The following is a 72089-nucleotide window of genomic DNA, read 5'->3' as shown; positions in this document are numbered from 1 at the left end:
TTCTAGTAATTAAGAATGCTCGGGGATAGTGGTGGCAAAACATATTATCTACTAAAAAATGGGTTAGATAATGAACTTTTTAAAAACGGGTCAAATATGGATAAGAACCATATTATTCATTTAGTAAATGGATAACCAATGGGTAACCAATGAATAACCAATGAGTCTAAATTTTACATTTGTAAAGCCTCAAATTGGGGCTTCTTCAAGTTAGGGAGACTATGAATTCTACCAAAAATAATCATATGCAAGAAGTCATGGATAATATGGTTACTCATATTATCCATCGGTTAACCCATATTTTACCTGTATTAAATATGGGTCGGGTCGGATAATTGATCCATTTTTTCATTACCCATTTTCGATCCAAACCATATCTGATCCGACCCACCAGTTTGCCACTCTACTCAGGGATGTGAGTTTTGAAAGCTAATTAACTAGCTAAATAAGTTCTTCCCCAGCTATATATGTCAAATTATTTTGAAAATGTGAAGAGTTTGGATTTAGGGTTTTGAATAACGTGCATGAGACTAAAAGATTTTGAGATAACAAGTTGGCTATTGTTCAATATGAGAAGTGATTATCTCCAAACTAGGTCTAGACGTGCAGACCATAACATTAAATTCTTTGTATTGGGAGAACTATATAAACATCAAATGAGAGTGACCCAAAAAATTTGTGTCTCAAAGTATTGATCTATTTATATTGTGTGGCTTGATAGAGAGAACGATCAACTTTTTTTTGGACATATTTTCCAAATTAAATTGTGTACTGTCTAATTTGCATCTCCTACTACATCTTTCTTTACGGTAGTTTTATATTCGGATGAAGTACACAGATAGCCCTTAAAGTGGATGGTCTTGAATTTTTATCTCAGCTTACCCTATAAGTAGAATTTCAAGTTTAACCCGTGTTGCCTCTCGCTTGCTCCAAGGGCAACACTTTTAACTTTTGTTGAGTTGTCCCATATCGGAGGGATTTGAAGTCATTGATCTCCTTATATGGTCTTGGGCAATCCTCGCCTCATAAGCTAGATTTTGGGGTTGAGTTAGGCCCAAGGTCCATTTGTTGGGCCTCCATTTATGTTGTTCATGCTCCAGTTTGCAGTCCTGGGCGTGAGGGGGTGTTGAGTTGTCTCACATCAAAGGGATTTGAGGTCCTTGGTCTCCTTATATGCTCTTTGTTAATCATCACCTCATAAGCTAGCTTTTGGGGTTGAGTTAGGCCGAAGTTCCATCTATCAACTTTTGACCTTGAGATTCTGCTCATGGGGCAAGCCGAGGTCAAAAGTTAAAAATATGCCAAACTGCGTCATATTTGCAATTTTTGTTTATATTTGGTACGTTTTGGCTTTAACATGTAGGAGTGGGCATAGTTTGGGCAAATCCGAAATCCAAACCGAAATTCAAAGTTTTTAGATTTTTAGATTATGGATTTAATTTTTTAAATTTTCGAATTTCGGATTGATTAATGGATTTGGTACTTTGAATTTTTGGATATTCGAAAATCCAAAATTTATATACTTCATATTTAGTCCATTATCCCAATGCCAATAGTAATAAATTCAATAACCTACCCATTAGATATTATCTCATATATTTAATATTAATTACTAAGTTACCGAAAAAATATTTTTCTATTTAGATATGATTTTACTATTGTTATTTCTTATCAACAATATTAATGTCTTTGTTGTATTTTTTTAATAATAATTTCACTTGAATACTTTATTTGGATGATTTACGGCGAGACTGAGGAACTTTTCAGGTAATTTAACATGAGTACTTCATTTTGGATATTCATTTTTGTAAGAAGAAGAGATATTTCAACTTATAAGCTCAAATTCGAAAATCCAAAATATCCAAGCCGATTACTCAGAAATCGAACTTAAAAAATTCGATCAATCCGAACTTTTGGATTGTCATTTCTTCAATCTTAAAATCAACAATTCAAATTGAAATTTTCATATCCAATCCGAACTGCCCGAACGCCAACCCCTATTATCACGTAGCTTTTAAAAAAAAAATTGAAATCCACACTTTGTCGCATGAAAATGCGTAATATTAGATATTTCTTCATGAGTATAATCTATATTTCGTTACATATCTATGATATAGCAAGATGTTTTTCCAAACTTCCCCATTTGGTTCTTTCTATTTTTTCAGGCACCCTCTCCAACAAAAAAATAAAAATAAATAAAAATAAACAAATTGTTATGAATAGAATTCTATTTAGAGTGAATGTCTATCTTGTAGAGAGTTTTACTTTGTGGCTAAGTCATTTTTCCCCTATAAATAGAGGGGTCCTACCCCATTGTAAATGATCCCAAAATTCAATAAGAATTTCCTCTCTCTCTTTCTCTGCAATATTGTTCTTCTACTTTTATTGTTTTATTACACGTTATCAGCACGAGACTCTACCATCTCAAGAAGCTCTTTGAGAAAATTAAGGTAGCTTTTCTCCTCTTTTTAATTATGACTGACATTATGAAAAGAAAGTTTGTTGCCCTTGAAATTTCGGGCAAGAACTATATGGCATGAGTGTTGAATGCTGAAATCCATTTAGATGCAATGGGTCTTGGAGACGCCATTAAAGACAAAACTAAAGCATCCACCCAAGACTGTGCTAAGGCCTTGATTTTCTTGCGCCATCACCTTGATGAAGGGTTGAAAATAGAATATCTCACAGTCAAAGATCCACTTGTTTTGTGGAATGACTTAAAGGAAAGATATGACAACTTAAAGTTGGTCACTCTTCCACAAGCACGATATGATTGGGCTCATCTGAGGCTCCAAGACATTAAGTCTGTTTCTGGATATAATTCTGTAATGTTCAGAATTACTTCTAAATTAAAACTTTGTGGAGATACTATCACTGATTATGATATGCTTGAAAAAACGTTCACAACGTTTCATGCCTCCAATATGGTCTTGCAACAGCAATACAGAGAGAAAGGTTTCAAGAAGTACTCTGAGTTGATTTCTCTTCTCCTTGTGGCTGAGCGAAATAACGACTTGCTCATAAGAAATCACGAAAATCGACCCACTGGGTCTACACCATTGCATGAAGTGGATGAGGTGTATTCCCATTATACTAAGCGTGGAAAAGGCCGTGGCCCTATTCGTGGTCGTGGTCATGGTCGTGGCCATGGCCGTGGACAAGGAAGAAATTTTCCTGGTGTTAATCACCCCCAAAGAAAAATAACCACCAAAAGTGGAAAGGGAAAGATGAGAAGCCAAAGGCAAATGGTTCAGAAACCGAATGTTATCGTTGCGGTGGAAAAGGCCATTGGGCAAATATTTGTCGTGTACCAAGATATTTGGTTGAGCTTTATCAAGCATCTCTAAAGAACAAAGGCCCTGAAGCTAATTTTGTCTCTGATAAAGATTTTGAAAATACTAATGTTTATAGACCATTAGTATGATGGGAAAATAGACTACTTGATCGGTGATGGATCCGTGGTTAAAGATGATTGAGTAGTTTAATTTTTATTTTTGCCTATTCATAGTAGTTAGTGAATAAATATCATGTAATCATAATTCTTTACACGAGTAGTAGTCATTAGTATCAATTAATATTATTTATTTTATGGAATAGTTTTAGTTCATTTTGATTAAATATAGTTCTAGTATTCGTTTTATACAATGTTCCAATAATGGTACGAATACCTTTCTTATCGTTTCTTATATTGGAATGGCCTAACTTATAGGTAATTTGATTTAAAATAGAATATTAACTATCCTACTAAAACTAAAATGTAATAAGTCAGCGGAACATATGATTTCAAGAACATTAACGTAACGAAAACATATATTTATCGAACATGTAAGTATTCACGTTGTTAACAGTGATATAGACCGAATGGTATACCGTGTTCCCACTTCTATTTTGCTTTAAATTCATATAGGTACATGGTACTTTAGAAGAATTATTTTCAAAATCACTGTGTGAATATTTTAAACATGTTTAAAAGCATTATGGTAGTGTTTTTGTCTGTGTTTATGATAATAGTACGTTTTTTTTCTTCCTGAAAATACTAATGTTTATTCGTATATTTCTTTTGTATGTCAAACAATGGGAAGCAAATATGGATATTCCACAAAGCAAACTGGGATCAAAGTTCAATTGTAAAAATATTTGTTTAATTGATTCATGTACGACACATACAATATTCAAAGAGAAGAAATATTTCTATCATTTAAATATGTGTAAGGCAGATGTTACTACAATTTCTGGTAGTAGTAAATTAATTGAAGGCTCTGGAAGAGCTACTATAACTTTGTCTAAGGGAACAATACTTATCATAGAGAATGCAATGTTCTCCTCCAAGTCCAAGAGGAACTTGTTGAGTTTTAAAGATATCCGTCGAAATGGATATCAAATTGAGACAATAGATGAGAATAATCTTGAATATCTCATCATTACCAAGAATTTCTCTCGCCAAAGGAGGGTTATTGAGAAGTTCCAATCTTTATCTTGTGGCCTGTATTGGACAAGAATTAGTGCAATTGAGGCACATTCTACCGTAAACCAAAAGGTTACTGATTCCAATACTTTTGTATTTTGGCATGACCGATTGGGACACCCTGGATCAATTATGATGAGACGAATTATAGAAAATTCAAATGGGCATTCATTAAAGAATTTAAAGATTCTTTTAAATAATGAATTTTCTTGCACTTCTTGTTATCAAGGCAAGTTAATTATTAGACCATCACCAACAAAGGTTGGAATTGAGTCCCCTGCATTTTTGGAACGTATACAAGGGGACATTTGTGGACCTATTCACCCACCTAGTGGGTCGTTTAGATATTTTATGGTCTTAATAGACGCATCTTCTAGATGGTCTCATGTGTGCCTATTGTCATCTCGCAACCTCGCGTTTGCAAAATTAATGGCAAAAATAATTCGACTACGGGCACAATTTTGATAATTCAATTAAGTCTATTAGACTTGATAATGCTGCTGAGTTTTCATCCCAATCATTTAACGATTATTGCTTATCAATTGGGATAAAAGTGGAACATCATGTAGCTCATGTTCACACTCAAAATGGTCTTGCAGAGTCTTTAATTAAACGTCTGCAATTGATAGCAAGACCGTAACTCATGAAAACGAGGTTGCCCACTTCTGTTTGGGGTCACGCCATTTTGCATGCAGCAATGCTAGTTCGTCTCAGACCGACAAATTATCATAAATATTCCTCGTTGCAACTAGTTTTGGGTCATGAAACTAATATATCCCATTTAAGAATTTTTGGATGCGCAGTATATGTGCCTGTAGCACCGCCATATCGCACCAAAATGGGTCCGCAAAGAAGGTTAGGAATATATGTTGGGTTTGAATCGCCCTCCATTATTCGTTATCTTGAAACATTAACGGGGGATTTATTCACTGCTCGATTTGCAGACTATCGATTCGATGACACACTTTTCCCAAAATTAGGGGGAGAAGTTGGTGAAATCAAACGGGAAATTTTGTGGAAAAATCCATCATTATCTCATCTTGATCCACGTGCCTCTATTTGTGAAAAAGAGGTGCAAAAGATTATCCATTTGCAGAGAATAGCAAATCAAATTCCAGATGCATTTACGGATTTGAAAAGGATAACAAAATCACATATCCCTGCAGAGAATGTTCCAATCCGTATTGATGTCCCTGTTGGACAATCTTCTAGTGTCATAGCTAATGAGTCAAAAGCACGCCTAAAACGTGGTAGACCATTAGGTTCTAAGGATCGAAATCCTAGAAAAAGGAAAATAAATGATCAAAATGACACTATGAAAGAATCTTACGAAGAAATCCACGATTTAATATATTCTAAGAATCATGAGGAAACCGCTGATCCCGAGACTCAAGAAATAAGAAACTATCAATGAATTCAATCGATATTGAGACAAATTTGAATTGAGTGGATATAGTGGTGGATTATGTCTTTGCATATAATGTTGCATCTAGCATTATGCAAGAAAGTGAGGATCTTGAACCTCAATCTATTGGAGAATGTCGACAAAGACTAGATTGGCCAAAATGGCAAGAAGCAATCCAATCAGAGTTGAATTCACTTGCAAAACGTGAAGTTTTTGGGCCTGTAGTCCAAACACCTAATGGTGTTAAGCCTGTTGGCTATAAATGGGTCTTTGTATTTAAGAGAAATGAGAAAAATGAGGTACAAAGATATAAGGCACGCCTTGTTGCACAAGGATTTTCACAAAGGCCTGGTGTCGATTATGAAGAGACATATTCACCCGTTATGGATGCGAAAACTTTCCGTTATCTCATTAGTTTTGATGTCCATGAAAAGCTTGACATGCATTTAATGGATGTGGTTACCGCCTACCTTTATGACTCACTTGATAATGAGATATACATGAAAATTCCCAATGGATTTAAAATGCCAAACGCACATAATTCAAAGTCCCGGGAAATGTTTTCAATCAAATTGCAAAGATCGTTGTATGGTCTAAAGCAATCAGGACGAATGTGGTATAATCGTCTTAGTGAGTATTTATTAAAGGAAGGCTATATAAATGATGTCATTTGCCCATGTGTTTTTATAAAGAAAACAACATCGGAATTTATTGTACTTGCCGTATATGTTGATGACATAAACCTTATTGGAACTCCTATAGAACTCCAAAGGGCAATTGATTATTTAAAGAAGGAATTCGAGATGAAAGATCTCGGAAAGACAAAATTATGTCTTGGTTTGCAAATCGAACATTTGGCAAACGGAATTTTTGTTCATCAATCTGCCTACATAGAAAAGGTATTGAAACGGTTTTACATGGATGGAGCACATCCATTAAGTACTCTGATGGTTGTTCGATCACTTGATGTGAATAAGTTCCGACCTCAAGAAGAGAATGAAGATCTACTTGGTCCTGAAGTACCATATCTTAGTACAATTGGTGCATTAATGTATCTTGCCAATACTACAAGGCCTGACATTACTTTTTCAGTTAACGTCTTAGCAAGATATAGCTCTGCTCCCACAAGGAGACACTGGAATGGAATTAAACACATATTGCGGTATCTAAAAGGGACTACCGATATGGGCTTATTTTATGGCAATAATTGCAGTCCTGATCTTGTTGGTTATGCTGATGCTGGGTATTTATCCGATCCACACAAGGCTCGATCTCAAACAGGTTATGTGTTTACCTGTGGAGGCACTGCCATATCTTGACGATCGACTAAGCAATCAATTGTGGCTACTTCATCTAATCATGCCGAGATAATTGCTATTCATGAAGCAAGTCGAGAGTGTGTGTGGTTGAGGTCTACAATACATCTTATTTGAGACAAATGTGGTTTGAGATGTGACAAACTATCCACGATTTTGTATGAAGACAATGCAACATGCATAGCTCAATTGAAGGGATGATTCATAAAAGGAGATAGGACAAAACACATTTCACCAAAATTACTTTTCACACATGATCTTCAAAAGAATGGTGATATTAATGTGCAACAGATTCGTTCAAGCGATAATATGACTGATTTGTTCACAAAATCTCTACCGACGTCAACCTTCAAGAAGCTAGTGCACAAGATTGGGATGCGAAGGCTCAAGGATGTGAATTGATGCTCTCATCAGGGGGAGTTAATGCACGTTGCACTCTTTTTCCCTTACAAGGTTTTGTCCCACTGGGTTTTCCTTGCAAGGTTTTTAACGAGGCAACCAAAAGGCGTATTGTTAGATATGTGTACTCTTTTTCCTTTTCTAGAATTTTTTTCCCATTGGGTTTTATTTTAGTTAAGGTTTTAATGAGGCACACTACTTATCGAGTAGACATTCAAGGGGGAGTGTTATGAATAGAATTCTATTTAGAGTGAATGTCTATCTTGTAGAGAGTTTTACTTTGTGGCTAAGTCATTCCCCCCCCCCTATAAATAGAAGGGTCCTACCCCATTGTAAATGATCCCAAAATTCAATAAGAATTTCTTCTCTCTCTTTCTCTGCAATATTGTTCTTCTACTTTTATTGTTTTATTATACAAATAAATAAATAGGGACCTTCTAATTTTAGAGAGAGGAATTTGGCATTTGAGTCATCTTTTATTACTCTACAAGTTTTTTGTGCTCAATCGAATCACCATTAGAATGAGCAACATTTTCAGTGTGATTAGAAGTTAAAATATTTATAGTTAAGAGCGTTTCTTAAGTAATTCTAGATCTTTCTTAAATATTTATATTTAACGTTATTTCATCTATCTATTTATTTTCCAAAAAAAAAAGGATCAACCAATATATGATGATAAATTGTTTCTAAATTGAAATTAATCACGTCATCTTTTTAGCCACGTCATGTAATTTGGGACTCAAGTTAAAGTTACATGATATACCCGTTTATAAAACTCACTTTTATGATATACCTAAGTTTTATAATGACATCAAATATCCCAAAAATATTACACGCTATACCTCCATATATTCTAATATATATCACGATATTCTACTTTGCAATACAATCCAAACGTAATTTACGATATATACTAATTTGGAATACAATATTCTAACTAAACAGACCATAATATTTTAATTTGGAATATATTGTTCAAACTAAAGATACTACAATATTCTAATTTGAAAAATCCAAACCTAGCTTACCCTAATATTCTAATGACGAATATAATATCCAAACTAAACATATCATAATATTCTAACAAAACATACTACACTATTCTAATTTGAAATACAGTATCCAAACCAAATATGCAACAACGTTTTATTTGAAATATAGTATCCAATGCAAATATACAATAATTTTTTATTTGGAATAAAATATTCAAACTAAACATGCTACAGTATTCTAATTTGGAATAGAATATCCAAATTAAATATATCACAATATTCTAATTTGGAATATACAATATTATATTTTAGAATACAATAGGTATACATGGCAAAATAATTTTATAACGTAGGTATAGAGAGTAAAGTAAATATTTTAATTGTATGTGGTGTTAACTGATATTTTCAATGGTACCGCGTAGATTATCCATAAATAATATATCGTTATTGTCATTTATTTTGGGCTACTAAAGGTTTCTAGCTCGTTCAGTTTTGCAAGAGAAATCTTTACACAAATAACCGATCGGATTCACTATTTATTTTTCTTAGTTAGTATACATAATCAGATACTAATTAGACACGATTGTACATGCATTTTATATGGATTATATTTATATTGTATAACCGCCAACTATTTTTACTTTAAACGGTTGAGATGCGACTATTTAGGTTAACTCTTCTTTAACAAATGGCCAAAACTAAGGGATAGTTCAGAGAGTGCAGCCTGGAAGTTGAATGTCAAGGCCCGATTTAAAACCCAGATATTATGGGCCCGTTTAGCCATAATAAAAAAAATCACTTTTTTCTAAAAAGAAATTCATTTTTTTCTGAAATTAGTATTTGGCCATAAAATTTTTAATTTTCACTTGTTGATGAATTTTAGAATTTTTCAAAAATTTGAAAAACTCCAAAAAGTTGTTTTTTAAAATTTTGACTTCATTTTACTCACAAAAATTCAAAAATAGCCCAAAATTATATTTATGTCCAAATACAACTCTAATTTTCGAATACCATTTTCACTTGAATTTTTCTTCGCTTTTTTCGGAACTTTACCAATCTTACGTCCAAAGGCCCACTATAATAGTGTCATAAACCATAGAGTGGTTAAAGAAGTCATCCACAGAAAACCGATGTGTTATGAATTAGAAATTTTGGTTTTATTATCAGATGTTTGAGACTTTTTTTAAATCAAGATCAAGAGAATAAATAAAGGGGGCAAATAGGAGAGTTGAGTCAAATTTGAATGGATCAAATTAAAAGATGGGTCATAATTCAAACTCATTCAAAGTTTCTCCCAAACGACCAAATATAATTATATGTACTAGCTAAATATAAAAAAATATGTATATTATATGTACACCATACATTAAAATACAAAAAATATATATAATTTATCAGCAATTATATTTGGGAGCCATTATACCGCGTAGTTTTCCCAAGTTTAACTTTTTGGGCCAATATGGATCGGATCAAAATGAGTCAGATCATAGAGTTATAATCCTAACCCGTTCGACATGACCCAACTTATCGTTTGTTTATTTATTCTCTTGCTCTTTGACATAATTTTAAAATTTTAATCATAATAATAATAATAATAATAATAATCCGTACAATATTGGGTATGACTTTGACATTTTTTTAAAATTTTAATATCGTCAGTTGTTGACAGGAGATTTGGCTTTAATTAATACTTATCTGTATATTAATAACCCAAAAAATGAATACACATACATATAGGATGTCAGACTTAGACATGAAAAGAAACCATTTTTTTTACATGAAAAAGGAACTTTTTATTAAGATTATATATCAAGCTTGTCTTGGGCAGCATATGTATATATGAAGATATCTTGTAAATCACTAATGAGGTGAAAATATTCTTGTTATCTTCTCTAAGTCAGCATATGTAGTATCTGCTTATCTGCGAAGCAGATCCAAGATTCGGAGGTTATGGGTGCCACTACTTTATGCATATAATATATCTAGAGGCAGATATACATAACATCAAGCGGTGTCATCGGACACCGCTTTGTCGATTTTTTTACTAGATATGTATATATAATAAATAAATAAAATAAAAATATTGAGTATAAATACAAAAATTGGCATTGTTTGTCACTATAATAATTTGTTTAGTTCACTTCTTCAAATGTTGAATGACAATTATTTTTAAAGCAAAACATTCAACGTTTAACCTATGATAATCAACTATTAATCAAGTTTTTTTTTTTTTCAAAAGCCAATAAAAAATACAATTCAAATTACACTCTAATATATGAATGAATATGGTGTCATAAAAATAAGTTCTATGCTAATTAAATCAATTCAAATTACCTATCGAAAAAAGTTACTCATGAAGTAACGTATAAAGATAGAAAATAGAAACAAAATGGAGATTGATATACAAAAGTTTAAAAAATAAAGAAGAAGAGAGAAATTAGCAAATATAAGGAAGGAACAAGGAAAAGAAAACGAAGAAAAAAATAAAGAAAAAGGGGTGAGGCCTTAGGGCGCAACTCAAAAATTTGGAAAAAGGAAAATCAGGAAGAAAGAGTAAAAAGCAAAAATAGTGCTCCTATTTTAGCGATATCTTACATAAATAGAAAAAAATTTAGCGAAGCGAGCGGGTGGCATGACACCCCTATCTAATAAGGTAGATTCGCCCCTGCTTATCTGTTTCGAAAATGAGTACATAACTAAGTAGTATTTCCTTTGTTTCAATTTATTTAAAGGTGTTCGTGTTTCGGAAATCAAACGAATCCTTAATTAATCACCATTTTTTTTAATATGCCTTCTAAATAGTTAAATTACTAATTATTGTGAGTTATATAGTATTTTTTACGTAGTTTTCAAATACGTAAATTTTATCTCAGAAAATTTAAAATTTTTATGTTAAAAATAAGAAATTTGAATTTCGTTAAGTTAAAAGTGTTAGATAAACTGGATAATTTTCTAACTATTCATGATTTTCAGAGAGACAAGAGAGAGGACAAAGAAATATTACTAATATTTAAGGCATGGAAATGACAAGTGGTGACTAAAGCCGACATGTTATTAGGTAAAGCTTGTTTGCAACATGGAATTACTTTAGTCAATTTTACCTCCAATTCATCACAATCAAAACTGACATTAGCCAAAATGCCAGACAGACCATGAAAGAATACAAATTTTATCTGTCCAAATAAAAAATTATTGGTTGCTAATTATGTAGTATCTTAGCTTTGTTTACTAATCAAATAACAAGGTAATATCGACTAGTACTATGCATATATGGAATTTTCCCCAGATAATCCGTGATCTCGGGTTCAAGCCATGTAAACAAAGATTTTTTTTTTCTTTAATGAGTTATATGCAGTGTGATTCTGAATTAATTGGGCCGCTGAGTTTAGAACACCAAATAAATAAATCCGGAAAATGTAATATCAAAATGGAGTAGAGTGAGAATGTGAAGAAATGGACATTGAGTGTAATTCAACCCAAAAAGCTAATTCATGAGCGGAGAATTGTTCAAAACTTATAAGAAAACCACTGCGATATCCCCCAAACCAATATTGGACAATTTAACATCCCTCATGCTCATGCTTGTCAATTGGAGCGTGAACAACAAAATATATGGGCCCAACGTCAAATAAACCAATAATTAGGATGTGTTTGGATATGGTATTAAGTGTAGAAATAAATCTTGAATCTAACATAATTTCAAAAACTATTTCCAAAGACAAAATTGCTCAAGACCATACGAGGAGAACAATAGAGAGTTATGTTGAGGTCCCATCCATCAGATCTAAAATCTTGTAGGAATGTCTCTTATTTCTTATCATTTCATGTTTTACGAGAAAGTAACTTAGTCAAGATATCCAAAAGCATGAATTCAACTATGATAACCAATAAGGTACGATTTCTAACCCATTTTTTACAATAGTTACTATCATTAAATTTGATCTTTTAACCTTTATTGATAAGTAATGATAGTAAATAAACATCATTCATACATTGTACCAAATCAAAAGAACATCTTAACACCAAAAAGGTCCAACAATATGAATACAAAAAAGAGGAAATTTGCAACAATTTCTTCCTCTTTTTACCTTATGGGGAAAATCTTTGGTTTTTGTTCCCTCTTTTTCTTCTTTTATAAAGTTGAAAACTGTTCAATAACAGTATTCGGATAACCTAAGGTACTTATTTACCAAAAAAAAAAAAGATAATTAAAGAAAATCATTCTTAGATGCTTTAATTTCTGCTTCATATGTACCCTAATGAGATATAATTTAATTTCTTACTGATTAAATCATAAATCCTTCCATTAATTAATGGAACTTTAACACATGAGGCCATGGATATTTTTTTTCCACTTTTTTTTAATGGAAAGTCAATTCCCTTCAATTACAAAATTTTTTTTTTTGAAAGAAACTACAACAACAACTATGCATTAATCCCGAAAGTTTAAGTCGGTTGTATGAATCTTTACTGTTCATGCTGTTCCAGCTAAGCTCGTCTCAGTCCAGTAGTACCGAATTTCAATAAGCTGCTCAAATTGACTTTGTGCAACTGTACAAATCCAAACCAAAGGGTGCTCTATTTTTTGAAAACTATTAGCTATGTATCATAACATATATCTTCAATTCATTCATCTGACCCCAAGATAGTACATATCCTATAAAAACTGTCACAATCATTAATAGGAAGATTATAATTCCGAGACACCGAACAAATTCCCTAGGAGGTAGCAGTAGTAGTAGATCAAAGGGAAAGTCTGAGTTCCAAATCTAACTCTTGACAGCCATTTGATTCAGAATTTTGGCTACTTGAGCCAATAGAGTCACTTCTGTCTTTCTTCCTCCTCCTTTCCATTGAATCCTATTAATTACCACCCAAAAATTTGTAGTTAATTTATTATTGTATTTACATAAACTAATTGCAAATTATGTTACATGGTAAAATTGAATTAATAATGTAGGAAAATACCTCTATTTGCACATTATGGAGATGTCTAGTCATATTAGGGTGAACATAATGTTGAGGTTCATACACTGTGCCAGGATGCCAAGTACTGGAATTAACACAAAAGCAAGAATTATCAGAGCCAAGTACAATGATAACATTATGATTTGATGAAAATAAATGGGAAATAGTTAAAAGAATTTTACTTCTATATATACATAGACAGACAACGATCGATGAAAAACTTTTACACTATCATGTCACATAGAACAGGAACCAGTAATCTAGAAAATAAAGTAGATTACCAATCACAATAGGTTGAAAAATGTTAATAATGCAAATTTCTTTGTATTGTCTGTGTATGTAACTTAAATCGTAACAAGTTTAACAGTGTATCACATCTTTACCTCTACCTTGTGCAGGTAGAAAGGCTGTTTTCGGTAGCCAAGTACAATGACAAAATTATAGTAATTTGATGAAAGTAAATGGGGAGAATAGTTAAAAGAGTTTTACTTTTATATATACACAAACAGACAACGATGAAAGAACTTTTACACTATCATGTCACATAGAATGTGAACTAGCAATTTAGAAAATAAGGCAGATTAGCTGCCACAACAAAAGGGCAGCTCAGTGCAAAAAATATTCCGTTTTCACGCAGTTCCGAAGAATGTTAAAGAAATTGATAGTGCAAACTTTTTTTATGCTATCGGTGTATGTATTTAAATCCTAACTGAGTTTTGAATTGTCCATAAAACTGGTTCTAATGAAAGGAGTAAGTACCTTGCTATAGAAGTAGGCTGAGAATCTCCATATCTGATATTTGCTCCTTCAATGCCACTCAACCCCATCTGTAATTTTAAGAGAGTCAAATTAAAGATAATGTTACAGCAAAAACTAACTAAAAAGGACAGCCCAGTGCACAAGACATTTTATATTCACGTACGCAGGGCCCGAGGAAGAGCCACACCCAAATCGAACTCAAATGGGAAAACATGAAAATTTCAATCACAAGAAAACAAATATCAAAATACCCCCAAGAAATTAAGAAGGAAATTGAAAAATGAAAGTGAAAGTGCATAAATGTTCTCTATATTTCAGATACATATATATCCAGTCATGTAAAAATGAATACACATATTAGAATTCTCTTTAAAAAGTTACTCTTAAAGAACTTATATGTTCTTATCGGTCACGGGTTCGAGCCGTGAAAACAATCACCAATGCTTGCATTAGGGTAAGCAGTCTATATCACATCCCTTGGGTGCAGCCCTTTCCCGGATTCTACGTGAACACGGAATACCTTGTGCACGGGCTGCCCTTTAATCCACTATGGACAAATTTGCAAGAAGCAAGACCTCCTCAGGTTCAAAGGGTTTCCAAAGGAAAAAAGAAACAAAATAGGAGAAACTCATTCTTAATCTCTCTTATGGGAAAGGGAAAGTTGATAAAGCTCACTTCAGACTATCACATTAAGAATGAAAATGGATTTTCTCAGTTACACAAAGAAATCAAGATTATTTCTCTTTAATAGAACAAAATTAATGGAAGAAAAAAGGGTAAAAAAAAAAGAACAAGAAATCATCTCTGCACATCAATACAAGCAGTACAGGCAACTCAAAGTTTGAAAAAACATACATATTTATGTCTTGGGACACCTTCCCACATTATTGGAATAGTAATAATAAAGAAAAACTTTAAGATTTCAAGAAAAATAGTTCATATCCAATACTATATCTTATAACTACATACCATAATGCCTTGGTGCCCAGGAAAACCATAAGATGGTGATGAAGAAGATGAGTATGAAAATGATGGAGATGATGAATATGTTGTTTGTAGTCTCATTTCCTCCTGCAAATATACAAATTCCAAAAAAAAAAAGAATCAAAACCCTGAAAACCATAAGAGTGGATTCTGAAATGTATAAATATAACTCCATATATATGTTACAACAACAACAACAAATTCAGTGTAATCCCACAAGTGAGGTCTGTGGAGGATAGCGTAAACGCAGACCTTACTCTACCTTGTGAAGGTAGAGAGGCTATTTCCGATATAGTCAAAGTAGCGTTGAAACTCCATATACATGTTATTTTTAATATAAAGTCTGAATTCCAAAGACGGAATTCTATCGAACTCGTGAACTCATGATTAGATCTGCCACTGAAAACACATAGAATTAGAAATGATAAAGAGAGAAACAAACCTGTGTGAGATTGGTGGTATAAGGGTTATTGTGAAGAGAAGAAGGAAGATTATAATTAGAACAACCCATTTCACTATGTAATCTAATTTTCTCTAATTGAGCAACACCAAGTCCTCTTTGTGGCTGCTTATTTTGCTTCTCTGAATTATTTTTCTTGCTTTTTCTTGATGATCCTGATGAAGATGATGATCTTTCATTTCCCAAATAATTTGGTTCACCAAAATAATTACTGCCCATCTCTCTTTTTTCAACAAAAAAAAAACTTGAGAAGAAGAAGAAGAAGAAGTAAGAATTAAAAACCAAGAATCAAGAATTGAGATGATTTTGCTCAAAAATTTTGTAGCATTATAAGGCTAAACTGAGTAGGTTAAAGAGAAAGAGAGATCTTCAAAAATTAAAGGGGTTGGTTTTTTTTTAAGATGTCAATAATTGCATAGCTGGATCAGATTGCATTTAGATTTATGAAGATTGATTTGATTTATCCTTATATTAATTGGATTTTATGCCCTTACTTTTTGCTTGCTTGCTAGCTCATTTTTTGTGAACTTCTATAAAAATTGCCTCTCTATTATTTATTTGTCTTAGTCATGGACTTGGAAGAAGACTTGATAGTGATTGTCCCTTTGATTTCATTAACTCATTAAATTATGCAATTATTCCAAATCATATCTTTCCTACGCGCTTCACTCCCACGTTATCTCCCCTCCTTCGTAGAATTTTTAATTTTTTACTTGAAGATGAATTTCGAAAATTTTTAGAAATTTGAAAAACTCCAGAAAACTATTTTTTTTAAAATTTCACTTCAGATACAAAAATTCAAAAATAATCCAAAATTGTATTCATGTCCAAACACAACTCTAATTTTCAAATACCATTTTTACTTAAAGTATTTTTTTTACTTTTTTCGGAATTTTATAATTCTTATGTCCAAACGCCTACTTAATAAATACACGGCAAAATATAGTTACTACTAAATCATAGTTAATTAATTTATATTCTTACCTTAATTTATCATAACCATGTCAAATCTCTGTTTTAAAAGGCAGAATTGGGACTCGCCCTGGGGCGGGGCACTCGTAAAACGCCCCTGGGCTTATGTGTGGGGCTTAGTTCCATGAGACTTACGCCTCGGCCGTTGGGGCTTACGCCCCAGACACGCCCAACGCCTTACGTACTGGGCTTGCCTTATAGAACTTTATACAATTGTGTGTAACTAACCTTGTAAATCCTCAAATTGTTTTAATAAATCGTTACCTATTCAAAATTATTTTTTTCTTAATCATAAATCATTAAGTTGAGAGTATTTTATGTCATAATTAAAATAAAATTTATTGCATGTCATTCACTAAGATTGTTATGATAGTAAATTTTAAATAAAGCTTTCATTTAAAAGTATATATTTATTAACTTTTGTTATGTCTTTATTATATTAGTCCATAATTATTTTATAATTATTTTCCTAAATATTATTTTTCATGTTACGAAATACAATACTTATTAATTTAATAGCTCAGTATTAGCTAGTATTTACAAATAATTAGTTTTCATGATATAGTATGGTGAATTATGTGTCATTTTATTAACTTGTTGAAACTTAAAAATAAATGATGTAAGAGAATCATATTTAAATTTTGAATAATATTTTGATATAAATTCTCTTTTAAATAGAAAGCATATTAAATAAAAATAGTATTTTAAAAAAATATCGAATTATAATATCGAAATTCTTTCAAGATTCATTACTCCTTAAGAGATACATATAAGATTGTAGATAATAAATTCGCGTCGAGAAAATAAAATCAAGACCGAAAATATCGCAACAATCGTAGTATTTTATTTCGAATATTTGAGTGTTACAATCTCTATGAATCCTCTGATTCTACTTTTCTAGTAAAAATTCAAGGGCCTTTGAGCTTGATCTTGAATTGTAATTTGATTTATCCGTCACGAACACTTTGATTGTTGCCACGAATTTTATCACAAACAAGTAGCCTTGATCTTGAACGCCTTGTATTTGATTTGACTTCGTTCTTGATTCTTGAATACTTGAATTGTTCTTCGTTCTTGAGCCTGAACTTGAACTTGAACTTGGTTGCTTGAAGCCTGAAACTTGTAGAGAAATTTGCGGCGTTTGATCTACGAGCTCTCTCTTGCTTCTTGTTATAACTTCTTGTCCCTTTTCTGAGTTATGAAGACCCCTATTTATAGTTGTGGAAGGGAGGAGCTATGATAAGAACAAACTCTTTCCGACCAATCAAATTGCAGTGTTACATGGCCGCATTCGATTGGCCAGAAAATGTCACTTGCACACGTGGTGCGATTTCATTGGCCTTTTAGTGTGACTTGGTATGCCTTGTCATTTTGACACGTGTCATGATCCTATTGGCTCTTCCATTTGACTTGGCGCGCCACGTCATTTGACACGTGGCACCAAACTGCGCCTCTAGGAAGATGTCATCTTGGGCTTAATGAAGTGGACTCATCACTTTAGCCCAATTAAATGGGCTAGTCCAATGGATTAAGACCTATTTATTTAATCCATATATATTTGATTTATATAATTAATTCAATTATATTAGCCCATAATATTTATTTGGACCAATATTATCTTGAATTTAAAATATAATCCAAATTATTTTATGGATTTAATTTTAAGTAAAATTCATATGCCTACAAATGCTCCCTACTTCAAGACTTGTCGGGCATAAATATGTCGAGTTTCGAAGACCAGACTTGAAGTATCACGAACTAATATATTATATATAATTTAAAGTTCACTGTAGATGTACTCATGCATTACTTCAAAAGAATTGAGATAGTAGATTCTTCATGAATGAGCTTTCAATACATATGGACAAATATCCAAACACTTGGTTCTTTTCTAGAAGGGTTCACGTGGACTTTGGCAGAATGTCAATAAAAGTCATGTTCTGACTTGTAGGCCAACGTAGAAATCACAATCCATCTAGCCAAAGATATTGCATTCCTTATTTAAGGAAGTATATACTTATAAAGCTATATTCACGCACAGTGTCTCGTGCAAAAATGGAAGGCCGAATCGTTTGCTAGCAGCAACCAATTAAATTGGAGATAGAGAGCCAAATCATATTCCAATTGAAATTATAACAAGAAAAGGATTCTACTCTGCCTAGGAAAAGGAGCGCCGCCTCAATAGACTTCAAATTCGTCTCGGGGATGGATTACTAATATCCCACATCGAAACAAATCCTTGACTGTCGACCTCCGTCATCTATAAATACCATACACCTTTCATTCCATCAGTATCAATTTCAGCGTTTGCAAATTGGTTTGAGTCTACTTTTGATGATTTAGAGGCACTAACGCGAAGGTAATTTCTTCTTCCTTTCTTGTGCTTTTCTTCCTTTGTTATTCTTTTTTTTGTAGGTCAAGCGATAAAGATATGCTCTTGTTCAACAAGATGATCTACGCATGAAGAAGACAATCTTGGGGTGTGAGGGGATGGGTACTCATCCTTGCCCGATTCTTGGAGAGATTACTCTCAATGTGGCCCCAATTCTTGGAGAGATTACTCTCAAAATGGCCCGATTCTTGTAGAGATTACTCACAATGTGGCCCAATTCTTAGAGAGATTATTCTCAAAATGGCCCAATTCTTTGAGAGATTACTCTCAATGTGGCCCAATTCTTAGAGAGATTGCTCTCAAAATGGCCAGATTCTTGGAGAGATTACTCTCAACGTGGCCCAATTCTTGGAGAGATTACTCTCAAAATGGCCCGATTCTTGGAAAGATTACTCTCAAAATGACCCGATTCTTGAAGAGATTACTCTCAATGTGGCCCAATTCTTGAAGAGATTACTCTCAAAATGGCCCGATTCTTGGAGAGATTACTCTCAATGCGACCCAATTCTTGGAGAGATTACTCTCAAAATGGCCCAACTACCGGAGAGATTACTCTCAATGTGGCCCAATTCTTGGAGAGATTACTCTCAAAATGGCCCCACTACCGGAGAGATTACTCTCAATGTGGCCCAAACTATCGGCGAGGCCAACTTAAGGTACAAAGGGACTCATATGTCCACCTTAAGATTGGAAAGTTATAGTCCCTTTTAAGGACAAACCCACGAAGAGGCCAATTTAAGGTGCAAAGGGACTTATATGTCCACCTTAAGATTGGAAAGTTATAGTTCCTTTAAGGACAAACTCACGAAGAGGCCAACTTAAAGTTCAAAGGGACTTATATGTCCACCTTAAGATTGGAAAGTTATAAAGCTTCAACTTGAAGACGACATCGACTTGAACACTTGGAAAACTTTGAAGATTTGGCGGACTTTGCAGACTTCCACTCGAAGATTCAGAGGGCTTAAACAATTTAACCTTAAGATCCGCGAATTTGAAGACTGAAACTTGAAGACCGACGAACTTGAAGACTTCAACTTGGGGGTTAAATATTTTAACTTTAAGACCGGCAAATTTGAAGACTTCAACTTGAAGAGCGACAGACTTGAAGACTTCAACTTTGAGACTTGGAGGGCCTAAATATTTCAACTTGAAGATCGGTGAATTTGAAGACTTCAACTTGAAAACCAACGGAGTTGAAGATTTCAACTTGGGGACTTCAACTTGAGTACCGACAGACTTGAAGATATCAGTTTACCATGGAGGGTTACCCTTTTAAATCAAATGAGATCAAAGTTCCACAAGAGGATGGCATTTCAGCTTGATTTTCCATTCCTCCATACTTCACTCGGACAACAATTGGGGCAATACGTATCTTTTGAACTTGTGCGACTGAACTTAGAATGAAACTCTAAGCTACCTACGTACCTCAGTGAAGAGGATCAAGTCATTCCGTAGTTCAGACTGGGTGATTTTTTTATATCCTAACTTTTGCCTAGGCTACATCTTTCGAAGTTTTCAACCTAGCAGACTTTTTTTTTTAAATTCCTAACTTTTGCCTAGGCCGCCTCTTTCGAGATTTTCATCCTAGCGGACTTTTTTTTTTACATCCTAACTTTTGCCTAGGCCGCATCTTTCGAGATTTTCAACCTAGCGGACTTTTTTTGGGTCGTACACAGTTTATACTCTTGCGGGCCAGGAGTGTAGCAATATGTAGTTTAGGCTCATGTGTCGAGGAGCATCATGACTTGCAGTTTAGGCTCGTACGTCGAGGAGCGTCATGACTTGCAGTTTAGGCTCGTACGTCGAGGAGCGTCATGACTTGCAGTTTAGGCTCGTACGTCGAGGAGCGTCATGACTTGCAACTTTATGGATAATACTTCTTCAAAAACTTGCCTTTGATAGGGCCGATTCTCATACCATCTGCATCAACCAGCTTGTAAGCCCCACTTGAATAAGCTTCTTGTACGACATATGGCCCATCCCATTTTGAAGTGAACTTGCCTACAGGTTTATGGGAAGTAATTATGGGTCTTCGTACAACAAGGACTTGATCTCCTACTTGAAAGGATCTCGGAGGAACTCTTTTATTGAAGGCGCGAGACAATCGAGCTTGATAACATTCAAGACTCTGTTGAGCTTCCAATCTCTTTTCATCAAGAGCTTCCAACTCTGCTAATCGCAGTCGAGCATTTTCTTCATCAGTGATCCCTTCTTGAATAGCCAGTCGTAATGAAGGTATTTGACGCTCAATGGCAAGACGGCTTCAACTCCATAAACGAGTGAATAAGGATTCGCCTGTGTTGGCGTGCGGTGAGTCGTCATATATGCCCATAGAGCTTCTTCCATACGTTCATTCCAATCTCGTTTGGATTTGGAGACGACTTTCTTTAACAAGTTGCATAGAGTCTTGTTGAATGCCTCAGCTAGACCATTGGCGGTAGCATTGTACATCGAAGAGTTACGTTGCTTGAAGCCAAAGAGCTCACAAATCTTATCCATCAACCTGTTGTCGAACGGCTTGCCATTATCCGTTATTATGTAACGGGGAATGCCAAAGCGATAGATGATGTTTACTCGGATGAAACTTGTAACATTTTCCTTCTTTACCTCTTTATGAGCAACAGCTTCAGCCCATTTTGAGAAGTAATCAGTTGCAACCAAGATGTATAGGTGGCCACCAGAGGACTTTGGCAGTGGTCCAACAACATCCAATCCCCAAGCGTCAAATGGCCAGGATGCAATAGTCGGGTGCAACACTTCAGGAGGTTGATGAATAAAATTCGCATGGAATTGACAAGCCTTGCATCTTCGGGCGTAGTCCAAGCAATATTTTACCATATATCCCATCCTTTTTATATGGAAGTGGAGCTTTGGTCCAGACTGGTGTGACCTACATACTCCAGAATGTGCCTCTTGCAAAGCTTGGAGTGCTTCTTCTTCTCCTAGGTATCGCAAGAGTACTCCCCCGAATGACCTTCTGTATAGAGTATCCTTTTAGTGAAGGAAGCGAGGTACGCGACGACGGATTTTAGTCCTTTTCCTCGGATTTTCTAGAAGTATCCCATAGCATAAGTAGTCGATAATGGGTTGTCGCCATTCTTCTTTCTCAACTTCAGAAATAGCAACAAGATGCTTGAGTTCGTTTTCTTCACCTTCAGCCTCATTTGGGACGGTACTACCCATTTTTGGCAGACGATAACTTGCGCTTGGTCAAGCAGGGCTAATGATGAAGCTAGAGCAGCTAAAGCATCAACCTTCTTATTTTCTTTCCTTGGCACATGATGAATAGTCACATCACCGAGCCACCTCATCAAATTTTTAGCGTAATCATGATATGGGCGTAGTTCAGGCTTCTTGACCTTGTAACTACCCAAAAGCTGATTGACCACTAAGTGGGAGTCACCAAAGACTTGCAATTGTAATTGCTTCATATCAACAGCCATTTCAAGCCCAAGTATTAATGCTTGATATTCAGCAACATTGTTGGAACAGAGTTGTGTCAATGTGAAGGAGTAGGGCAAGACTTCACCTTGAGGAGTGACAAATACTACGCCATCCCTGGGTCCCCCACGATGCGCAGCACCATCAAAGTAAATCTTCCATGGAGGTTGAACTTCAACGACCATTGCGTCATCATCAGGTAGTTCATCAGTTAGCTCCCAGTCATCAGGTATCGGATGATCTGCCAAGAAGTTTGCTAACGTTTGTCCTTTTATAGCCTTTTGAGGAATGTACACGATTTCAAATTGTTGAAACTGGAGGTACCACCTTGCTAGTCGATCACTAAGGACAGGTTTTGACATCACAAACTTGATGGGATTTGCTCTAGAAACCAAACGAACGACATGAGCTTGAAAGTAGTGCTTCAACTTTTGAATTGAGAATACTAGCGTCAAACATAACTTTTCAATTGGCGAATAATTCAGCTCATTGGTGCCATCATCTTGCTCAAGTAGTAAAGAGAGTTTTCTTTCCCCTCACTATTTTCTTGGGCCAACAGTGCTCCAACAGACCTTTCCTGTGCCGCAATGTATAGTATCAACGACTTTCCAGGTATAGGGGCTGCTAAAATTGGAGGCTTCATCAAGTAGGTTTTGATACTTTCAAAGGCATTGCTACAAGCTTGGTCCCACTTGAAAGGAACGCCTTTCTTCTGAGGTGACTAAACGGTTGGCACCTCCCAGCCAGGTTTGATATGAATCTTCTAAGGTATGCTAGCTTTCCTTGCAGACTTTTCAATTCGTGGATATCTCGAGGCTCAGGCATTTTCAAAATGGCATCCACTTTGGCTTGATCAATTTCGATCCCTCGATGTCGGACAATGAAACCAAGAAACTTTCCAAAAGTAACTCCAAAGGCACATTTCAACGGATTGATCCTAAGTTGGTACCTCCGAAGCAATTCAAATACCATCCTCAAGTCTTTCATGTGGTCTCCCTTCTCTCTTGATTTCACCACCAAGTCGTCAACATAGCATTCAACATTCTTGTGGAGAAGATCGTCGAAAATATTCTGCATAGCCCTTTGGTAAGTAGCACCAGCATTCTTCAAGCCAAAAGGCATTACCTTGTAGCAATAAATACCCTTAGGGGTGAGAAACGCAGTAAGCTCTTTATATTTTGGTGCCATGCGAATTTAGTTATAGCCCGACGAACCGTCCATGAAAAACATTGCCTCGTAACCAGTAGTAGCATCGATCATCATCTCTGGAATAGGAAGCGGGAATTCATCTTTGGGACATGCATTATTGAGGTCCATGAAGTCAACGCATACTCGAATCTGGCCATTCTTCTTCCTTACAGGGACAATACTTGAAACCAATGTCGGGTATTTAACTTCTCGAATAAATCCAACTTTAATGAGCTTGTTAACTTCAGTTTCAATCAGGGGAACCAAGTCCGGCCTAAAACGCCTTTGAGCTTGTTTAACAGGGCAAGCACCATTTTTGACTGCAAGGTGATGGACTGCTACTTTCGGGTCCAAGCCAGGCATCTCTTTGTAACTCCAAGCAAAGACATCCCTGAATTCTTTGAGTAACTCAATATAAGTGCTCTCTTCATCCGCTTCTAGTAAAGTACTTAGGTAGGTGGGTCTTGGTTCCTCATCGGTGCCAAGGTTAACTTCTTTTAAGGCATCAACTGTCGTCTTCACTCCTTTTTCAAGTTCAGGTGGAGCATCTTTCGCATCTTCATCTTCTTGAGGGTCCCCATCATTGAAGGATATGTGATAACACGGCAAAACATCCTCCAATTCTGCATTATCTTCCATCAAAGACGAAACACTATTCTCGCCTTGTACAGTGACATGATATGAAGAACCTACACTTTCTTCATCTTTGTCACGTTCCTTAGTATAGATCACAATATATGGCTTTACCTTCAGTACTTCTTCACATGAAACCACCAGTTTTGTTTGTTGCCTCATTCTAGAAGGAACCAAACTTTGGAAATCCTTAGAGATCTCCTGGATTTTGGGTGAAGCGGGTGTTCTTATGCTTTGAAAGTTTATCCGGAACTTGTTCCCCTTCTTTAGTGGACCCAATCTTTCAAATACAGAGGTCCTCACAGGTGATTTTCCAAGTCGATCAAAGACAGAAGGCTTGTTAGAAGCGGCTGATTCATCTTCTACAGTGATATAATTGTTGCTCGCCCTTCTTATTGAGATGCGCACTGGTGACGGTTGCTTGTATCCCAAACCTTCACGTGGTTGCCTCGTTGCAGCTTCTGATGGGAGCTTCCCAAACTTTGACGGCTCATTGGGATTGTATCCAGCTTTTGCAAATAGCTTGTAAGCATTAGGGTCAAAACCTTCATCTGTTCGCTTTGTATGGAGTGCCACATTCTGCAAATGATTTTGGGCTACAAACCCTGAAAGCGACATTGAGGACGACTTTACTGCCTCAATTCGTTTGATCGGAAGCGTTAACTCCTTTAGCATGTTGGATTGGCGATTAGATGATTCACTTTCATTTTTCGTCTTTTTAGGGATATATTGGAGTGTCGGACTCACTTTCTTGCCATAAGACGTAACATTCCCTCTATAAGACTTATTCGCGTTGGGTTGTACCTCCTTACTAGCAGCTTTGGCTTCACTAGTAGTCACCTCTTCTATTTTAGTTGAGGGCTCTTTATTCTTGCTTTTCATGCCATCGTCAGCTTTCAGCTCCTTCACAATACGGTTCTTCAAGTAGAACTTTGCATCGGCGAAGTGTGACTCAGCCTCGGTGAATGGCTCATCATCAGTAACCACTGTCTTCTCGACTTTACCCTCGTAGTATTTTAAACATTGATAGTAGGTAGATGGAACTACTTTATTCTCATGTATCCAAGGCCTCCCAAGAAAAACATTGTATGAAGTCTTCGCGTCGATCACATGCAGCCATGCACTTGATTGCATATCTTCAATAGTGATTCCCAGCCTGATCCACCTATGGCTCTTTGCCCCCCTTGGTTGAATCCTTGGATCATCACACGACTTTCTGAGAGTTCGTTCATGGGAATACCAAGTTCTTTCACAGTGTGGATTGGCAAAATGTTCACTAAGGATCCTCCATCAACCAAAATCCGATTTACCCTTTCATCGCGCATATAGCCAACTAGGTACAATGGGCGGTTATGAGGAGTGTCACCTAGCAAAAGATCGTCATTTGTGAACGTGACCTTTTCCTCACAAGCATTAACTTCTTGAGGAGTGGACTCGATGGTCTTTTCCGAAGATGGTGCCAACGGTAGGTCATCACTCTTTTCTTCCCCTTTGTCAGCATGGCAACAAGAGGCATCAATGCCCTCATGGGAAATCTTCGTGCGGAACCAACTTGGCAAAAACTCCTCCAAGGTCACTGGATTTTGTGGCTTTTGAGAATGGTGCATCTCCACTTTTGCTTTCTTCAAATGCCTAACTGGATTCTTTTTCGTTGGTCTTTTTACCATCATCTTCCTTGTCGGTTGTTCTATTGATTCTTTTCGTGGGCTCCTTTTGTGGTGCCTACGACGAGTCACCAGTGTCCAACCTTCATCATCATCAGGTTGATTGACTTCAGCTTTGTCGCTCTCCAATAATTCTTCATCTTTACTTTCTTTAAAACCACATAAGTCATCCTGACTGAATGAGTCAAAGGTGATAGAGACTTGGTTTGCGCTTGCTTTCTCATCTTCAAGCACGATCTTCTTTTTGCGAGCCAAATCCATAACTTTATCCTTGAAGACAAAGCACTTCTCAAGAGGGTGGCTTACAAGTCGGTGATATTTGCAGTAGTTTGGGTCATTTGTTTTCCCAGCTTCATTTGGTCACTTCATCTCCGGAAGCTCAATGAGATTTAACTCGAGGAGTTCTTCAAAAATGGCTGGCACATCAGAATCCAGGAATGGGTACTCTTTTTCTTGCATTTCTTTAAGAGTCAACTTTCCACTTGGCTTGTCTTGAAAAGAAGTGGATTTCATACTCTGCTTCTTGCTCACCTTCGTCGTGAACTTCATAGGTGACATATTGACATTCATAGCTTCTTTGCTTTCAGAGTTGGGTATGAACTTGCCCCACTTCCTGACTTCTTGCTTGTCATTCACTTTGCGAGGTTCATAAATGGGTAGCCTTTCATTTCCAGCGGAGGCTATGCTCAATTCCATGTCATGGGCATGAGTTGCAAGTTCTTCAAATGTGCTAGGCTTGATACCTTACAAGATGTAGCGCAATCCCCAATGCATGCCTTGGATGCACATCTCTATGCCTGAAGCTTCACTGAGCATGTCTTTGCAGTTGAGGCTTGCATTCCTCCAACGATTGATAAAGTCAATAATTAGTTCCCCCTTTCGTTGACGAGTATTCGTAGGCTCTATCATACTCACCGTGCATCTTGTGCTACAAAAGAAATTGAGGAACTCTTGCTCTAGTTGATCCCAGCTATCGATAGATCCAGCCTCGAGGTCCGTGTACCAGTCAAAAGCATTTTCTTTTAGCGAGCAGACAAACTGCTTGATGAGGTAATCTCTATAAGTCCCAACATTGTTGCACATCTCCACGAAGTGCGCAATATGTTGCTTTGGGTTACCTTTACCATCAAACTGTTGAAACTTTGGGGGTTGATAGCCAGCAGGCATCTTCAACATATCGACCCTTGCAGTGTACGGCTTTGCATATGTAAGGGAGTATTTGGCAGCAACTTCATATTTGTTCTTAATGGTTCCTTCGATGAACTCCTTCAGTTGATCGATTGGAATCATCCCTTCAGATGAGACAGGGATAGCCTTAGTGGATGCTGCTTGTCTTGGAGGAGAGTCACTCTCTAGAACTTCTGGGAGCTTGCCGGGTGCATGGCTGGATTCTTCTTCCATCAAGATTCCCACCCTGTCTGTTAGCTTATCAATTCTAGCCTCTTGATTTTGCATGCATTTGGTCAAGCCAGCAATTGCTTCCATCAAATTTGCCAACTGCTCCTCTACGGATGAAGTATTTGTCACCATAGCTTGCATGATTGTCATGGACGACGGAGAGAAACATGGATTTTCACACAGATTGATCCTTGATCGGCTTACGCTATGTGGTGTAAGTGGGGAGGATCCATCACTTGAAGCATCATCATCTTCCTTCATAGCAGAATTCTTGGATCCGGAAAGGTCAAGTAGAGCAAGAGTTTTCTCGATCTTTTCAGCAACATCGCTTCCTCCTTCAGATACGTTTGTGGAAGATCTTGCTCCTTTTGAGGTTGAAGATCTGAAAACAGGGGTTGACGCGGACGACACTTGGGGTGCTTGTTGTCCTAAAAAGTTTGCTTTACTCCTCGTAACTGGTCCAAAGCTTCCAAAGGTAGCATCGAGGATGCTTTCCACATCAGCATAGAACCTAGAGTTAGCAGCCTTGGTGGAAGTTGAACCGGAGTTGATTTTCTTTGAAGCCATTTCGATGTTCTTGGTATTTGGTGAATGAAAAGTTGAGATGAGAGGTAGAGACTGTCCCACTGGGCATGCCAGAATTTGTAGACAATAAATTCGCGTCGAGAAAATAAAATCAAGACCGAAAATATCGTAACAATCGTAATATTTTATTTCGAATATTTGAGTGTTACAATCTCTATGAATCCTCTGATTCTACTTTTCTAGTATAAATTCAAGGGCCTTTGAGCTTGATCTTGAATTGTAATTTGATTTATCCGTCGCGAACACTTTGATTGTTGCCACGAATTTTATCACAAACAAGTAGCCTTGATCTTGAACGCCTTGTATTTGATTTGACTTCGTTCTTGATTCTTGAATACTTGAATTGTTCTTCGTTCTTGAGCTTGAACTTGATTGCTTGAACTGAAGCCTGAAACTTATAGAGAAATTTGCGGCGTTTGATCCACGAGCTCTCTCTTGCTTCTTGTTATAACTTCTGGTCCCTTTTCTGAGTTATGAAGACCCATATTTATAGTTGTGGAAGAGAGGAGTTATGATAAGAACAAACTCTTTCCGACCAATCAAATTGCAGTGTGACATGGCCGCATTCGATTGGCCAGAACATGTCACTTGCACACGTGGCGCGATTTCATTGGCCTTTTAGTGTGACTTGGTATGCCTTGTCATTTTGACACGTGTCATGATCCTATTGGCTCTTCCATTTGACTTGGCGCGCCACGTCATTTGACATGTGGCATCAAACTGGGCCTCTAGGAAGATGTCATCTTGGGCTTAATGAAGTGGACTCATCATTTTAGCCCAATTAAATGGGCTAGTCCAATGGATTAAGACCTATTTATTTAATCCATATATATTTGATTTATATAATTAATTCAATTATATTAGCCCATAATATTTATTTGGACCAATATTATCTTGAATTTAAAATATAATCCAAATTATTTTATGGATTTAATTTTAAGTAAAATTCATATGCCTACAAAGATTTCGCATCGAATACATACTTTTGATGTTTGAGTTATAACGATGTTGCAGCTTATTTGAATATTATGATATATGTCAAACTTTTTGTATTATTCATAGTTGAATTATAATTTATGAATAGTTTAAATAGATTGTTTGTTATAATTTTGTGATTTTAATGTAATTTTTGTAATTATTTTTATTTTAAATTATCTTAAAAATTCTTAAAATTAGTAAAATTTAAAAATCCGTGGGACTTACGCCCCTTGTCTCAGGGCTTATGCCTCGCCTCACGCCCTCGCCTTTTAAAACATTGTGTCAAATTAGTATGGTTTAGTGTAAATATCTGGTGTAGGTAAGTTTTTACCCTCATGATAAGGTTGCACGCATCAGCTATGCTTATATCAACCCAATAAATACATGACGCATGACTTCACAAACATGGTTATTGTTAAATCATATTTAATTAATATACATTAAATCATATTTAATTAATATACATTCTCATATTAATATAGCACTTAACCATTGCTAAATTAATATAGTTTGATATAAACACCTAACGTAAATAAGTTTTTCTTCTTCTTTCCTTTTAAGATTTGTAAATTCTCTTTATTATTTACCTTTTTTTCTTTTAAAAAAAAGGAAATCTTACTCTATTTATTGATATCTACTAAACGAATTAAACAAGGAATTTTAACAAGAAGATTAAAAAACAGTAAAAATGCTCACTTAGGATCTAATCGATCTATGACCTAAAGTAATTTTTGAGCCACCTTTTCTGTTAAACTAAAAATTATCTGACTATGTCAAGAGATCGAACTCAACGATTCATGTATAGACAAAGAATATTCAATTGAATCCCTTTCATGTAATGTAGCTAGGCCCCTGATTCTACATTATTAGATTATTTAGTGAACAAGTTTCCTTTCGCATCTAACCTAATCTTCTAGGTCACGATATATTCTCCTAATTAATAAACTTCAAATTTGCATAAAAGATTCCAAGTAGCGTGCTTAATACCCTAATAATTCAATTATAATATTTTCATAATTATGTGTTCTTGATAAAACTTGAGAGAAAATCTAGAGGAATTTGGTTGGTGAATCATTTAGGTAAGAGACAATCAAGTTATAATGTTATTTAGTTTGTAAAATGATCATGTCTGATCCAGTGATTCTCTATACAGAAAATTTCCTTCCATCTATGTGGATTTCTAGTTCTGTTTTCAATGCAGTTGTCTACCAGATTTACAGCTTAAATATTTATTAGTGATAATATTTATTACTCCTATAACAAAGAAAAAATAAATAAAAGAAGTAATACCGGGTTGGAAAATACTTATCTGTGATCTCTGTGGTTACCAAACAATTTAATTTTAAGAGTCACAAATTAAAGTAATAATACATATAATTTACTATGGTTAGGTCTAAAGTGATTAAGTAAGTTTATATAGACAATAAAAATATTGTATATATAAAAGGGCAGCCTAGTGTATGATTACAGAGGTGGATCTAGGATTTTAGTTATATGGGTTCATATCTACTATTTATTGCAATTTTAGTGATTCTTTACCCATAAATTTAAGCTTCGTATCGAAAGCACTGGGTCCAGTTGAACCCAACAGTTCTATGGTGCATTTGTCCCGGAGCACGAAGCATCCCGTGTTCACGTATGGTTTGGGGAAGGACTGCATAAGCAACCTACTATGATGCAAGCATCGGTAGCTAAGACCATGACTCGAACTCGTAACTTATTATATTTTTATGTGCATAAATATCGAGAGCGAATAAATATTTTATACTGAGAAAGAGTAGGGGTGATGGCATGCAAACCATATCAAATCGAGCTGTTACACGCTATCAAATGTGGGTCATATATTATGAGTTGTTTTGTGGTGTAAAGAGAGAATCATCTCATTTGTTAAACAGACATGTGAACTCAAGCAATTACTACAAAACAAACCATCAATTCCTTAAAAAGGATTTCATTTTCTTATTTAATTTTATATTTATATGGTTTTCTCTTTCCAAACGATGTCAATTTTTGAGGTTAATATAAATTAGTATGCAGGCACAAGGTCAGAAAAATAATAATAGGAAAATAAAACTTTGTCCAATTATTCCTCAGTTTATTTATATTCGTATTCAATATTTCAACTATTTTGAACTTGCAATTCCCCTATTTTATTCTGTTTTTTTTCTTGAGTTTGAATTATCAACATTAGATAATTAATATGTCTATATGTGTATACACTGAATTCAATTCGGCATAATATTTCGTTTTCTTTTTAAGTTTTACTAGTCAAACTTGGATCCTAACTAATAATATAAAAATAAAGGTCTTCTATAACTCATTTTCAAATGCGTATGGTTCTTGCCTCCACGAATAGTAATTTTAATTTAACATTAGCTATTTAAAATTCATTTAGTATTATTAAATGATAGTTAATTAATCCACCTATGTTTTTAAATTTTTATATCATTTTATTTTTATTTTATTGTTATTTTATTTTTTGCGTTCAAGAAGGAGCCACGCCCTAACACCCAGGAAGATACTATTTTTATATAGTTCAAAGATTATGACTGACTACGGGAAGCATAAATTCCCTAAAACCAAGAAAAACATTTTTTACTAAATTTTTAAAATGATCTTATTTTCCTTGGATTGACTTAGAAGACATGGATTTCCTTGGTCACTTAAATGCCTAACTATAATCCACATCTTATTATTATATTTAGGGAAGAAAACTAAATTGTTGATGGCATGGCTAGAAGCAGTTTATTGGACAACAAAATTATTTAGTATCTGTACTAGTGAAAGATAACAAGTACATGTTAAATATAATTGAAGTAAAAAAAAAGGTAATTTAAACATCACGATTATTTATAAAATAAAAAAAAAGGTAGTCTATTGAAGATAAAACAAGAAGATTTTGTGTATTGAAACCCCTCCCCCTTTTGTTTTGGAAAAATATGTATTAAACCTTAAAGGGAAAAATTTCAGTAAAAATGTCCCTAATTGTATTTTGATGTAGTAATGTATAAAATATAATCTTTAGTAGCAATAAAAAAGTATATATAAACAAAAGATCAAATCTGCTAGTTAAACAATTTCTGACAATAATTATTTTATTCGAAGAAAAGATCTTCCAAAAATTATTTTTTAAAGAAAAATTATGTATCATCAATATAATATTGACAAACTTGACTAATTTCACCAAAATTTGTTGAAAGCTAGATAACATCACAAAAAAGAATGGTGTTTAATTAGGCCAAATAAAGGAAGGAGAATAATGCCTTTTTGCATTTTTACTTCTAGAAGTTAGCTTCTATATTTTATTCATAAAGGAAACATAAAAGGCAATCATGTGCACTAAGCTCCCGCTATGCGCGGGGTTCAGGGAAGGGCTGGACCACAAGGGTATATTGTAAGTAACCTTACCCTGCAATTCTGCAAGAGACTGTTTTCATGGCTCGAACTCGTGACCTCCGGGTCACATGGCAACAACTTTACCAACTACGCCAAGCTCCCTTTATCGTAAAGCTGGAAACATAAAATAATAAATAAATAAAAAACATATAGCTGGGTGATTTCTCTCTCAGGTTGCTTCAATAAAGGTGCCCTTTTCCTTTTTCTCCAAAATCACAATAGAATATTTTATTAAAGTGGATTAGCTTAGACATGTAGAGCCCAAAGTTTGTCTCCCTAAAGCATAATTAATAGCATTAGAGAATCACCTTTCTTTCATTCATAATCAGGATTAAAAAATGAGTTTAACTAATTTTTAATCTATCATGTCACTTTTGCATGTGTAACAGGTAATTTGCCTTATTTCAAGAACGCAAATCCCATCTTTTATAGAATCCTGATAATATAATTTTTTTTATACGGTCTATGTATATAAGTTAAACTAAAAAAAATATGGTTCTGCAGAAACTAAGTTTTGTATACAATAACAACAACGACAACAAAACAACAACAACAAACACAGTTTAATCTCACAAGTGGGGTCTAAGGAGGATATGATGTACGCAGACCTTACCCCTACCTTCAAGAAAGCAAAGAGGTTGTTTCCGGAAGACCCTCGGCTTAGGAAAAATAAAAGAAGGGCTGCAACAAGTACACCAATTAGAAAACCGAAGCAAAATTATAAAGACACAAACTAAAACTGAGTATAATAATCAGAAGGTCGGAACGAGAGTAATGATAAGTAAACATAGGAGCCAAGGAATACGAAAATATATAAATAATGCTAACTCATGTACTAAAGTTACTGTTAGACAAGGACAACACTAAACGACCTATCCTAATTCTTTACCTTGTAAAAAGTAATTATAATAAAGGTTCAATAAATACAGTAATTAATAAACAAATAATTAAAGAGATTGTAGGAGGAAACAAGGGATTATGTTGATTAGGTGGTGATTTGATGTTGTTGTTAGTAGTAATGATTTGATTTGTATAGTAATTAAAAAATATTAAGTAGGAAAAAAATTTAAAAAACAAAAACAAAAGGCAAAAAATGGTGGGAGAATATCTACTGTAGATTTGTGGGCACATGCAAAACTACAGGATACATTACTCTACACGATTTGCTAAACAAATCCCTAGGAAAAAGAAAAATTATAAAAATAGAAGAAAAAGAGAATACCCAACACTTCCATATCAGTCCAACTAGACACCATATCAAGCATAATCTAATAAAATAATGAAATTCTATAGTTAATAATGTTGTTAAAACTACAAAAGGGGACCTTTACCAAACCCTCCTATAAAGGTTGAGGGTCATTGTGTTCCTTCTCCTCTACTCTAGGATTAGATTGTCATGCAACTATATTTTGTGTTCCCATTTTATCAGTAAAAATTATGATAAGGTAGGGTAGTATACCCGGAGTAACTTCAGAAGTGGGGTCTAGGGAGGGTAGTATATATGCAGACATTACTCCTACCTTGTAAAAAAACTGTTTTTGATATACTCTCGACTCAAGAAAAGCATACTCAGAACAGTGATTAGGGAAAAAATAAGATAGTGGAGAAGCAAAGACTGAAAGACTACAGCTTGTAAAGGAAAAAAATATTGGATTTAACTCAATACCAAAAGTCAGTTCATGGTCTGTGTGGATATCGTTTATTGTCATATAAGATGGTAATAACTCGTTTTCTCAATATATACGTAGACTACAGGAAATATTTGGAGCGTGAACATTATAATATACGGGAAATTAATGTCGAGTAAACTAAGATAAAGATGTGTTTGGTTCTCTACTATAATGTAAAGAAAATTAATATTATTGAGTTTAACTTAACATCAAAAACTAACCGAGGCAAGAATTTTGTCCAAAAATGATATGAGAAAAAAATAACTCATTCCCTCAGCTTAAAATGTAGGACACTCTATCATCCTGTGCATTCATAAGGCTAAGTATCTGGAAGATAATGTAACATAAGATTATTGGGTAAACTATAAGAATATAGATGTATATGACCTGTATATATAAAAGAATGAATATTTAGCCTAACTTATACTACTAGAAATTCGGCCAAAACCGACCACGGACGACCGAACGACTTCGGTCGATCAAAAAATCAACTGAAGTCGTTTGTTTTTTTTTTTAAAAATAATTTTTTTTTTACCAAAACGACCAATGACTTCAGTCGGTTTTGTTTGGCGCAAAAATGCGTAAAACTATTTTTATGCCCTGCAAAATTTATTTTTCAAGAAACCGACCAACTATGATCGGTTTTTTTATTTAAAATAAATTAAAATTAATATTCAGAAAATCGACCGAAATCGGTCAGTCATTTTAAAATACCAACCAATTTTGGTCAGTAATTTTATTTTTTTAATAAAACCGACCGAAATCGGACGGTTATTTTTACGAAAAAATGCAATTAAAAAGTATAAATAAAATAAAATAAAAAAGTCTTAAATCAAAATATACCAATGGTCTAGTGGTAGAATAGTATACAGACCCCAGTTCGATTCCCAGATGGTGTATTTTTTAATTTCATAATTAAAATATCGACCAGCTTCGATCGATTTTTTTGACAAATTTTTTCTTTTTTGGTCGTTTGTGAAATTTTATTAACCAACCGACCGACTTTGATCGGTTAACCTACCGACTATACTATTACCGACCGCCACGAATCGATCGGTTTTCAGTCATTTTTGCCAATTACCGATCAACATCGGTCGATTTTTTTCCTTTCTGTTAACCATCGGTCGATTGACCCATAATCATATTGTACTGTGATCAATTTATGTAAGCTTAAAGATGTGAATGTTGTAAGCTCCCCTTTCACCTACTTTAGCTTGGACTAATATATTATGCACTTGTTATTATTTTTACATAAGTTGGTGTTAGCTATAATCAGAGGCGGAGCCAGAATTTCAAGCTTATAAGTTCGTAATTCTAATCTTTTAATCTACTAGGTTCTAAATTAATAATTTATACATATTCAATGGATTTTTTAAGATAAATACAGGGTTCGAACCAAAGCTACTGGGTTCGGCCGAACCCAGTATCTACCCTCTAGCTCCGCCCCTGGCTATTATGGCTTAAGCTCCAACGTTTTTTGTGGAGTTTCAAAGAGTTTGGAAGGTGTAACTTCCTCTTTTCTGAATGGACTAATTAATTAGTGATGTTGAGGTCCACTATGTTTCGTTTGTCTGTCGTTAATATATTGTAAATAATTGATAAAATGTTATCTTAGTGCTTGTTTATTAAATAATACAATGCCATATATTGTATAAAAAATTGCAATCTAGGCCTCGTTCAATGAATTAATCAAGTGCTTATAAGTGAAATAAAGTTCAAATACACTAAAAGATAGACAGTTAGTGATTAGAACTTGATGTTGTCGAGCGAAAAAGCAAAAATAAATTAAATTAATAAATTTATCTACTTCTCTTGCTACACAACTTATGTTTCTTTTAGTTATTACTTATTGGATGCATAGATATATTATTAAAAAAATTTAGAACCGGAAAAATTAAGTGTCATGTGAAATTTAGCTAAGCAAATCTTGAACGACGATAAATCATGCAACAAAAGAGAACATTTAACGTGGTTCGGTCAACAGACCTACGTCCACATCGGAGATGAGCAATCCACTATAATAAAAAGAGAGTACAAAACATCGAGAGAAAAACCTCACGAAGACGCAAACACAAGTGACATACTAAACACATGTAAAGTTCTCCCCCTAAACATGACTCTCAAACCCCATGTGGCTATATTGTGGATGCTATTGAATGAGAAGGACGGATCTTCAATTTATAGAACTTCAAACCTTTTCCTATAAGAAAAGGGACTAGCCAAATATGGAAGAATTATATTTTCCTTCTAGGAAAAGAAAAACTCAATTATGGTAAATATGTTGTCCTTTCCTTCATGAGATAGGAAAACCAATTATGGTAAGAAAATTTGGACAAACACCTAACCAAAAAATCATATTAGGCATTGTTGGATATGTTACTCTCTCTTGTTTACTTTAAGTGATTTTTTGGCTCTTTTCACACATATTAATGAATTCACCTTTTAGCATTAATTAATAATGAAATTGACTATATTAACCTTAATTTGCTTATGGAAAATATAACAAACTACTCCTAGACTCTTTTCTCCAAGGACAAATTTAGAAAGAAAAAGTTAATTCCTTCTTGATGAAAAACAAATATTATGGATCACAAAAAAAAAGGTCAAAAAATCATTTAAAGTGGACCGAATGGAGTAATTAGTACTAATTAACATTTGACATCGAACAAGAATGTTCAATTTCTGTTAAAATTGGACCTTCTTTTGTTTAATAAGAACTCTATCTTTTTAAATGACTTGTTAAAAAGGTGGTTTTAGTTAAGCACCAAAATTGAATCTAATAATCGTTTCAAATTAAAATATATATATAGACGTCTATCCGTTTCATTTTACATAGTGAAATTTGATACGCGTGAAGATTAATTATCAAAATATTTAGATCATTTTTTTATTGACTATAAGAAGAAAAGAAACATAATTCTCCACAAATTAAATTATATTAATTAGTTTATATCCCAAACACGTCACCCTACGCCCACCCCATTTGACATGAATACAGAAGTCTATCCACAACATTTGCATGCAACTTTGAAGTTATAATATTATTTATTTATTTTTGTATATAGTCATTGATTGGACTTGGGATTTGGTGGAATCATGTGGGAGCATATTATAATAGTTTGGATGTTATAACCAAAAATGAAGAAATAGTTTAGTGCATTATTAATTCTAAGAACCTTAGGGATTTTTAGATCTCATATGCAACTATATAAGCAAGTGTTGCTTTATTTTTTCCTCGATGTTCGGTATTTGCATTAAGATCCATGACTAATTTGGACTCACACTGCATAAGGCCTATCAAAAGGGTAAGCGCTTCTAACCACAATTTTTTTTTTATTATCAGGACGCAAACCCGAGAACTATAATTAAGGATGAAAGGATCATATCCATCTTTTATGTCCGATTTTGAATATTAGGATTCCGATTAATCTGAATTTGCACTATGTACGAACTATCAAAAGGGTAAGTCGTTCTGACCAGAGTTTTTTTATTTATCAGGGCTCAAACCCGAGACCGCTATTAAGGATGGAAGGAACATATTTAACTATTAGTTTAAATATTGATAGACATTAAATATTTTCTTTAGTAGCCATGGAATCGAAGATTTATATTTCCTCCTGCATTGACAGAAAAATAAAGAATTACTTAAAATGTTTTAATTAAGTCCAAGAAAGGCCAAGAAAATGGAATCTTGGAAATCACAAAGAAAGTTCTGATTCACGTGTTAAGATGCTACATAGCTAGCTTGATCCACACCTGGTTTTACTTGGAAAATATTGAAAGACATTTTGAAAAATAAAGAAATGAAAACCTTAAGATAAAATATGATCCCACTTTTGACTAAAATGAAGACCTTGAGAAAAATAAAGTAATGTGATCGTCTCCAACATAGGAAAAATTATCCTATGATCATTCTTAAAAACCAACATCCCCAGTAATCTAAAGATCAAATTCTTAATATGATAATGTTTATTCATAATCCTTTAATTATTTTATGACTAATATATACCTGCTATAAGCGTCTTTGTCACTATTTTTTTTATAATGGTAATATTCGGATCAGTTTCTATGCATCTTGATCGATTGTTTCTCTTGGTTACTCGATCGCTAGTTTTCACTATTACCGTATACTGAGTAATTTTGCCAACCAAGGTAAGTCTCTGAGTAAATTGATCAAACATTTATCAAAGAACGTCCTGAGAAATATTCATCTCTAGTCAGCAACTCTATCAACAAGTATTTAAAAAAATCTAGCACATTTGGTGAAATAATTAAAATTATCTAGTTTCGAAAAGATTCAACCTCTTGACCATTTTCAAGGTATATACGTGTATATATACAGTATTTCGGTCGAAGTTTACGGCCCCTCACCCATACACATGGGTCCGCCTCTGAAACTAAGCAACGGTAAAAGTTGTCCTCGTGTGACTAGGATATCACGGGTTCAAGCCCCTTATGGTCTAGTCTTTCTTCCGTTCCCACGCACAGCGAAAACTTAGTATATCGGGTTGATTTTTTCTTTTAATATATATGCTAAGCAAATGTTTCACTAGAAAGGCTGCCATATTCTATAAGGGCACCCCGGTGCATGAAGCATCTCGTATTTACGTAGGGTCCGGGAAGAACCGTACCTCAAGGGATGTGATTAAGTTACCTTACCCTGATGCAAACATCAGCGGCTAATTCTACGGCTCGGTCTACCATATTCCATAACAAGAAATATTCAGTAACATATGTACAGATGTACTGACCTCAGGAGTGATGGTAGCAAAAGAAGCAAGTTGCTGTTCTTTTGGATGGTCTATTTCTAGTTTTATTCAGCAGGTGGGATTATATTTAGTAGTTTAAACTTTAAAATGGTATCAATGTACCAAGAAGGAAATTTCCCTATACGAACTTTTATTTATATAATAGAATCTGTTGTAGCTTTGCTTTTGCAACTCACTAAAGCTGATCATTGTAATAGAGTTATTAGCCAACTTGCTTGGGAAAACTCAGCATTCATGCAGCTCACAAAAGTCCGAGTTAAGTTGTAGTAGTTGAAGCATCTTGTTGTCTCACACGTTTTTCTAATATGACGGTTGTGTCCGACAAACTTGTATGCACCTCGACCAATTCAGTGGCAGATTCATAGCACTTGTGAGCACCCACAAGTGTCCATGTAAATCCGCCACATGAAAATAGCACGGGCTAGTCAGTTTTCGGATTGATAATTAAAAAATAGCCAGCGTTTATACAGTTATTGAAAAATAGCCACTATTTTGCTGCAACACGTAAAGTTCCAGCATAATATACTGGAGATTGGTGCACCTGCGTATGAACTCTTGTCCTCGCATACATGTATGGAAGGAAGAGAATTATTAGAACTCTTGTCCGCCCCTCTCTTTATCCTCTGTAGCTTAACTTTCTTATGGTTCATTTTTTAATGAGCCCTAAGTCTTGCGTAAAGAATTATTGTTGCAGCTTTATGATGAGAGATATCGAATAAAAATTTGGAATCGGACCAAGACAGCACACTAAAAGTCAAATTGTGCCCCCAAATCGGCTAATATTGTAGCTGCCTAAGATTTGAATTTTAGGGTTCTATTCAAAATATGTACCGATTATTTACACACACACACACACATATATATATATATATATATATATATATATATATATATATATATATATATATATATATATATATATGCCGAAGTTACAGGGGGTTGGTAACCCCTACCCAAAGGGTAAGTCTGCATTTACTTGCTATCTCTCATCCACCACAAATACATTGTTTTCGTTTGTCTAATCGAAAGATCTATACTAGCTTACTCTTTAATTTAACAGAAGTAAATCCTTTAAGCAGGAAAAAATATGCTTAAAAGTAAAAAAAACTTTTAGTAAAATATATGCGTTCTACCTTGATTGTGTAATTAGCAACAAAACAAAAATACCTTGATTGTATAAAGATTTTCAAAGGGTTTGTAATGGTGTAACGTTATTTCACCTATTGCCTATGTTTCGAGTTAGTTGCTCATATCATTTCACTTACATAGTATTAAATGGTAGCATAAAAAGAAAATATTAGAATCCATCAAATTAATGTGTGTAAAGCTTTTTTACGCATAGGGATTGTCACAGTAAATAAGTCAAGCAAAAGCGTGTATGGATTTTTCTCGAGTATTGGGCTTCTTCAGCAGGCTAAAGATATGGATTTTACTGGGCTGACTTTGAGCTGAGATATTTGGGAGAAATTCAAAAATAGCCAGATTTACAACTGGTCGTTCAAAAATAGCCCAATTTCAAAAATAATCGAAATTTAGCCACTTTTCATGTAAGATAAATCTGAGCGAAAACACTGTTGAAAACCCGGAAAATACGCCAGTATATTATGCTGGAGTTCCAGCATAAGTATACTTGAACTCCAGCATATTATACTGGAGTTCTAGGATAAGTATGCTGGAATTCCAACATAATATGATGGAGTTTCAGCATAAGTACACTAGAACTCCAGTATAATATATTGGAGTTCCAGCAAGTATATCTGTCCAGCATAATATAGTGAATTTTGAAGCACCAATGCTCCAGTCTCCAGAATATTATACTGGAGCCAGCAAAGTATACCGGTCCAGCATAATATGCTGGAGTTAATACACAGGTGTACCGAACTCCAGTATATTATGCTGGACCGGCCTCTGTTGTAGCAAAATAGTGGCTATTTTTCATTGACTTGGTAAACGCTGGCTATTTTTGAATGACCAGTTCGAAAACTAGCTATACCGTGCTATTTTCACAAGAAATTTGGGAGAAATTCAAAAATAGCCAGATTTACAAGTGGTCATTCAAAAATAGCCACAGTTTCAAAAGTAATCGAAATTTAGCCACTTTTTATGTAAAGATAAATTTGAACGAAAACATTGTTCAAAATCCGAAAAAATACTCCAGTATAATATACTGGAGTTCCAGTATAATATACCGGTCCAGCGTAATCTACTGGAGATTGGAGCATCGGTGCTCCAATATCCAATATATTATACTAGCATTTTCCGCGTGTTGGAATTCCAGCATAATATGCGGGAAGTTCATACACAGGTGTACTGATTTCCAGTATATTATGCTGGAATTTTCCGTGTTGCAGCAAAATAATGGTTATTTTTTAATGACTTTGAAAACTCTAACTATTTTTGAATGAACAGTCCGAAAATTGGCTAGCCCGTGGTATTTTTACGAGAAATTTGAAGTGCTAGAAACCTAGGGTGATTGACAGGAATAGCGCCGTAAGGAGCTGGTCTTAGCCAAATGTCCCCAAAATTGTAAAAAAAATGGCCCCCGAATCCGCATACAATTATTGCTCTTCAACGTTTCTCTATCAGATCGATAGAGTTTATGTTATATTTATTTTACATGACGTGTATTCAATTCCCATTACTCTCAGCATTTGTTACTTCGATGTTAACCTTGAAGATCAAACCACTAATGTCTCCTCAACAACCATCATTCTTCTAAACAAGTGATCAAATGAGAAAAGATTTATCTTATATCCACCCCCATGTAAATGAATTTTTACACAACCAATAAAATTTAACATGTTATACAAGGTTACATGCCTTATTTTTCAGTTTACTAATTTCACTAATAAAGACCTATGTTGCACGGACTTTCCAAAATGTTGTTACACCCGTATCGGATCCTCCAAAAATGCACTACTTTTGAAGGATCCGACACACATCCGGCAATTTTTTCAGAGAGCCCGAGCAACATAGATATAGACAGAGAGGGGAAAAGAGAGGGAGAATAAATTACTTAGAACATTTAAATATCTTATTATTGAAGTTTTGGAGACTCAAGCAGTAAGAATACGGAGATAAATAACATAGCACACCTACAAAGGCTAGGATACTCTTGGATATTATGAATATGTTACCTCAAAATAGTAGTTAATTTCCCAGTACACTAAAATACACTTAAGACAGAGGAACTCAAAATCCTGGTGCCCACCTTCAAATCTAAATTTGGTGTTCTAGTTAACATATATCAGAAAGCTAGACACCAGAATTTCCATTTCTCATTGCTTGTAGAGGATTGAAACGTTTGCAGCGTCTGCAGATTCTAACGATTTTTGCATTTCTCTATGGCTCTTGGAGCTGCAGGAAATGAACATACTGCATGTTATATGTCATACAATATAAGATTCATTCAGATTGTTTAGTTTGGAATATCTTAGTCTATGATGTGCGGACTCTCCAAAATGTTGCCGCAGATCCTCCAAAAATACACTACTTTTGGAGGATCCGACACGCGCCTGGTTACATTTTCAGAGAGTCGAGCACATAGATCTTAGTTGGAAAGTAGTCGATGTACCAGACAAACTCACGTGCATTTTTTGAGATGAAATTGAATTCATGCAAATCACCACTGAAAAGAGATTGTCTAATGTGAGCAAAATGCAATTACCTAAACCATTTGCATCTGAACTCTTCATGATCCTCAGCTTCTTGCAAGACTCTGTGAACATCCTACAAACACCAAAAATGACAAATAGGAATTACGTAGTAAAAACTGGTTATAGGTCAACGACACAGGCTGCTCTAGTAATCCAGATTATAGAGAGGAACCAGAATTATTAGGAATACTAAAGATCTAGTAGTTCAAACACAACAGCATCACAAATGTGACCTAAATAAAAGCACGTGGACATTGAACTTGCATGACTACAAGTAGCATAGTAGCAATATCTGTTGCGTCCTTGATATTATTGTTCAATACTAAGTCAAAATTTGAAGGGGAGCCTTGGAGCAACGGTAAAGTTGTGTCTGACCTATAGATCACGGGTTCGAGTCGTGTAAGCAGCCACTAATGGTTGCATTAGGCTAGGTTATCTACATCACACCCCTTGGGGCGCGGCCCTTCCTCGGATCCTGCGTGAATGCAGGATACTTTGTGTACCGACTAAGTCAACACCTATTCATTGGAGTAGAATCAGTAGATAACCGGCAAGTTGATGGAAATGATAGGATTAGTGATCAATTAAACTCTCTTGGAATATATCTTAAGACTCAAAGAGAATGATTCTGATCTAGCTCATGGCCTGTTAGAAGTAGAAGGCGTCCGGTGGGATCTTCACGGACAGAAAAATATAGGTTAACTTTGATAATAAATTTATGAAGTTTGAGAGGCAAAGTATGAATTGTAGTGTGCACAGGGGTTTATGCACAGGGGTTTACAGTTTTACATCAATCCTCCGTATTTTAGACAGGTTCAAAATCAGATTAATGCATTAGAGTTCTAATGAACTAACCTGTTTGTAAGCTATAAGAAAATTTTCAGGAAACTTTTAGAATTTAAGATTAGATGTCAGACTTACCTCCATGGTACATCACCGACAAGCATCCAATCACCATCCTTGTCTTCGTAAGTAAGAACGTATTCAGATCCGTGTAGAAGATCCACCAATTTGCTTTCGTTTAGTCCATCACTGCTAGAAATGCCTTGAGTTCCACATTGACCTAAATAAATTATAAATAAAGGTCAAAACTAACAGCCCTTAATGCAGAGGAAAAAGAAAACTCATGATAGTAAGATGCAGCGGAATTTGGTTTCTGTATAATACTATTCTTTCGATCAAAACTGCATATAAATGATACCAACAATTTTACTCAGCTATAGATTTCCACTTTTTTAAGCACATTATCTTTCTTTACGCTGCAAAAGAACAGCTTTTTAGGATTTGCAAGCAATTAAAAACATACACATCCCAACCCAAGCGGCATATTTAGCTGCTTTTAAGGGCTTAAATCCTTGATCAAGATAAAGAATATTGAAATTTCAGAGAACTAAAAAGAATATATTTTCAACAACAGAAGGTATCAATTTGTGTTTGAGCTTTTTAAAGTCAGTTCAGTGACAACATATAACAATTAGTCCTCTAAAACAAACAAAGGGCAGCTCGGTGCACTAAGCTCTCGCTATGCGCGGGATCAAGAGAAGGGCCGGACCACAAGGGTCTATCGTACACAGCATTACGCCACATTTCCGCAAAAGGCTATTTCCATGGCTCGAACCCGTGACCTCCTGGTCACATGGAAGCAACTTTACCAGTTACGCTAAGGCTCCCCTTCAACAATTAGTCCTCTAGAAGATGGTAAATTCAGTACAACGAACTATCTGGAAGTACATAACTACATTTATCCAGTCAAAAACTTCTCATCAGACTACCATCACAATTCATTCAAACATTTCATAGTTGAAAAGAACAATCTCACAAAGCGCTCGCCCTCACAGGTAAAAGTCGTAACAAACAAAAACCAATAATTAACATGTAATGCTCTCATAAAACATTACCATCTTTGAAGCAACTGAACATTTTCTCCAATGCTGAAGAAAGAACATTATAGCTGTTGTAGATTGTAAGATCAACCTTCCTCAAGTATGGGGCACCGTCCATACTAACTTTGACATAATGACAACCTGCTAATAGCTTACCATTTGCATCTTCCTCGGTCTTTGGAGGATTATTACTAACCATATTCTTTCTAAAAGATCGAATCGGTGGCCATCCTACTACTTGTGCCCTGACCAGATAATAAAAGAAGCTTCAATTCATTTGTTCTAATTATCTTGCTTCTTAAGGTCAAAACTGAATAGCTAGATACAAATTAGAGCAAAGATTAAGGCCAGCGGCAGGGCGGATTACATGTCAACCAAACAAAGAGAAAAGAGATAACAGTATAACCAATTTATCAGAGATTCAATTAAAGCCATGGCTACTATAAATCACAGGATTACAACAACAACTATGCGTCAAATCCAAGCGAGTTGGAGTCGACTATATGAATACTCACTAACCATGTTGCTCCATGTTAAGCTCATCTAAGACCAATACTAATACCAAACATAAAAATAGAAATAAAAACTACTAGAGGATTGCGATAGCATAAAACTAGTCAAAATTTTCTGATGAATCCTCACAAAGGCATCTCGATGCACTAAGCTCCCGCTATGTAGTGGGATCCGTAGAAGGGCCGAACCACATTGGGTGTGATGTACGCAGCCTTCCCTTGCATTTCTACTAGAGGCTGTTTCCGAAACTTGAACCCTAACTGATCACACGGTGGCAATTTTGGTCACACGGCAACTTTTGCGCCAAGGCTCCCCTTCTATGTTGAATCCTCACAGTACAAAATAAATCATAGGATTCTCCAACAAAAATATTGTGATGCTTAAAAGTTGTACAAGCAAAACAAAAGAAAATTTTGGACACGATCCTAAAAACTATATTCTAATGGATCAACCAAAAACAGTTTCTACACTGAAGATAAGGAAACAATAAGTCTAAGGAGGAAATAAAAGACATACAAAACACTAATCATACTATGCTATATAGTTATAAGGTAAGGTAAAAAAAGATTACTTTGCAGCTGGAGCAACCCCATGACCATTATTACTAGAACTCATAGCCTTTTTCTCTTGAACTGATTTTGGTGATTTTGGAGCAGCCTCTTTCACAGCATTAGAACCAAGAATCTTGCTTCCAACTTTGACACCTTTAGGAGAGTTAATAAAGCCACAATCTTTACCCAAATTAACCTCAGAACCAAAACCCCATGTCTCAGAATTACCATTTATAGTGTCACAAAACACCCTTTTGGCTCCAGAAGGAAAAAATTTCAAATCTTTAACTCCATTGCTATTGTCTCTCTTTGGTGACTCAGAACCAGGTAAACCTAGTCTCAGTTCAGTGGCTTTAAAGTTCAAGTCTTTGCTTTTGTTCTCACTTTCCATTGAAGAAACATGGTTCTCTATTGGTATTGACATAAAAATTCAAGAAATGTTGGCAGTTAGTGAAGTACAGAGCAAGTGAATTATGTTAAAAACAACTAGAGAAAATAATGAGAGTGTTTCTTGATTTATTGATTGTAGAAGGAAAAAAGAGAGGGTTCTTTTGGCTTTTCTGTAGCTTTTTACATAATTTTATACAATGATGGTATGTTTGATTCTCACTTACACGAAAAACAAACACAGTTTCTGTTTCCACTGTAATAGAAAGAGATAGAACTGAAGAGGAATAATGGAATTACAATTGTTGCAAGAAAAGCCGTGAAAAGAGGGACAAAACTTACACAGTTAAAAAAGTGCCTTCTCTTTCTTGCTTTATTTAAACCTTTTTTAATCTCTAGAGTGTCAGTATAGGGTCAACCATAAACCTATTCTCTTAAACATATATACCGACTAAAAAAAAAAAATATTACATATTTGTGTAATAATCCCTATTTCAATAGTAAAAGATTATATTATCGTTTAATTCATGACTTCGTAATTATATTGTATACGGGTAAAATTAGGCCTACTCGATTGTGCTACTAGATCGAGATAAGGGAACTGCATCGGGATAGCCTCGTAATGAATCGGACCCGAGCTCGAAACAGGCGTCGAGTCCAAAAATCGAAGTGCATGCCGAGATCGAGGCCAACAGTGACCGATGCTATATATGACAAACTTTGAACGAAGCACAATAATGGAAAAGCGAGATATCCATAACCGATCAGAGATCACGGCAGAAACCTCGAAACATATCAAATCAAGGGCAGTTGTTTGTGCCAATCATGGGATTTACTTCCGTAATTAGAATTGTACCATAATTAGGATTCTTCTACTATATAAAAGGAAGTCCCCATCACTTGTAAGCAGCTTACATTCACGCAGATCAAAGCAATATAATATTCTCTCTTTAATTCTCTTGTTTATCGGTTTGCTATTTTTTAACTGTTCTTGCTCTACTAAGCTTGAGGGTATTCCAACTCGAGGGCTCTGCTCAAACATTGGTTTGCTTTACTTTATTGTCAATTTCTATCACTTATCTTTACGTTTATCAATTGGTATTAGGTGAAATCTCATATTCTTAAAACCACATTATAAGTTTAATTGTTATCAAGTTTTTAGAGTAAACAGTTTGGCGCCCACCGTGGAGCTAAAGATAATAGTGATTGCTAGTATTAATCCTCATAACACACACTGCTTTTACACTTGTTCTCGTAAGTGTCTTTGATTTCAGCAATCAACATGTCAAACTCTCAAGCAGTCACTCACACAGACACCGACCTTGATCTTCATGGTGAGAATGAGCACGTAGTCGCCCCGGGAAACGGAGTACGTCCAATCAATCCCGATGGACCACACGTCGTAGATCCAATCGATGTCAATTTTCGTGTTGCGATTCATAGAAATTTAGGCGCCGACGCTGAAAATAGCGTCCGCAGAGATGCCCGGGCAGCCGATCAGAATGCACAGAGTGGTGAAGAAGGCTGGATTAGCCTTCGAGTGATATTTGAAATGTTACAAACTCAGTAGGCTGCGATAGCACAACTCCAAAATCAGAATCGGGCACCAAGCAGAATCGATCTCGATACATCATAGGAAGTTGTTCTTAGGGTCGAACCTGTACAGGAGAAATTGAATGATAATGGATCGGGAACTGACCCCGACATTATGAAGATGCTCGAGGAGCTCACTAAATGGATTGAATCAGGAGATTGCTTTACTTTATTGTCAATTTCCATCACTTATCTTTGCGTTTATCAATTGGTATTAGGTGAAATCACGTATCTTTAAAACCACATATTAAGTTTAATTGTTATCCAGTTTTTAGGGTAAACACGTATAGTAGCAATAATTGCTATCGTTAAAAAACTTCCCTCTCATTTTATTATCCTAACAATAATTTAAATTATTTTTGTTAGTTAAATTTAAAATATTAATATCAAAATATGACACTTGTTATTCATCCAAGTAAAAAAATTGAAAAATAGAAAAAAGAAGAAAAGGAAAGGAGTCGGATCCGATAAATAGAAGCAAAAGATCTTATATATTATTAAAACCTAAAAAAACATGTGATCTTAAACAAATTTCTGAAACAATACAATTTTCTTATGACGTAAAGGGAATAAGTTTGGTTCATTTTAGTAAATAAAATTTATTTTTAAAAAGTCATTTAGAAACTTTTTTTTGAAATATATTATTGTTATTTCAAATAGTCGAGTGTTTATTAAGAAAAAAGTTTGAAGGTAAAAAAGTGATAATTTAGACACTCATTCTTATGATTGAGACAAGAATATATTTTTTTTAAGCTGCACAAGATCAAGAAAGAAAAAATAATATGAAATTGATCGAGAATTTCTTTTTCTTTTTATTTACTTGAATAATGTACCATTTTATTGTGTCCAAAAAATAAATAAATGTCCCTTTCATCAGCATGGTCGCACTTTTCTCAGAAAAAACTCATTTTATCTATCCCTCTCTCTCAGAAAAAGTTATTATTAATTCGCCTAAATAATAGGGAAAACTGCATATACCTAAAATACAGGGTCTGGTTGTAGGGAGACAAGACGGCGTTATGTTGTTAATTCAGAGAAAAAAATACAAACTTTTAGGAACTCAACAATGCAATTAAAATGTGGAGAAATTCAAAAATAGCCAGATTTACAACCGGTCGTTCAAAAATAGCTTAGTTTCAAAAGTAATCGAAATTTAACTACTTTTCATGTAAAGATAAATCTGAGCGAAAATACTATTCAAAACCCGGAAAATACGCCAGTATATTATACTGGAGTTCCAGCATAAGTATGCTTGAACTCCAGCATATTATACTGGAGTTTCAGGATAAGTATGCTGGAACTCCAGTATGATGGGGTTCCAGCATAAGTACACTAGAACTCCAGCATAATATACTGGAGTTCCAGCAAGAATAATTGTCCAGTATAATATACTGCAGTTTGGAGCACTGGTGCTCCAGTCTCCAGTATATTATACTGCAGTCAGCAAAGTATGTCGGTCCAACATAATATGATGGAGTTCATACACAGGTGCACTCAACTCCAGTATATTATGCAGGACCGGTCTCTGTTGCAGCAAAATAATGGCTATTTTGCATTGACTTCGTAAACGCTGGCTATTTTTGAATGACCAGTCCGAAAACTGGCTATACCGTGCTTTTTTTACATTAAAATGTCATTAATTAGCTAGTGGATTTGTGTACTTGCACTTGATATTATACTCCCCGGTCCATAATAAATGGCATTTTAGTGAAAATAGCAGGGCTAGCCAGTTTTCGGATTGTTAATTGAAAAATAACTAGCATTTGCACAATCATTGAAAAATAATCACTATTTTGCTGAAACACGAAAAGTTCCAACATAATATATTGGAGATTGGTGTAGCCAGGGGCGGATTTATGCTTACCGAAGCGGTGTCACGCGACACCGCTTCGTCGGAAAATTTTACTAAATATATGTATTAATTCTGTACGGAAATAGATAACTAGGAAAAAATGACACCACTTGACATAAATTGTGTCTTGGTGTGTTGGTAATGTGCTTGATTTTTCTCTAAGAGGTCAAAGATTCAAACCTCAACTAGCACATTTTTCTTTCGCAAATACTCATGACCTTTTGTAAGACTCAATAAAATCAATAGACTAAGGTTATTTTTATGATAATCAAAGTTATATTTTAATTCTTTTATAAATTTCGACATCGCTTACAAAAATTTCTGCGTACGCCCCTGGGTGTATCTGTATATGAACTTCCAACATATTATACTGGAACTCCAGCACATGAAAGTTCCAGTATACTGGAGATTGGAGCACATGTGTATGAACTTCCAGCATATTATGCTGGACCAGTTTATTACGCTGGAACTCCAGTATATTATGCTGGAAGTTCACATGTAAAAAATTCGAACTCCAGTATATTATGCTGGAATATTTTTCGAATTTTGAACAGTGTTTTCGTTTAGATTTATCTTTACATGAAAAGTAGCTAAATTTCGATTACTTTTAAAACTGTGGCTATTTTCCAATTACCACTTGTAAATCTGGCTATTTTTGAATTTCACCCAACTTTTTAGCTTTTTTATTTAGTCCAAAATAAGTGTCCTTTTATATAATAAGAAGAAACTAATTTTATTTTTCCAAAATTTGCTCTTATTTACATATCTCAATGTGTCAAGGTAACAATTAATTAAGGATAATTTAGTGAGTACATTTTTTCTCTCTAGGAGTTCATATTTTCTTAAGAAGTATGCCAAAGATTAAAAAGTCACTTATTATGGAACAGATGGAATAATATCTATGTAATTTGCAGAATAACAAATTTCTTGGATATTTGCCAATTGAGTAAGAGAAGGTGAAGTGTGAGGACTGTTGAGTCATAGATGCAGATGATATATGCATAGACGGGGCTAGGATTTGAAGCTTATGGATTCGAAATTTTAGTTTTTTTTAAGTTACTGAATTTTAAATTAATAATGTGTACATATTCAATAAATTTCATAAGATAAATATAAAGTTTGGACGAAAGTTACTGATTCGATCGAACCATACACGAAAGGCTAGCTCCGGCCCTAGACATATGGGAATCTTATTTTTTTTTTTGTTTTCTCTACTGTATCCAATATTCGCATTGCGGTCCTAACAAATAAAGTTCATGCCGCGGGAAAACGCTTTCTATCCGAATTTTTTTAATTACATTCTTCCTTCTATCATAACCGAGGGTGGTGTTAGATAGATACTTACTAATACCTTTGGATTCAATACTAGTCAAACAAAAAAATAACACTCGTTTGTGTTAGACAAGTACTTGTCACATTGAAAACTATAAAGTAAAATATGCAAAAGGAAAGGGTTAAGGTGCATTTGTCACATTGGTACACAAGCTTATGTTAGTGTTCCATATTCTTGGAAATTGACAATTCGTGTTGTTTCTATCACACTCTTCGCTAGCGTTTGACCATAGATTTTAAAATTTGTTTTGAAAAATTTGATTCGGGCGAAGTTTGGTTTGAAGATGAAAATGTATTTGGACATCAGTTTTCAAAATATATTTCCCAAATTTATTTTGGAAAACACATGTATATTATTAGTGTTTGTAAATATTTTGGCCCAAAATCAGCTATTGAGCTGGTTTGGAATTTGAGATTTGGGATTTTGCCAAAATATAGGCAAAATCTATAACCAAACATGTGTTTGCCAAATAAAATCGAATTTTATTTTGGCAAAATTTATGTAAAAATTGCACGGGACTCCCTATTTGGTCGCCCCCATTTAACCTATAACCATTTTTAAAAAAGTTTTAACTTGTACCCACTTTTTAAACAACTTCATTCCTCTTTCTCCTCCTCCTTCTCCTCCTTCTCCTCCTTCTTCTTCTTCTTCTTCTTCTTCTTCTTCTTCTTCTTCTTCTTCTTCTTCTTCTTCTTCTTCTTCTTCTTCTTCTTCTTCTTCTGTTGCTGCTGCTGTTGTTGGTGTTGCTATGAAACTTTAGTTCATGGGATGATTGCCATAAATATGTTTATCAGATTATTTAAAAATAAATTATAAATAATTACGTAAGTTAGTAGACAATCATTTGTGAATATTTCCAAGTACGTAAGTTAGTAGACAATAATAATTCTGTTCTTTTTACGTTTATTGTTTCCAAAATTTATGATTTAGATACTGTTGGCAATTTGATTATCTATCTAGTATGTTAAAAAGCTTTTTCAAAAACTTCAGCTTATATGGTGTTGAAGTTTTTACAAATGAATTAAAGAACTTCAGCATCTTCTGGTGATGTTTATGAAAAAGCTTTATGACAAAACTAATGAATCCATGACAAAAAACTCCAGCTTTTAGTGCTGAAGTTTTTACAAATGAACTAAATAATTTCAGCATCTTTTGCTGAAGTTTTTGAAAAAGCTTATCCAGGACAAAAAAAATTCAGTTTATTTAGTGTTGAAGTTTTTATAAATGAACTAAACAACTTGAGCTTCTTCTGCTGAAGTTTTTGAAAAAGCTTAATGACAAAACTAATGAATCCAAGACAAAAAAATTTCAGCTTATTTAGTGCAATTACAAACAAAAACTTCAGCAAAATAGAGAACAAAACTTCAGCTACTATGCTTAAGTTCAGCAATTACAAACAAAAAACTTCAGCAAATAGAGAACAAAACTTTAGCTACTATGCTTAAGTTCAACAATTACAAATAAAAACTTCAGCACACTTGGTTCAACACACTTTCTACTTCAGGCCCGCCTACTAGAATGTTAAAGTTTTGCGTGATTGTATTTGCTATTTCAGCCCCGTATGTTGAAGTTACGCGAAAAAGTGGGTACGCTTGCAATTTTCAGGCCCGTCTACTAGAATGTTGAAGTTTTGCGTGATTGTCTTTGCTACTTCAGCCCTGTATGTTGAAGTTACACGAAAAAGTGGGTACGCTTGCAAATTTTTTTGCAAAGGGGGTACAAGTTAAAACGTGACCCAAAAAATGGGTATAGATACAAATGCCCCAAAATTTATAGCCAAACGGGTCCTTCAAATCTTCAAAATGTTTGGTGTGAATCCATTATATGCATTTATTAGTACCTTTCAAGAATTATACTTCACAAATTAGGTGAGGAGATGTTTTATTTTTGAATTTTAGTGAGATAATTAAGAATCCCACATATAAGAGGTGTACATTGGAGTAACATCCAAATAATTTAGTTTTACAATAATGTTATGACCCTTATTGAAATAAGGCGTGATCGACTCTAATTGGTTTGGAATTGATGTCTAATTGTTATATTGTTAATATTTATACTGCTTGATTACAATTACTTTGTCACTTTTGCCAAAGTAAATTAACAACCACGATGATGATAGCAAATTAACAACGTCTTTTCCAAACAAATTGTGATCAACTATATAATTGAGCTCTAAAGCGAATATCGGACTTCCATTTGGAAACTAAAAATATACTCCATTTGTTTCAATTTAGATGACAAACTTCTCTTATTAGTTCGTTCCAAAAAGAATGACACATTTCGATAATTGGAAATAATTCAACTTAAAAATCTTCATTTTACCTGTTATACCCTTAATGAAAAGCTTTTACAACCATAAAAATGTCATGACCCCACAAAACTTTTGCCCCTTTAGCTTTTAAGACCACAAGTTTTAATTTTTTCTTTTTCTTAAACTTTATACCGAGTCAAAACTACTTCATCTAATTGAAACGGAAAAATACTGTATATGCTCCAAGTGGTGCCACAACTACCAGCCATAGAGTGTGTGAAAAATGGATGTCATATTCATAGCCTCATAGGGGAAGACTTTGGGTAGTTAAAAACAAGGGACAAGATAAATCTTGAAACAACATGAATTGACCCCATTTGAGATTTGATTAAACATGAAGAATCCTAACTTTAAGTCCCACCAGAAACATCATGTTGCTGTGTCAATTTCATCACAGCTACTTTAGCAACAAAAAAAAAAAATAGAAAAACAAAACAAAACAAAAACACAGCTACTCATAAAATACATGGGCGCGCGCACACGCACAAAGAGTCGAGAGACCACGATCATGCAAGTATATCGCGTCCAAATCTAGCTATTTACAAGATGTTTTATGCTGAACCGAAGTGGTCGTCAATAGAGGTTGATCCAAGATCTGAACTTTATGGATTCCTATTGCAAATATTTCAATCAGGGCAGATCCAACCGTATAGCTAATTTTTATCCTAAACCTAAATTTTCTCTATTAAATTCACTAATTCGGGATTTTAAACATTCAACCTCGACTAATTTGGGACTTTTAATAATAAGAAATTGTCATAGCAATTGGGAAATATCTAACAAGAAGATTGCTAGTGGAGGACACTATTGGAATGTTAAAGCAATTGAAAAGTTATTTGAACTGAGCAGCTGATCAACTGAACTTGGACATAGCCGCCATGCTACTTCAAGTATTTGCCAAGGAAAATTGTCCAATTCTAAATTAAACGTGAAATAGAGGCGGCAACAACAATAAACCTAGTATAATCTCTGGGGTATGGGAAAGTAGAGAGGGTGTTTTCAGTAGACTCGGCTCTAGAAAAATGAAAAAGAAGTCGTAACACCGACAATCCAATATAAAAACCAAACCGAAGAAACAACAAATAGTAACAGAAATCTACGAATAAGAAAATACAAAACTAACACTTTTTCTTATAGCCAACAACCAATAGAAATAAAGGCAAATTCATAATTTTAAGCTAGTTCAAAATAAGTGTGATATTATTATAATTTATGTACGTACATTTTTTCTTTGTATATGTATATATAGTGTAAGCCGAAGATAACCACGAAACACGATAAAAAAACCACCTCTGCCGAGCAATAAGCTTGAGAAAGTGAATGTTCTCTACTACCAAGCTAAGAAGCAGATCCAGAATTTAAATTTATGCGAGTGTTCAGAACTCTCTTTTAACTTGTATTAGACTAAGGAAATCTCTCTCAGACAATGTGATAAAATTTACGTGGATGTAACATTTTCTCAAGTCTTGAATGTTTTCACTGAAGTTGCTGGCCCATCACACTGCTTAAAAATGCATCTGTTGTCGGTGCATTCACTTGCTTTACAATTGTTAGATATGCAATATAGAGGTCCAATGTCTTATAGCATTCTAATTATTACTTACTAGAGTACCATTGTAAGTAATGACGGGAGCTTTGGAGCAGCGATAAAGTTGTTTCCATGTGACCTACAGGGCATGAGTTCGAACCGTGGAATTAACTACTGATGTTTGATTTAGGGTAGGCTGCCTACTCATACCCCTCGGGGTGTAGCACTTTCCCGGACTTGCATGAGCGCGAGATATTTCATGCATCGAGCTGTCCATTTTTTAGTATCATTGTCAATAAATTTGTGATTGCGAACTACCTTAGCTTAGTAGCGGAGTCAGAAATAACAAGGGGATTCAAAAAATAGTACATTAAAAATTTTCTTTATGTAAAGTGAATTCAACTAGTTATATAAATACATAAAAAATACGCAGTATAATTTTTCGGTAATAGCTCCAGCACTACCCCAGCCCCTCAGAATAAGAAGCCAATGTTGTGTGTTCCCTAGCCAGGAATTGTCACATGATAAATCCAATATATTTTTATTAGTAACTCCTAAATGTACTGTGTACCATGAGATTTTCAAAAGCTTTTGTGAGGAAAAGTACCAGACTCTTATGAGTCTTTATCACAGCCAAAGATAATGGTTACAACATAAATAAAAGCATATGAATGTATTATTGACTTCCACTTGTATCTTGTTTTTGAGTGACATGACAAATTTACTTGTAGTATATTATGGGAAAAGTAATATAAATGGTGAATGTCAAAGAATGAGAAGATGGGCAGAGGTGGAAAAGTTTAATAATTTGATGTGATTCACTTCTTTTTACTAGAAATTCCAATAATAGTTACAAGGTAGTTTTTTTTAGGGGTGGGCAAAATAAAAGGATTGAAGTAAAGGGACAAGAAATTCTTGCAGACTGGCAAGAACCCTACTAGGATAATTATTTAACAACCAAAAAATTAGTAGTATTCTTGTAGCATGCCTTAAAATTGTCTATGGGATAGTTTCTTCATGCCTAAAGTTACTATTCAATGGTGTCAGGTTCAGAATTTATAAGTTGTGGCTCTGATTTAAGAAAATGAGTTCTAAAATATATATCTAGTTTTATATATACTTGTCTTTACATATATATAAAGATTGATCTCGAAGCACTGAATTCTGTTGAATCCATGGATCGATTGTTGGATTTGTTCTCAACTCTAGATAGAATATAAAATCTTGAAAGTAAAAGATCTCTCAATTCCCAAAGCCAAAAAAGAATTTTCCCTTGTGAAAAGTGTCACAATACCAACAACTTGAAGCAATTTGAGAGTTAAAATGGGCCCAAGTCTTGTGGATTTTAAGTTTTAACCACCAAATAAAGGACGAAAAGATATGGTTCATTGGTAGAATATTTATCATTTTTGGAACATGAGAAAAGAGAGAAGATAAGAGTGCTATTTGAGTGGATGTCATCATTTGAATATTTTTAAGGCACAAAAGTGTGTAAGATGCTGAATTGGCACTCAAAATCTTAATATGAAATGCTGAAGTTCAAATTTGTCATGATATATATATATATATATGATCCCACTAGCAAGTCTTTGGCATAATGGAAGACCTTGAACAACTTACGAACCAAGTCAAAAATTAGCATGCAATGGGAGGATATGTTAGAGCAATTGTCAAAATATTTTTCAATTAGAGTGGCGGAACCACTTTTGACGACTTTTCGTCCAAAAATTATATTGTGTAGATAAGTTTTTAATTTTTATTTTTTTTATTTTTATATACACTATATGTTGAATTCAAGAGCAGCTCAAAGAATTTGGTGATCTAAAGCCAAAATATATTAAAGCCCCTTAAATTTTCATAACATTTATATTATAATGAGTCACAAAAGAACCCCACATGACTTTGGTCTAGTGATAAAGCGCAACACATGATGAGGTTAGACTGACATCACAATTTCAAACTCTCTCATGGACAAGAGTATGATATTTAAGTGAAAAATCGTAGAGAAGTGGATACATTATCCATCGAGTTCGAATCTTGTGCCATTGCCCTCAAGAATTTTTTAGTTATAAAAGATAAGATACAAAAGAACTTGCTTTCTGATATATTGATCAATCAATTATGATAAAAAGAAATAGCTAAATTCAGATAATTTGAGTTGAAATTAAAGAGTGAAATTGTTAAACATATGAAGGACAAAAAGAGTGTACATAAAAGAGAAAAAAAGTTAGAATTAATGAGAAGGTAAATATCTGTATAATTTAATGATAGAGAAAATTTGTGATTGTTTTTACTTACTCAATCATGCAATCTCAGTCAAATTTAAAAAGTGTAAAAATTTATTTATTTTATTAATAATAATATTTGTTTAACAACAACAACAATAACGACCCAGTATAATCCTACAAGTGGGGTCTGGGGAGGGTAATATGTACGCAGACCTTACCCCTACACCGAAGGGTAGAGAGGCTGTTTCCAGGAGACCCTCGGCTCAAAAAAAGCATCAGGAGACGATATATTAGTACCATAAAAATGCATAATAAAATAATAGCTTTATAAGAAATATGAAATACACAATACGAAATATGAAATAGATGACTGGTATAGTAAAAACTAGCAGGTAAAGCTCCTAACCTGCAACCTTAATGCTCGACCTCTATAATTCTCTGTCAAGGGCCATGTCCTCAGTAATCCTAAGTCGCGCCATGTCCTGTCTGATCACCTCTCCCCAATACTTCTTAGGTCGCCCTCTACCTCTCCGCGTGCCCACTACAGCCAGTCGCTCACACCTCCTCACCGGTGCATCAGTGCTCCTCCTCTGAATGTGCCCGAACCATCTGAGTCTTACTTCCCGCATCTTGTCCTCCATGGGGGCCACGCCCACCTTCTCTCGAATATCTTCATTCCTAATCTTATCCATCCTTGTATGCCCGCACATCCACCTCAACATCCTCATCTCTGCTACTTTCATCTTCTGGATGTGTGAGTTCTTTACCGGCCAACATTCAGTTCCATATAACATAGCAGACCTAACCACTGCTCTATAAAACTTACCTTTTAGTAACGGTGACACTTTCTTGTCACACAAGACTCCCGATGCTAACCTCCACTTCATCCACTCCACCCTTATACGGTATGTGACATCCTCGTCAATCTCCCCGATCCCCTGATATGTAATATAATAGTGATATAGTAGTATTTTATAATTTTGGGGCCCTTAATATTTGGAGGCGTATGGCAAGGGTTTCATTTATCTTACCAGACTTCCGATACACATAGCGAGAAGAAGCAGAAATGCGAATATAAGAAAGAAATAGAAAAATAATGAATGGGGTGAGAGAGGCTCGAACTCTCGACCTCAGGATTACTCTTTAGCTATGAGACCTACGCGCTAGCCAACTGCGCCACCACCCCGATGCTGTTAATTAATCAGACCAATATAGTAATTACTGGCGACGTTAATGTGTAGATTTCAAGTTCGGACGAACTTAGTAAATTTGGTCCAGATTCTATATTTGTCTTAAGAAATTCATTGAATATGTGCAAATTATTTATTTAAAACTCAGTAACTTAAAAAGATTAAAATTCTCATACCGCTCAATTAGCAAGATATTTTAAGAGCTACATTTTTTTTATAGCTGGGTAGAGGTAGCTCCACAACTATAAAGGAGTGTAAAGTACCATTACATACACTCAATATAATATTTAATAATTCTTTAAAAATTGTTTAATTATATGTACGGAAGTCAAGTTGAAGACATTAAAATTCTTCACTCAAGACTTATAAAGCTTAATTGAAGAGAAGAATATTAGCAATCTGGAGGGAGCATGTTTACCTTACCTCCTCAATTAAGAGCAAATTCTTCACTAAACTTATGCTTTAGACCTTTTAACATTTTCTCTTAATTATACATATGGGAAGAAATAGACTTTTGTTTGACTCTGACCTTAAAATTGAAAATAAAAGTTTATCTGTGTCAATACAAAAAGGTGTCACTTTACAATGACATTTTCACATTTTTCATAAGAGATCAAGAAAACGAACATAGGCATGAAAGTGTGAAACTGAACAAAATTTGCAACAGAGTATAATAGTCGCTCACTCAATCACTTAAATTAAAAGTAGCAAGCGAATGTATACATATGTAGAATAAGTGTATAACAGTATATAACCAATGTATAATTGACGTATACCGGTGGAAAAATAAACAGTGAATCTGGCCAGCTATTTAAGCAATTCGACTTCTAAAAATTATCTATAACATGACAATTTCTCCTTTCTTTGCAGCTTGATCTTCCTCCCAAATTCTTGTATCTTCATCAGATCCATAAGCCCAAGCACACACAATGAAGTAGAACAAATTCCCAACACTCAATAAGCAAAGAACCCAATAGTAATAATCATAATGACCTAAATTCAAGTTATTTGATACCCAACTCACTTTCCCTCCTCTACTTGAAACATGATCAACAATTTCAACAATTAGACTTCCAAAAACATTTCCAAATCCCATCCCTAAAGCAAATAATGCCACTCCAATACTAGCCATGCTCTTAGGAAATTGTGAATAATAAAATTCTATTTGTCCAATCGCGTTGAATGCCTCAGCTAGACCAGTTAAACAATGTTGCGGTACTAGCCACATTGCTGACATATCCACTTGTGACAAGGGATGGTTCGCGAGCCCTTCATTAAGGGCTCGTGCTCGTCTTTCTCTTTCCACTAACGCTGCAGCTCCCTGAGATGCACAAGAAAGTAACAACCCGATCCCCATACGTTGCTTGAAAGTCAATCCGCGAGGTTTTTCTGTGAATTTTGAGATCCAGGGGACGAGGATTCGGTCATAGATGGCTATCCATATTGTTAATGTGAGAATCCCAAATGCACCATACGAACCTGCTGGAATTTTAAAATTACTACCTTTTACTAAATGTCTGTCCATTGTATTTGCTTGTAGCACAGGAAATGCATGTTGGCTTAGTGTTACCGCTATCATAATTCCTGTAGACCACATTGGGATAACTTTGATCAAGGCTTTGAATTCTTCTACTTGTTGAATTGTACAAAGGTTCCACGGATTTGAAGCTGTTCCATTTGGATTCAAATCTTCCTCGGGATTTCTAACGATGCACGCCTTATTTAGAAACCTATGGAATACGACAAAAAATAAATTGTAAAATTTTGTTACAACGTCAGTGTATATAACTTAAATCCGAGGAAAGTACCTTAGTTTATGGGTTGGAAAAGTAAATCTTGAATCCTTTTCATGATAATACCACCCATTAGAATCCACAGGAGGCAGAGAAAGGTGTTTGTTTTTCCAAGCCACAACAACAACTTGAGCAAAACTAGTAAGCAAACTCTTGTTTGCTTTTATCCTAATGAAAAGTGCAGAACCCAAAAGGAACATAATAGTTGCCAAAAACATAAGTCCTGTAGGCACTCCAAAACCCACCACCCAACCAAATTGTGTCTGAATATACACTATAACTGTCACTGAAATCAGTATTGATATCCCAACTGATGCGTAATACCTGTCGCGAAAATAGCATATAAACATAATATTCACAGTAAATAACAATAATAATAACTATGTCTTAACGCCAAGCTAGTTGGATCGACTGTATGAATCTCAATATCATAATAAGGTTAATCTAACACTAGGGGTACATTTCAGTTGTTACATATTGTACACGGATTTCAACTCTGTCATTTTCTATCTTTTATCTAGATCTATCTAGATTCTGAGAATATTCATAATTAATAATAGAGAATAAAGGACGAACATCAAAGGCGGACCTATGTGTAGTGTTGAGGGGTCACCGGACCCCATAAACTTCGGCAGAAATCTTGTATAAGTATATGCATATACCTTAAAATGATTATATAAATAAGTTGACACCTTGAACACTAAAAGCCTTTAGAGGATACTGGTTGAGCTAAATAGTGGTGCCCCATCATGTTAAAATCCTGGTTTCGATTCTGACGAACATATTAAGATATAGTGAATAACATGAATAATAAGAGAAACAAGTACAACAGAATTACCAATTGAAGAAACTTTGCAAGATTCTTCCATTATTGGGATTGTCAGGATTGTCAAATTGGTCAGCACCAAAGGCTAATGAACATGGCCTAATTCCACCAGCTCCTATGGCCATTAATGCAAATGATGAAAACAGAAATACTAACTGGCCAATGTCTGGTTTTTGACAATTTTCTGATTCTAATTTGCAAGGATGTGGTCTTGCTTCTTTTAGTATAGCTGTTAACCACAGAGCCACCATCCCCTACCAGAGAAAATATAGTGTTAAATTTATCGTTCAGACACAATTCCAACTTCAAAATACTTTTATTTCAATTTCAACTTCAAATGCTTTTTTAAAAAAAAATCGACCAAATATAATCCAAATGCTATATAGATACCAAATATTGTAAGACACATATTTTTTGTATATATAGACATTCTAAAAAAAATGTTATTATTACGGGGATGGGGAGGGGAACATTACATATAGGTGGTATTCGATCCCTCACCACATGGTAAAGGATGAGAAACTCGCACTATATGAATAATTCAAATAAAAGATAATATGTTCAGTTGAACCCGTTCTAACCTGCGTCTAGTAATAAATTTCAATGTAAACGGCAAAGAACTAGAAAAATAGAGAGGAGAATAGTGTACTCACGATAAGGCTAATGAATGTCCCTAAAGCAATGACATAATAACGACCCAAATAAGAATCAGAAAGAAAAGCTCCAAAAATGGGAGTGAAATTGGATATGGCATTCCACCAGAAAAGAATACTTGCCCCTGTAGCATTACTTAAGTGATACTCATTTTTCAGGTACAATATCATATTTGCATGCAGTCCTACACTTGCAACCTTGTCCAATGCCTCATTTGCTGTTATCATCAAAACCACAAACATAATCATTAACGTCGAAAAATTGCTTGTTATCAGTTTCAACATTTCCATTCAAATGCGTAGTACTCCTTCTATTTCATTTTATATGATGGTATTTATTAATTGGATACGGATTAACAAAGAAAGAAAGACTTCCACCGTTCGTGGTCTTGAACCTATCATGACATTTCTATGTCTATAAAAAAGCACTACATTAAGAATAAATAGAAGTTTAAAGTCAAATTATTTTCAAATAAAAAAAAATCGTCATTCTTTTTCGATATAAAAAAGGGCAGCCCGGTGCACTAAGCTTCTGCTATGCGCGGGTTCATGGGAGGGCAAGACCACAAGGTTCTATTGTACACAGCCTTACCTTGCATTTCTGCAAAAGGCTGTTTCCACTGCTGGAACCCGTGATCTCCTTGTCACATGATAAGTTTACCAGTTACGTCAAGGCTACCCCTCTCTTTTTCAATATAACAAAGAACTAATTAAAAGAATGAAATTACATACCGATAACAAAAGGCATTGTTTTAAGGCCACCTTTCTTGTGATCTGAATAACTTTCTTTTTTCTCCATTTCCACAAAACTATGACTAAAAAAAAGTCTTTTTTGCTAAGCAAAACTCTTGAGAATGATAGGAAAAAATGGGTTTTTGTTGAGAAAGATAAAGAGAAAGCTAATGAGATTAGTAGTTTTTGTTTAGTGGCCTCTTTAACAGCTTGTTTTTGCCTTATGCATAAAACGATGATCCTTTATACGTTGAAAAATTCCATTTCCACAAATTCAACAAAAATGCCATGTATAGCCAATAACACGCCATGACTTATGATGTCAATATAATCTTTTATAGCTTTATACACTCGTTATTTGAGACCTACTGACTCGACTAATTTAGATTTTGTAATTTGCACCGCGTAGGGTCCATTAAGACGTCCGTAATATCGAGTAACTGCTTTGTAATCTCAGCTAAGTTGATGTAATCAGTCACTGTCTTATATTCGGCTTTGGAAGTTTGTCTAAGTGTGGTTAAATTAGTACAACGTAACAACTAGACGGAGTGTCATGAAAATAAATTGTTAAAGTTACGTACGGCATCTAGTTAAATTTACTTTTCGAATCTAATTTGTTATTTGTCATTGTATATCTAGCTCTTTTGACTTAGTTAATTACGTTACTCAAATTAATAAACTATTATCAAATGATAATTACAGCCTAATTAACTTGAATAAGTGAGCTGATTTGTCCCATGCGTTTAGTGTGCATACCCTTGTTTGGGTTTTGACACAAACCTATAGTCGCAACACGAATTTCGTACTCCCTCTTATGATGATCTGAGAGAAATGAGAAGTAGAAAAGTGCACAGATTAACAATATACTCGCTCTGTTTCAGTATAGATGATTTAGTTTGACTTAACAGAAAATTTAAGAAAGAAAAAAAAACTTTTGAAATATGTGGTCCTAAAAGATTAAGTGGCAAAAGCTTTATGAGTCCATGTCATTTGTGTGGATATAAAATCTTCTCATTAAGGGTAAAATGGGTAAAATGAAAAGTTTAAAGTTAAATTGTTTCCAAATACATAAATGTGTCATTCTTTTTGGAACAGACTAATAAGAAAAATATGTCATTTAAATTGAAGTAATATTTTCTGGAACTCACTGTATCAATTAATACAATCATGTAGTGTCTTTTTAAGGGGAAAGCGCTCTCTACTAGAGTTTGTTCAAACTCGAACCAAAGAACTCTGATTAAGGATAGATGAATCACACCCTTCTCGTTCACCCTCTTCGGTGGTGATTAAAGAAAAGTGTATAATTCAAATAAGAACAGACTAAGGAAGTGTTCTAGTGGGCAAAGAAAAATATCTTTAATACAAAGAACACGTAAAAAATAGGCCAATAAAATGATCAAAAAAATAATATCATGATGGAAACATGGAAATAAAGAAAATATGCTTCCCATAGCTTTTAAGGGAGAATTTATTAGCATGGTACAATTACAAAGATCAGCTTCAAAATGTTCCATAAAAATATTGTTGTGCAAAATTCAAAATATCAGATTTGTTTATTTATACAGAAAATTTTCTATTTCGAACACAGGGATGAAGTAGTGACGTATCCAGAATTTTACATTACGTCAGAGTATATGTCAACAACTTTTGATACTAAAAATTGTCTATAACATGACAATTTCTCCTTTCTTTTCAGCTTGATCTTCCTCCCAAATTCTTGTATCTTCATCAGATCCATAAGCCCAAGCACACACAATGAAGTAGAACAAATTTCCAACACTCAACAAGCAAAGAACCCAATAGTAATAATCATAATGACCTAAATTCAAGTTATTTGATACCCAACTCACTTTCCCTCCTTTACTTGAAACATGATCAACAATTTCCACAATTAGACTTCCAACCAAATTTCCAAATCCCAATCCTAGTGAAAATAGTGCAACACCAATACTAGCCATACTCTTAGGAAATTGTGAATAGTAAAATTCTATTTGTCCAATCGCGTTGAATGCCTCAGCTAGACCAGTTAAACAATGTTGTGGCACTAACCAAAATGCTGACATATTCACTTGTGAAAACGGATTTTTCTCTAGTCCTTCACTATGTGCTCGTGCTCGTCTTTCTCTTTCAACTAATGCTGCTACCGCTTGTGCTGCACAAGAAAACAACAACCCGATCCCTATACGTTGCTTGAAAGTCAATCCGCGAGGTTTTTTGGTGAATTTTGACATCCAGGGGACGAGGATTCGGTCATAAATGGCTATCCATATTGTCAATGTAATAATCGCAAATAAACCATAAGAAGCTGCTGGAATTTCAAAGTGACTATTCAAATGTCTGTCCATTGTATTTGCTTGTAATACTGGAAATGCATGTTGACTTAGTGTTACTGCTATCATAATTCCTGTAGACCACATTGGTATTACTTTGATTAAGGCTTTTAATTCTTCTACTTGTTGAACTGTACAAAGATTCCATTGATCTGAAGCTGTTCCATTTGGATTCAAATCTTTCTCAGGGTTTCTAATGATACATGCCTTATTTAGAAACCTATGAAATATGACCAAAAAATGGTTATCAATATGCTTGTTCATCCAATATTCAAACAAACTACTAACAAATTATTTTTCAATCATCAGTAAGAGAGGAGAGTATTATATAAAGATCTTTGTTTGATTAATTATAGTGCTATTGCCTGTTAGGATCAAGCGCTTACCGTCATGCCAAAAGATGTTGATAATAAAGGCGCAACTTTATTCTTAACCAAAGCTCACCAAGCAAGCGCCATGTTCGACCATGACTCTGACCTAGTCTACCCTAACACCCTCGTGGGCGATTTAGGCAGGATGTTGGCGTTACCCAACAATGTGGTGTTTAGCGGTTTGTCCTTAATCATCTCTGTTCCACTTAGAATACATTTGTAACCTTTTCTTATGCTAAAGTTCTTGTGTGAGAGGACAAGAGGTTCTTTGGTGGCATCGCCAACAAGAAATCTAGTTATTCATGTTAAGTAACAACCTAATATTAGGCATTCTACGTCTAGGCAGTGCTAATTTTTTTTAATCATAAAATATTCAATAACTCTAAGCACAAGAAGTATAAATCAGCATGATTTATGACAAAGAATTGGTCAATATAGCATGTGAATAGAATGAGTTTCAATTTTGTGTACTGAGAGTGTATAAATTATTTACACTATTAGATTAAGTTAATTTATATAATAACGTGTAATTTTTCATAGTCACTGATGCTTGCATTAAGATAGGCTGCCTACATCACACTCTCTAGGGGTGCGACTCTTCGCCGAATCCTGCGTGAATGCTGAATACTTTATGTACCTTATAACGTGTAATTTCTCATAGCGATTTTAGTATGATAATTAAAGAAAGAGTAATAACCTGCTATATATACCCGATCAAATAGCACTAGATAGTAGTATAAATATTTTTATATTTTCAATATATATAGCTTAAATCCGAATAAAGTACCTTAGTTTATGTGTTGGAAAAGTAAATGTTGAATCCTTCTCATGATGATACCACCCATTTGAATCCACAGGAGGCAGAGAGAGGTGTTTGTTTTTCCAAGCCATAGCAACAACTTGAGCCAAACCAGGAATCAAACTCTTTTTTGCCTTCATCTTAATAAAAAGTCCAAAACCCAAAAGGAAAAAAATTGTTGCTAACAACATAAGACCTGCAGGTACTCCAAAACCCACCACCCAACCAAATTGTGTCTGAATATACACTATAACTGTCACTGCAATCAATACTGATATGCACACTGATGCATAATACCTGTAAGAATTAAAAAACAAAAATAATATTCACGGTAAATAATAAGAAATAAAGAACGAACACCAACACATAGTAAACAATGAAAATAAAAAGTACTCGCTCCGTTTTAATTTATGTGATGCACTTTAAATCTCGAGAATAAAGCTTCTTAATTTTGGCCGCAAATTCTGCTATAGAATCTTCAAATTTTTCTAAGCTTCCGCTATGCGCGGGATCAGAGGAAGGGCCGGATCACAAGAGTCTATTGTACTCAGTCTTACCATACATTTCTGCAAGAGGTTGTTTCCACTAGGATTGTCTAAGGGGAGGGTACTCGGAAAAGAAGGGTTAAGGGTACAAGGAGGTTAAGGGTAAGGATAAGGGGAGAGTTGCTTAAGGGTACTTTTTTTAATGGTATTTAAGGGTATGGGTTAAGGGTATTTTTTTTGGGTACCCTACCAGTACTCCTACCGGTCCTAAAGGTGCGGTACTTAAGGATGGGTTATCAGTACTTAGGGGTACTTAAGGGTAATTTTAAATTAAATAAAAAAATGGCCATATTTTAAATTAAACAAAAAAAAACGGTAGGGTACCAGTGCGGTACAGTACGGTACCTTAAGGGTACTTGGGGTACCGGTACTAAGGGTACTATATCGGGTACCCTACCATTACCTTACCCTTCGCCTCAAATCCCTCACCCCTACCCACCCACCGTAGCAGTACAGTCCGATACGGGTACTAGTACGGTCCCATACGGGTACCGGTATTACCCTACCCTTAGACAGCCCTAATTTTCATGATTCGAATCTGTGACCTCCTGGTCACATGACAACAATTTTACTAGCTACGCTAAGGATTACATATTTAAAAACTCATGGTAATGAACTGCATCGCATAAATTGAGATAGAGTAAGTAAAACAAGTACATCAAGATTACGTGATAAATACCAATTGAAGAAACTTTGCAAGATTCGTCCATTATTGGGATTCTCAGGATTGTCAACTTGGTCAGCACCAAAGGCTAATGAACATGGCCTAATTCCACCAGCTCCTATGGCCATTAATGCAAATGATGAAAGTAGAAGTGCAAGTTGGCCAATGTCTGGTTTTTGACAGTTTCCTGAGTCTAATTTGCAACGATGTGGCCTTGCTTCTTTTATTATAGCTGTTAACCATAGGACCACCATTCCCTAACAAAGAAAATATGGTGTTATATCTGATCATGATAAAGAAAAGAAGCGAATCTAGGATTTAAAGCCAGTGGATTCAAAATAAGTTTGATTTTATTTTTATTATATATGCGGATGCTAATTTCTTTTTTGTTTATCTATACAGAGTTCAAATTTGAAAGCAGTGAATGCACATCATTGTCCTAGATTCGCCTATGATAATGAATGCATATCAGGGGCGGAGCTAGAATTTCTGTTACGAATTTGTCCAAACCTAATAGCTTTGTATGTACAACTTATTAATTTAGAACTCAATAATTTTAAGAGCTCGTTTAGTACGAGGAATAACGGATAATTAATCCCGGGATTAAATTTGAGATGTGTTTATCTCATATTTGGTGGGGTAAAATCGTAATATAACTAATCAGAGGATTAGTTATTCCGGAATTGTAGTATTTTTTTATCCCTATGGGAGAGTGGGATAACAATCCTGGAATAACTAATCCCCAGATAATTAATCCTGGGATAACTTGTTTCTCAACCATACGACCCCTAAAGAGTTATAATCCTAAGAATTAGAATTCTGAACGTGTAAGTTTCAAATCATGGCTAGAAAAGTAAACGGTGAATTCGATTAGCTATATTTGTGTAAAGATCCCTTTTTTTGTTTGTTTATGCATACAGAGTCCAAATCCAAAAGCAGTGAGTTCAGTTGAATCCACATCATTGTCCTATATTCGCTTCTGATAATGAATTTCAATCAGGGGCGGAGCTAGAATTTTTGTTGCGGATTCGACCAAACTTAATAGCTTTGTATGTACAAATTACTAATTTAGAATCCAATAACCTTAAAGAGTTAGAATCCTTTTAAGTTAGAATCCTGAACGTATAAGTTTCACTTCGCCGCTGATTTCGACGAAAAATGTTATAAAGAACTAGGAGAGTAAAGGAGAGAATGTACTCACAAGAAAGCTGATGAATGTCCCCAAAGCAATCACATAATATCGGCCCAAGTATGAATCAGAAAGAAAAGCTCCAAAAATAGGTGTGAAATTGGAAATGGCACCCCACCAAAGAAGAGTGATTTGGCCTCTAGCATTAGTTAAGTGATACTCATTTTTCAGGTACATGATCATATTTGCACTTAGTCCTACACTTGCAAGCCTCTCCAATGCCTCGTTTGCTGTCATCATCAAAACCATAAACCATATTCTTTAAAAAAAATAAAAAATAAAAAATAAAAGCGTATTTGGTACGATGGAGGTCAATTTTCATAGAAAAGTTTTTTCCCAAACAATGTTTTTCGGCTTTTGAAATTGAGCGTTGAAGCAACGGTAAAGTTGTCTTCGTATAACTTATACGTTACGAATTCAAGCCGTGGAAGCAGTCATTAATATTTGCATTAGGGTAGGTTGTCTACATCACACTTCTAAGAGTGTGACCCTGTACGTAAATACGGAATATTTTCTGCACCGAACTGCTGCCCTTGCACTTTTTAATGTTTTTCGGCGTTTGGTTGGAGGTGGAAAAAGAATGTGTATGTTTGTGTATGATGTACATATTAACATTAATATTTGTAAATCGGAGAGTGTTTTCAAGAATATTTTGAGTAATGAACATTAATAATATTGTTTTAAGTGTTAGTTGGAGTAAATAATATGCAGTGATCAATCATTACGATAGTTATAAGAAAAATGACTTCCACCCAAGAGTGATTAGAGAAGTCGTATTCCCCTTTTTGATGATAACCAAACACCAAAAATCAATGACTTTTCTCATGAAAAATATTTTACTTAAAAATGACTTCTGTCGTATCAAACAAAACATTAATTCAAGAGGAAAAATTCATACCAAGGGACTAAAAAGTATGAAATTACATACCGATAATAAAAGGCATGGTTTTAAGGCCACCTTTCTTGCCATTTGAGACATCCTCAGAAGTCTTCACTAAATCTGAAGAACTTCCTTTTCTCTCCATAACTATATATGTTTCAAAAAGTCCTTTTTTTTTTGCTAAGTAAAACTTATGAAATGAGAGAACAAAGTGAGCTTTTTGTTCAGCTTCTCTAAATAACAGTTTGTTTTTGCCTTATGCAAAAAGATTAACACTCGGTATGTATTCGAGATCTATTGATCTGACTAATCCGAATTCTCGTCGTATAGGTTTATTAATATGTCAATAATATAGAGCAATTGCTTTGTAATATCAGCTAGGTTGATATCAATGAGTCATTGTCCCATAGTGTTATTCAATTTGTTTGGAGGAATCCCAGCCAATTTTAATCGTTATGGAACTAGTGACTTTGTTTTCTTCCTTTTCTATAAGGTACCTAAATTCGGTCGCTTTTTTTTGTTTGTTTTGGTTTCCCACCCGATGTCCGGTATGTATTGGAGCCCAACTATATTCGGATTTGCGCCGTGTAGGACCCTATTCGTGGGAAAGTGCTCCCTACTAAGGATTTTTCCATATCCAGGACTCGAACCCGAGACCTTTAATTAAGGAAAGAGCAGCCTCATCCGCTGCACCACATTAATTCGATTGCTTTAGCTATGAGGTGTTTACAGTTAATCCCGTCGCAATACATCAAAAAAAAAAAAAAAATTACACATGAATTTTTTTCTTGTTCTTGGACATTTAATTTGTTTTCGTTTATTTTGTTTAATTGTTGCTTTCATTGTTCTTCTTTGATTGTTTATATGATGTAATTTCTCTCAGCATGAAATTTAAGAAATAAAGGATGAGTTTTAAATCGCAATTACTGAATGCTGATTGTCTTGGGTTATTACCGATTGTTTACCTCGTAACTTTTTTGATATAGAAAAGACACAAGCAGTGAATGAGACAAAAAGTCGCAAGAGAATCCGCTGTATTAATCGCAATTACTGAACACGACTTATAAACAACAATTATTAATGCGATTTATATATCACACTTAAGAAATGCGACTTATTAGTGACAATTAGCAAACGCAACTTATAATCGCAATTACATGTCAATAACATATGTTACTCCCATTTTTCCATATTTTGATAATATTAGAAAAACAGAGAAAACTTTTAGTTATTTTTCAAGATTATTTTGACCGTTGATCGTATTACATTCTTGTGCTTCACATTTGCAACAAGCAACGTAACAAACCACTTTAAATTAATAATATACAAACATATGTTATGTATATATTAATTTTTAGTTTAAGAACTCGAACCATTAAGTTTTTATCCACCGTAACCTATCCCCTCGACTTATTTGGACTTGATTCAGTCAAACGAATAATTAAATAACAGTCTGTAATAGTTAGAACAAAGTCATTCGTAGATCCCGTTGATTTAAAACAAGAAATAATTATTTTAACTTTTCTCATTAAAAGACAAGAAAAGCCACACACGTATTACTCTTGTAAGGAAGCGGCCGACCTATGTAAGCATATGCATAGCTGAAAATTTAATAAAAATTATAATTGTCGTACCACCTGTATCGTTTTGATATATATAATATTTAGATAGATTATATTATTTGTCGTTATTTTATGATATCATGCACCAGCAATATGAAGAATAAATTTATAATTTTATAAAGAAAAAGTAAAGTACGGGGTAAAATTATTATATAAAAAAGTAATGTAAATAATAAAATAGGATTATTTAATAATAAGGAAGAGCAAGATGAGAGAAAAAATAAGGTAACAACGCAACCACACCAAATCAGTCGTTCCATAAAGTGGCATTTTTCATCGCTACGTAACGACGAATTTAATTGTACGATACAATAAAATTTAAATAACAATCAAAACAAACATTATAATTAAAGTAACAATACCATATAATAGGTAACAACCATCCAAACAAACTACTAAACAGATCATAACATTTGTATAATTATAATTTTTTTAATTAAAGGTAAATATAGAAGAAAAAATAGGTCAAATTATTTTGAAATTCATAAACCTGTCACTATTTAAGGCCGCATATTAAGTTTTGGAATTTAGCCACCCCTGGTACAATTGATGGGATTTATACATGAAAGAGAGCATTGACGGAAAAGGAAATAAAAGAATCAGAAAAAAAGAAAATATACACAAGTAAGGAAATACTAGTAATGTATATTTGGATGGTTGTTACCTACTGTATTGTATCGTATTGTTACTTTAAATGCAATATTTATTTTGATTGTTACTTAAATTTTATTGTATCGTATTATTAAATTCGTCGTTACGTAACGACGAAAAGTGTCACTTTATGTAACGACAGATTTGGTGTGGTGGTATCGTTACGTTACTTTTTTCTCTCATCTTGACCTTCCTTATTATTAAATAATCATATTTTATCTTTTATTCTACCTTTTAATGTAATAATTCTACTATGTATCCAATTTTTTCTTAGTAATGTTGCAAGTTTATTCTTCATATTGTTGGTGTGTGACATCATGAAACGACGGCAAATGATATAATCTATCCAAATGTTGTATTCATCAAACAATATAATACAATACAATTACAATACAATACGATACATTATAAAACGATATGTAACAACCACCCAAACAAGCAGTAAGAGAGATATCTACGTAATATGAAAACGGACCAAGTATGGAAATACTTTTAACCTACATAAATTAAGATTTAAGAGAGAAATCTGAGAACGAACCAAGTAATAATTAAGGAAAATCTAGTAACCTAAATTAAGAGGAAAATCTCCATATAGGAAAATCCTTAATTACCAAGTAATAATATAATTAAGGAAAATCTAGTAACCTAATTAAGTAAGAGGAAAATCTCCATATAGGAAAATGGAAAAAAAATTAATGGGTATTAATTAAGAGGAAAACTTCTTAATATGAGAACGAACCAAGTACTAATAATAAGGAAATACTAATAACCTACAAAAAGAAGGAAATTGCCATAATTAAGGACGAAAAATAACTATAAAAATCAAAAATACTATTGTAAATTGTGTGTACACTAATTCTTTTAATTAATAACTAGTCTTAGGGTACGCGCTTTGCGCGTGTCCTACACGTGTCAATGAATATAAATTTTTTAAAAATTAAGTAAATATTATTAAATAATGTATTTTTCGTTACTGAAAAAATATTAAAGGAAAAAATGTAAGTTCCTAAAATAATGAATGTTAATCTCACTAAGCTAACTCAATAAAACAAAGAAATCATACTCCACGTAAGTTTTATATGCCCTTATTATGATTTATGAGGTGTGAAATATCTTATGAAAATTATTGTTATCTTTGTTACTAAATACTATAAGCAAATAACACAAAAATACTT

General features: G+C 34.4%; 4 protein-coding genes and 1 non-coding gene across 5 annotated transcripts; all 5 read right to left on the bottom strand.

Moving 5' to 3' along the window:
* Window positions 1-12863: 12863 nt before the first annotated feature.
* Window positions 12864-16248, bottom strand: LOC104234201 (protein SPEAR3-like). The gene is made up of 5 exons (XM_009787735.2): window positions 15731-16248; window positions 15274-15375; window positions 14305-14372; window positions 13546-13630; window positions 12864-13437 (listed from the first exon to the last, which is right to left on the bottom strand). Exons 1-5 carry the CDS (start codon window positions 15965-15967, stop codon window positions 13321-13323), a joined length of 609 nt encoding a protein of 202 aa, XP_009786037.1. The 5' UTR covers window positions 15968-16248; the 3' UTR covers window positions 12864-13320.
* Window positions 16249-41846: 25598 nt separating this feature from the next.
* LOC104224739 (auxin-responsive protein IAA16-like) lies at window positions 41847-46168 on the bottom strand. The gene is made up of 5 exons (XM_009776434.2): window positions 45458-46168; window positions 44389-44618; window positions 43412-43553; window positions 42502-42563; window positions 41847-42191 (listed from the first exon to the last, which is right to left on the bottom strand). Exons 1-5 carry the CDS (start codon window positions 45859-45861, stop codon window positions 42157-42159), a joined length of 873 nt encoding a protein of 290 aa, XP_009774736.1. The 5' UTR covers window positions 45862-46168; the 3' UTR covers window positions 41847-42156.
* Window positions 46169-51277: 5109 nt separating this feature from the next.
* LOC104224740 (protein NRT1/ PTR FAMILY 1.2-like) lies at window positions 51278-61930 on the bottom strand (the record flags this gene model as incomplete). Its single annotated transcript, XM_009776435.2, has 6 exons — window positions 61864-61930; window positions 61132-61349; window positions 60491-60732; window positions 59668-59976; window positions 58745-59589; window positions 51278-51342 (listed from the first exon to the last, which is right to left on the bottom strand). Coding segments are annotated over exons 1-6 (1746 nt in total), but the record flags the coding sequence as incomplete, so codon positions are not given.
* On the bottom strand, window positions 57771-57855 carry TRNAM-CAU (transfer RNA methionine (anticodon CAU)). Its single transcript is given in 2 exon segments — window positions 57771-57806; window positions 57818-57855. It is a non-coding gene; the product is annotated as a tRNA-Met (tRNA).
* Window positions 61931-63527: 1597 nt separating the features above from the next.
* On the bottom strand, window positions 63528-68786 carry LOC104224741 (protein NRT1/ PTR FAMILY 1.1-like). The gene is made up of 5 exons (XM_009776436.1): window positions 68690-68786; window positions 67774-67991; window positions 66588-66829; window positions 65352-65660; window positions 63528-64413 (listed from the first exon to the last, which is right to left on the bottom strand). The coding sequence occupies exons 1-5, from the start codon at window positions 68784-68786 to the stop codon at window positions 63528-63530; spliced, it is 1752 nt and encodes a 583-aa protein (XP_009774738.1).
* Between the last annotated feature and the right edge of the window lie 3303 nt (window positions 68787-72089).

Source organism: Nicotiana sylvestris, chromosome 6 (assembly GCF_000393655.2).
Source record: "Nicotiana sylvestris chromosome 6, ASM39365v2, whole genome shotgun sequence".
In the NCBI taxonomy this organism is placed as follows: Eukaryota; Viridiplantae; Streptophyta; class Magnoliopsida; order Solanales; family Solanaceae; genus Nicotiana; species Nicotiana sylvestris.
This window is presented reverse-complemented; position numbering and strand designations above follow the sequence as displayed.

Coding starts and splice junctions, on each gene's coding strand:
- LOC104224741 (XM_009776436.1), bottom strand. CDS start 68,786: ATGGAGAGAAAAGGAAGTTCTTCAGATTTAGTGAAGACTTCTGAGGAT. Junction 67,992..68,689: donor AACCATGCCTTTTATTATCG/GTATGTAATTTC, acceptor TGATGATGACAG/CAAACGAGGCATTGGAGAGG. Junction 66,830..67,773: donor GGACATTCATCAGCTTTCTT/GTGAGTACATTC, acceptor TTTCTTTGTTAG/GGAATGGTGGTCCTATGGTT.
- LOC104224739 (XM_009776434.2), bottom strand. CDS start 45,861: ATGTCAATACCAATAGAGAACCATGTTTCTTCAATGGAAAGTGAGAAC. Junction 44,619..45,457: donor GGGGTTGCTCCAGCTGCAAA/GTAATCTTTTTT, acceptor TTATCTGGTCAG/GGCACAAGTAGTAGGATGGC. Junction 42,564..43,411: donor GTCGGTGATGTACCATGGAG/GTAAGTCTGACA, acceptor TGGTGTTTGTAG/GATGTTCACAGAGTCTTGCA.
- LOC104234201 (XM_009787735.2), bottom strand. CDS start 15,967: ATGGGCAGTAATTATTTTGGTGAACCAAATTATTTGGGAAATGAAAGA. Junction 14,373..15,273: donor CTGGGCACCAAGGCATTATG/GTATGTAGTTAT, acceptor TTAAAATTACAG/ATGGGGTTGAGTGGCATTGA. Junction 13,438..13,545: donor TCCATAATGTGCAAATAGAG/GTATTTTCCTAC, acceptor GGTAATTAATAG/GATTCAATGGAAAGGAGGAG.